The sequence below is a fragment of the Stegodyphus dumicola genome, chromosome 11 (assembly GCF_044657685.1).
Source record: "Stegodyphus dumicola isolate Sdum_Otavi_A_Nest chromosome 11, ASM4465768v1".
Classification (NCBI taxonomy): domain Eukaryota; kingdom Metazoa; phylum Arthropoda; class Arachnida; order Araneae; family Eresidae; genus Stegodyphus; species Stegodyphus dumicola.
The window spans coordinates 73,713,652-73,785,740 of record NC_140778.1 but is presented as its reverse complement, the minus strand read 5'-3'; the positions used below and the strand labels follow the sequence as shown (position 1 = coordinate 73,785,740).

Here is a 72,089-nt window from a genome sequence, read left to right as displayed (position 1 = left end):
GTTTTTAATTATTTGCTTTATTTCTTGTTTTGAGAACGGAATATCGTTGTCTGTTTGTGGAATGTCATCGCAGTTACGGATTCTGGTTTGAGTAGGCGAATCTTCAGCTGGATCATCTTTTACAGAGTCAAGAATCTCATTTAGGATTGAGAGAGTGGCATCCTGAATTTCAGCAGAACTTGAAAGCAAATTTGTGGGAAGTTGGATTTGCGACGGTTTAAATATTTTACTACTGGCGATCTTGTATAAGTTTCTTTATTGTTTGAACAATATTTGTGCCAACTTTTTAAGTTAGATTCGAGAATCATCTTTTTGTAGTTTGCATTTTCTTTTTTGAATTTGAGCCAGGCTTGGTGTCTTAATTCATCATCAGTAATTGATTTCATTTTCCGTTTCAATGCTCTCACCTTATGCTTCTGAGCGCGTAACTCTCTAGTCTACCAATTTATATGAAAGTAAGGTTTTGCAGATTGTACTGGAAAGGTATTTTCACATATTTCTTGAATTTTTTTATAAAATCTTCTGCAGCTTTACTTAGATCTTCTGTAGCACTTAGTTGAAAGGAAGAAGTCACTGGAAATGCAGATTGTTGAATTTGCTTAATAAAGTTCTTTTCTTTCATTTTAGTAATTTTAAAACGTTTCATTAAAACGTTCATCCTTTGATTTCAAAAGTACTATATTTATGATCTGATTGGGAGTTGTCTTCTTCAATTTTGCGATTTGAAATCGAATTAATTAGGTGATGGTAAGTAACTACGAGATCTGGCCACCCTCTTCCATACATTGTTTCAAAAGAAGGTAAATACGAAGCATGGTTATGAATGACAAGATTATGTGAATTGAAGAATTACTCAAGGGACCTTCCTCTTGGATTAGTGGAGTTGTAGCCCCAAAGCTGGTTGTGTGAATTGAAGTCTCCACATATTATGTGTGGACCTCGAAAGGAAAACAAGATGGATTCTAAATCTTGAAGCAAAGGAGAAATATCCTCGGAGGGAGATGCATAAATACTTGAAATAAGAAGTTGAGAGTAGGAACTATTAAGACTGATTGTAACTAGGTCTCGTTTAGCTGTAATTAGAATTTGGTGCCAGCTATGATTAAAACTGATGATAGCTGCTCTGGGATGTTGATTAGGGGACTGAGGAGAATATTGAAAGAGATTCGAAGACGTTGGAATGCTACTTACTTTCGCTTCGATACAATAGGGTTCTTGGATTAAAACAAAGTTCTTTATGGTTATGAGTTAAGAATTCTGCTAGACGATCAAAAGCCGCTTTTGCTCTTTGTAAGTTGATTTGAAGAAAACGAATTGAAGAAAATGGCATAGAGTTTTTTTAGCAAGGTCGGGGGTAGATTATTTTGTACATTACTGTTCACGTTATAATCTTCAGTTGAAGTGTTGTTCTTTAAATTGCGCTCTTGTATGTTAATTGTAACTAAAGAATTGTTAGTCACAGATGATGGCAACATGTGAGGTTGTGGCTTTGTCCAGGTACAATAATTTGTTGATCTGACTCCTGTAAGTCTGGCATGTTCTTTCATGAGCACCGTGATCAGTTAGCAACGAAGAACCAGTTTACTTCACACACAATTTACACAGAGTTTTACGTTTGAGGTACACTCTCTATGCGTTGTTTTGCGCAGATGGAACAGCAGGGAGGATTTTGACAGCTTCGACTATTATGTCCAAGACCCTGGCAATGAAGGCAACGGGGAAGTGAAATGTAGGGACGGAAGGAATACACGTTGAATCCAATGAAGACGCTTGACGAAGTAAAACAGTCACTAGAATCAGAAGAAATTTCTACAATCCAATTATTTGTATTTTCAGATCGGTGAACTGAAGAACACGAAATATCAAGATTATTATTTGATGTAATTTTCAGAGAAGCCAATTTGATATCTTCAGCAGCTGCTGAAGAGGGTACATTAAACACTATGAGTTTGATACTTTTGGGTTTTGAAGTACGAACAGTTACGGAGGCTTGTAGTTGTGAATTTTCAATGATTGAGCGGTGTAAGTGTTCTAAGTCTGCTTTCTTTTCGACACTGATTAAAAGCTCATTAGACTTAGTAGTACGAATATTATTGATTTGAATAACCAGTGTTTTTGGATTAAGTGTCGAACTTAGTTGGTGTCTGATATCTTCAGGTGTTCTCTCTGAATCTTTAGGTTTCAGGAGTAGAATATGATCTCTGATTTGACTTTTTGGAGTCTGTTTCAAAGAAATGTTTTTGGCGGCAGCAACAGCGTAAGAATTTGGGGTTTGTTCTAGAAACTTTGTTTCGAATAATTTTTTAACTTCATGTTGTTGTTGCTGCAAATGTTCCTTCACTTCAGAAATAACTATAGCATTTGAACGCTGAAGAGACAGTTGTTCTCTCAGTTCCGAAATTGTACCTTCGTGCTTCGCTAGAGTAAGTTCTTGGTCTCCACTATTTGACGAAGAGCTGTTAAATGGCCAGAAATATCTTTATGTTCTTGAGTATTAAGTTTTCTAATTTTGCCGATGTTTAGAAGATCTTTAATTTTATCAGCAATTCGTAGAATATCATTCAATCTGGAGGTGTCAGCATTTTTAGGATTGCTAGTTAATGAATGGGAGACGTTTAATAATGATGGTGAGAAAGACCTATCGTTAGAAGCCGTCGATAAGAGTTTACAATTTCATAGCACACATAAAACAAAAATGACAATAAATCAGAAGCTATTCATAATCAGAGCAGAAAATTTCTAGTACATGAAGTTAACAAAAATAAATAAATAAGTAAATAATAGTGAATAATTGCTTATTAGAATAAATGTTATTACTCACATAAAGTCTGACAAAAATAATTCTAAATTCAGGTGTTATACAGTTCCAATGTTTCTTAGGAAAAAGAATATATATGTAAAGAAAGAAGCACAAAATAAATAAAAATAAAGAATTATCTGCTGACAATACTATATTATGTCAAGGCTTAACCAAAGGTTAAACTGTGAGTTGTCAGACGTACATTGTATTAAGTCGTTAAGAGGAATTCTAAACCTTACTCAGACAGGTATTTCTGCAAGTGAGTGTTAAGTAATCAGTATTATACTTAGAAAACAGATACACCAGTATGTAGAAACTTTTCAGAATTATGCAAAACACACAAAACACAATGTGATAGGTTAGGAGAGTATAAATAAGTATGAAAAGACACACTAGTTACATTAACACATGTACATACAATTCTAAATACCAGATAATAATAATAACAATAATTGTAGTGAAAATAAAATAATATTAAAAAAGAATTTAAAAAAAAAGTATATTCTTTCCTAAAGTCCAAGACTGCAGGAGTTAATAAATATACCGTGAAAACTGGTAAACTGTGCAGAGTTCTGCTTGCAAGTGAATAAAAATAGTGATTCAAGAATTAATTAATTGAAAGATAAGCGCATGGTATCAAACTAATAATATGATGATCTGTGAAGATGCAGTATTTGAGCCCGATTCATTCAGTGCTTTTATCCTTTTAGAACTTTGGTTAAAGATTTAAAACACAACTGTTGAAATTGGGCAAAAATTCTCCGCCGATGAAACTGAGAAAGCCGTGTGCAATGAAAGGGCGCTGTTCTTCTTAGAGCTGTAACAATAGAGCACGGTCGTGGGCATACAGATACAGTTCAAGGTCGCCTCCCAACTGGTTTCGGGGGCAAGTATGTGGGAAAAAAAATCTCTCTGTAGAAGATGATGAGACGTTAAATGCTCTTGAGTAATAACACTTGCACGTTAAATGCTCTTGAGTATGATTTCAGCGTTGATAGTCTTGTAAATAAGTTATAATCCAGGAAAAACTTGCATTAATTGAGCTGAATATGACACAATTTTAATGAGCTGTACTTCCTTAATTGCTTGAAATAATAACATCAAATGGCATCCATAGATATCCTGGGAATGTGAATTAATCAAACAGTTCAATTAATTTTATAGACGGCAGCACTATTACACAGGAAGAGTTTTATAAATAACTTGTGATCCTTGTCACTTCGCTTAACCACTTTCACAAACAAAGGAATATCGGCCGCATTTCACGAGAATAATAAAAACTAAGTATTTGCTGAAATAATGGTCATAGGAACTAAATCTTTGCAGCACTGTGTTCGCGGTATGTTGCTGAAACTTGTGCTATACAATTGAAATCGACTTTTGTTTTTTAAACAACACTTACAACAAAACAAGCAGGAGCATGTGAAACTGCAGCCTACACAGCTGCTGGTACAGCTGATACTAACCCTGAAGGAACAGGAATTTGTTACTAACAAGATGTCTTTAATGCAGAAGCAATTCTGTGTACATGCAAGTTTCTAAATATCTTCTATATGTTAAGGCCTTATGTTGGTTGAAGAGAAAATGTTCCGTATATAGTTGACAGGAAATAAAATTTCCTATAAAAAAACATTGCTTGACTAAAAATGTTTGTAGAGCTTTATTTTTTTCAATTGAAATAAACTCCCGATAACGATTTGCGAAAACATGAACTAATTAGGATTTGCGATTTTCCATCTTTCATTTTGTCTTACCGTGAACGTTCCGTAAACAGAATAGAGCTTTATTTTTAGCATTATCGGGAATAGAGCGTTATCGGGTGTTAATAACGATTTGCGAAAATATGAACTAATTATGATTAACACCCGATAACTATTTTCGAAAATATGAACTAATTATGATTTGCGATTTTCCAACTTCTATTTTGTCTTGCTGTAACGTTTCCTAAATCTATGTAAACAGAAAAAATCCCTTTTCGTCCTTCAGGAAAATTCCCTGAGTTGGTTGCAGGTTTGTACCGCTTGTCAGGGTTACCATAATCTGGCGCACACGCACTCTTCCGAGATGTCAACAAATCGCCAAGGGCCGGTTATCTGAAAACTGCCCATATATGAAATTACCTAATAACGAAAAAGTATATACCCTTTCCAAATATGAACATTTCCACGTATAAAATAAATAAAATATCCAAAAACTTTTACCTCTAAATTATCTATTATATTATAAACGTCACCAACGAATTCATACTGCAAACATTACAAATACTTAGTGTCAAATATTTAAATTATTTCCATGCACGTTTACTTCAACTAAAACGTATACCAAATTCCTACAAACATAAAATTCACAAAATAACTATCATTTAATTAAAATAAAATTAAATTCAAAAACACTACATAAAATATAAATAAGCGCATACATTAAATTAATAAAAATTAGCTTACAATCCTAATTACTTTAAACTAAATCATTGCTAATAACAATTTTCCCAATAATACCAAATTACTTTACTTCCACCTTACATTTACATGCATAAAAATAATATCCTCAAATAATTAAAAATACTAACTTACCTAATCTTCTTCAGAATCTTGCTTACATGGTGGATACACTTTTATTATGTATTCAATACAATTATTGAACGATTTTTTCTGCGAATTTTTCCTCCACACTTCCTCCGCTAAATATAAAGCAAAATTCTCTTTATCACAATGCCTCGGAATGGCGCTTTTTATAGCACTCCACGTGCCCTCTATTGTATTGGTATGTGCACCTGTTTCCGAATCTTTAAAATAATATTTGTGGTTCACAGCAAGATGTTTAAAACCTTCATCTTCCAAACATTCATACGATTTTTCACTTTAGACAGCGCCATACAATCCCAAAATTATTCAACCCTACTTCACACAACACACAATGAAGCTTAATACAAAATAATATACAGCCACAGATATTTTTCCAAATTCCCCCCTTTTCCGATTAAAGAACCGTAATTCGTCCATTAATATCACATGACATATCCCATGATCTCTCATTTCCCTCACACAAAATAATACGTAATCGGAACTGAGTACTGCTCACGTTATTACCAAAGTCCCAGGTAGTAACCTTTATCGCCTCCAAAATGTCGCCAAACTACCAGTTACCATATTCTATAAATCAGCCGAACTTTGTTACTGAACAAGAAATTATGCCTGTTTATAGAACTAAAGAGAAAGTATTAACACATGAAACGAAGCAACTTAAACAACTTACATTGAAAGAAATGTTTAAAAAGTAAACAAATAAATATTAAGCTTTTGTAAATTTTGATACCCTTTAGATCAGGGATGTCAAACTCATAGGTACACTTGGGCCAAACAAACAAGGTTTAACTTAAGGCGGGCCGCAAAAAAAAAAAAAAAAAAAAAAAAAAAAAAAAAAAAAAAAAAAAATCAATATTCATAGAAACGTAGATTTATTTCGAATAATACAATAATAAACATATATATATATATATTTATATAGAAAAGAACAAGAAAAATTTAATGTTTATGTCCTGATACTTGACATCTCTTCTCTGCTGTTATCTTTCCTATTTCGGGAGAAATTTTGTTTGCAGTGATAACTTTCAACGCTGACCCAAGGTGAGCATCATTAATACGGTTTCTAATAGGAGACTTATTACCTTTCATGACTGAAAATAACTACTCGCACCGATAAGTGCTACCAAACATGGAAATAATTTCATATGCGAATTTCCGAGTAATTTCAAACCTGGCTGGTAAATATTTGTAAAATTCAGGCACGACCACTTCAATGAATTTTGCTTTCAAATTTGAGTTGCATTGAATCTCGATCACCTCCATTTGCATATGGCTGGGTACTGAATCAATACTTATTGAGAAAATCGAAGAAAACAAAAAAAACAAAAAAAATTTGTCTTCGAGGGAACTAAAATCATTAAACCTCGTTTCAAATTCAGTTGTTAAATTTGCAATTTTTTCTGCGTATTTTTGATACGAACAAGTATCATCTAAACTTGATTTGTTCATGCTGCACGTCGGGAAGTGCGTCAAATCTTCATTTTTAAGTTGTTTTTCCCAAACAACTAGTTGACATTTGAATGCTTTAATTATGTCAAACATGTTTGTAATGATATGATCTTTTCGTTGTAACAATAAATTTATATCGATTAAGTGTTTGGTTATATCAACCAAGAAAGATAAATCTTGTATCCATATTGGATCGTAAAACAAACTTACGTCTTGATTTTTCGTTTTTAAAAATTGACATATTTCTTCTTTCAAATCGCAGAATTGTTTGAGAATCTTGGAGCAAGATATCCAACGTACCTCGGTATAGTAGGACAAACCCGAATATTCACTATCTAACTCACTTCAGAAAGCAGTGAATTGACGCTGATTTAAACCTCGAGATCTTATAAAATTTATAACTTTTTTTATATATGACAAAACATTCTCCATATTTATTACTTTCGTGCATAGAACTTCTTGATGTATAATACAATGCATATGATGAATGTTTGAACCGTGAATTTCACTAAGTTTTTTCTTAGTAATGCTACGAAGCCCTTGTTTTTCCCGGTCATTGATGGAGTGCCATTTGTAGCTACAGAATTTAATTTTGCCAAAGGTAGATTGTATTTCTGCAGAAGTCCAAAAACACAAGTAAATATATCTTCTCCTGTGGTAGTACCAGGCATCGGTACGGCAACATGAAGCAAATCAAATCTAATTACAATTCTAAATAAAAAAAAAGTGGTTGATCTTTACAATATGGTAACTGGTAGTTTGGCGACATTTTGGAGGCGATAAAGGTTACTACCTGGCACTTTGGTAATAATGTGAGCAGTACTCAGTTCCGATTACGCATTATTTTGTGTGAGGGAAATGAGAGATATGAGAAATGAGAAATGGGATATGTCATGTGATATTAATGGACGAATTATCTTTAATCGGAAAAGGGGGGGAAATCGGGAAAAAATCTGGAAATTTTGTATTTGGCTTTATTCTGTGTTGTGTGAAACAGTGTTCGTGAATTTTTGGATCCCATGGCCGTAACTAAAGTGAATTCGAAATGGGTATTTATGTATGTATTAATTTAATGTATGTGCTCATTTATATTTTAAGTAGTGTTTTTGAATTTAATTATATTTTAATTAAATGATAGTTATTTTGCGAATTTTATGTTTGTAGGAATTTGGTATACGTTTTAGTTGAAGTAAACGTGCATGGAAATAATTTAAATATCTGACAATAAGTATTTGTAATGGTTGCGGTATGAATTCGTTGGTGACATGTATAATGTAATAGATGATTTAGAGGTAAAAGTTTTTGGATATTTTATTTATTTTATATGTGGAAATGTTCATTACTTTTTCGCGATCAGGTAATTTCATATATGTTCTTTTTACCGGGTTTAAAGATTGAGAAAATTGTCATGTATTTTCGTGAAATTTTTCGAATTTATGAGAAAAAAGCAGTGTACATGGATATAGTGAAGGGTGTGCGCAATGCCATTTTTGTGCAATTCTGGGATTTTTTTTAAGTAAAAATAAGTCAGCGTGTACATGGTTTAGGGATATTTTAATTAAATGATAGTTATTTTGTGAATTTTATGTTTGTAGGAATTTGGTATACGTTTAAGTTGAAGCAAACGTGCATGGAAATAATTTAAATATTTGATACTAAATATTTCTAATGCTTGCGGTATGAATTTGTTGGTGACGTGTATAATGTAATAGATGATTTAGTGGTAAAATTTTTTGGATATTTTATTTATTTTATATGTGGAAATGTTCATATTTGGAAAGGGTAAACACTTTTTCGCGATCAGGTAATTTCATATATGTTCTTTTTACCGGGTTTAAAGATTGAGAAAATTGTCATGTATTTTCGTGAAATTTTTCTAATTTATGAGAAAAAAGCAGTGTACATGGATATAGTGAAGAGTGTGCGCAATGCCATTTTTGTGCAATTCTGGGATGTTTTTTTAAGTAAAAATAAGTCGACGTGTACATGGTTTAGTGATATTTTAATTAAATGATAGTTATTTTGTGAATTTTATGTTTGTAGGAATTTGGTACACGTTTAAGTTGAAGTAAACGTGCATGGAAATAATTTAAATATTTGATACTAAGTATTTGTAATGCTTGCGGTATGAATTTGTTGGTGACGTGTATAATGTAATAGATGATTTAGTGGTAAAAGTTTTTGGATATTTTATTTATTTTATATGTGGAAATGTTCATATTTGGAAAAGGTAAACACTTTTTCGCGATCAGGTAATTTCATATATGTTCTTTTTACCAGGTTTAAAGATTGAGAAAATTGTCATGTATTTTCGTGAAATTTTTCTAATTTATGAGAAAAAAGCAGTGTACATGGATATAGTGAAGAGTGTGCGCAATGCCATTTTTGTGCAATTCTGGGATGTTTTTTTAAGTAAAAATAAGTCGGCGTGTACATGGTTTATGTGTATGTGTTATTTTGAAAAACGCGTAAGGAGTATGGTATTGTGCACTTTTTCCCAATTTTGCAGTGAATATTTGTCATGATTAAGCAGTTTTGTTAGATAAAATTTCTAGCATAAGTGTAATTCGGCTAGTAGATTGTTGGAAGAAATGTTCAGTAGATAAAAAGAAAAGAAACATGTCTTTACTTCGTGAAGACAAAATGGCGGCGGGAAAAAAATAGAGGGTTGCTGTAGGAGAGTTGGTCGCCAAATTTTTGCCAAAAAAACGCCAAGTTACCATAATGTAAAGATCAACCAAAAAAGTAAATAAATAAATAACTATGAAATCCATAACAATATGAATTAAGTAATAATTAATAATAAAGCAAAGTGCATGCACAAGCATGCACCAATATATCGTACAAAACTATGATTGGAAAACTGAGACCATGAGTTCGGCCACATTCGGCTATCGGGGGATGCGTACAAGTTCTGAGTGCACGTGTCCCCCAAAAGCCGAAGGTAGCTGAACACAAGCTACTCACACGCATTTGTAATTTAAGTAGTGTGTGTGTCAGCTCGCTGTGAGTAATCTAACAACACTGAATAAATTATCGTTAATTATTTAGCAGTAAACATTTAATTTTTTTTTCGTCGATATGTTACTTTATTATTATTTGCCGATATATTGGCCCGGCCGCAAAAATATTTGTTGCGGGCCGAGAGTTTGACATCCTTGTTTTAGATCATAATTGCTCTTTATTTCATAAATTACTGTTTTATATTTTTAATTTTATCATTCTGCATGCCATCTTACCAGATTTAAATTGATGATCTATAATCCGGAAAAAACCCTAATCCATAATCGCTAAGTCTTTAAAGACCAGATTAAAGACTTTGTGCTGTATAATGTAAATAAACCAGAAGAAAATAAATTATATTTTCACATTACCATCCAAGGACAATGGTGATACTTTTTAATATTATTATTGAATTTTTTCTGTTTTGCATTATAATCAAAGGTACTATTCGGTTTCGAGGGCCGTAAAAAATTGCCAAACTATTGTTGATGATAATGCTGCCAAAAATATTTGCAGCAACCCTAATAACTGTGGCAAGAAAGGAAGTATAATAGTAAATAACTATCTAACATTGATGTTTTAATTTAGATGAAAGGCTAATTTCATATAATACTTTTTAATTATTATAATTTATATGAAAAAGGCTAAACATGACTGAATGGAAGCATAAGAGTAATCGTGTTAAACTAAGAATTTACTTTATTCTCGTTAGCATCCTCTGACAATATATGAAATTAAAGTTAATTTAGATCATAATATATATTAAATAATAATATTAAATTGTATTAATAACAAATTAGCACTTACTTTGTACACGAGAATTTCCGTGCGCGATCAATTTAGACAGACAGACATAGTAAGTAAGTAGGCGCTCACAAGCGTCTAGCCCCTCAGATGCTAGTTTCCTCCTGATTCCTCCCTGATCGTTTGCGCAGATTCACGCGCAGCGTGTTTATTCCAAGGAGCTGGGCGTGGTCAAAGCCGATTTTTTTAAAACGCCTCGCGTTTAAAACGATACGAACTTGGTGCGCATTACTGAATGTAAATTAATTAATTTTTTTAGTTTTTCTGAAATAGTTATCTTTTTAATTGGTGTATATATTTATTTGTTCAGATGTTTTATTATAAATCTATACATAAAGGAAGAATTCCTGATTTATTCATTTATTCACCTACACATCATCGCCCGAAGCTATTAGAGACACAGATATCAAATCTTAAGAGCTTATTACTTTTGTATCGAAGATGTCATTTAAGAAGCAATTTTTTAAGATTCGGCGTGCAAAACATGTTTTTATGTTTTTTCATATAAGGAAGAAACAGATGTACATAAGATTCTTTAAAATGTATGGAATATGAATACATAAAAGCCAATTTCAAACGTTTTAAAAATTCGGCCCCGAAGGGGGGAAACGTGTTCTTCACATATTCCTTCATACCTCAGATATCCATAAGACAGACTTATGGATTATTGCTGTAAAATGTAAGGAATACAAATAAATGCTGACATCAACATGTGTGGGGAGGGCGACTGATTGGCATAAAATACAAGTTTACATAATGTACAAGTAAGCCTTATTAAAGGTGCACACCAGATATGTAAAGCTAGTTAGTATTAAAAAAAACTTAAGGTTTCTATTATTTAATGTTATTAATAATTAAAACCCCAAAATAAAAATGTAGCAGCATGTTGCAATTCACAAAACTGTGATTACCATGTTCAGTTACTTTTAAACAATTCTACACATAATAAAATGGCCAGTGCACAGCATGTGAATGTACATAGGGTTGAATAATTAGAAAATATAAAACTTGACAAATATTAAATAGCAAGTATTGAATAGTAGAAAATATTGCTTACTGTTCAAATTTGGGATTGACTCAGTTTCACCAAAATGTATTTATCTACATTAAAATGTTTGGTAATAATCTATTGACTGAACAGTATAAAAGTCAATGAATGATTGATTGTATGGACAATATTTGGTATTGTTGGACTTGGAGGGGGGAAGGAAGACAGTAATGCAAGGAGGATGAACAAAAATAGACTTGCTCATTAATCACAGAATATATCAGCCTATCACGAGGCCCTGAGATAAAGGTTCAAAACCCTGTTCTGACCTTCTACATCTGTTCCTGATCATTTTAAGGATTAGAGTTGGAATTATCTTATTATTAAAGAGAAGTTCTGAAGAATGAGAGAGAGATAGTATTATATAAATAAGAAAAAAATATCATCTGACACATATAAAACACTTACAGGTAGTTGAAAGATGTTTTAGATGATAAAAATGAACAAAAGGAATTGTGAATAGGTACTAATGACTATTGTTAAAACATATATTTTTCACTAGATGTGTTAAGTTTCTTCAGTGGAATTATGTGTAAAATTTTTGTGATCCAAAATAATTTTTAGAATTGTATTATTGTCTTCATTCTGTGAAGTTATTGTAGAAGTTTTTGTCAGTTTCCTTTTCGTTTTGTATTTGAGAATCTTTTGAGTATTATATTTTTATTAGGTGGAATATCTTTATTAGCAGTTGGGAAATGTATTTCGGAGTAGTCTTTAAGGTACCCCTTGTATTATGGCGAAGTTATTGCTTGATTTATCGCCAAGTTGTTGTTTCATTTATGGTAGCCTGAATAGTTGAATGTTATGGAAACCCTATTGTGACGTAATCGGGTGCATGCATGATTCTGGGAAATTTTTAATCATGGGAGGTTTTGTAAGCGTTTTTGTGGTGTGTGTTGGTTTGATTCTTTAGACGGTAGAATGGCCAAATATAGTAAGATTAATTTGAAGTTTCCGTTCGATTTGGAGTGAAAGGGGAAAAAAGCTTTAATTGACTGGTGTGTAAATGAAGGTTTACTTAGTAGCCATTATAAGTGTCCTGTATGTACAGGGTGATAGCAAATAAGCCCTGATTTCAAAATTAAATATCTCTACAACAAAAATCGATAGAATTATGCGATAAACTGTACATTTATTAGCAAAACTGTAAAAATGGTGTACAAAAGTTTAGAAAATTTAGTTACGAAAATCGTTAACAGATGGCGCTCTGCACTGAAAATTCTTTCTGAAAGGAGTCAAAAAAATAATTAAAAAAATAAAGCAGCCCTTGCAATCAAAATACAATTTTTTCAAAATGTTCACCATTCGAAACAATGAGGTGGCGTAAATGAACAATAAAATTTGACATCACGTCTTGCAATGTCTCGACGGAAATGGAATAACATGCAACACCAATGAACGATTCAAGCTCATCTAGAGTAGCAGGATTGTTTCAATAGACAGCGTCTTTCAATGCGCCCCACAGAAAGAAGTCACATGGACTCAGATCGGGAGAATATGGAGGTCACGCTATTCCTGTGTCAGTAAATTGAGGATAATCTAATGCAATTACTCTATTCTCAAAGTATTCATGAAGAAAGTGAAAAACTTTATTTGTTCGATTTGGTCGAGCCCCATCTTGCAGGAACCAGTCGATATCTGGTCGACCTCCAACACTAGTTGAGTGCTGACAAATTGTTCTAAAATTGTAACGTAACATTCAGTAGTTATCATTTCTCATATGAAAAAGGGTCCGATAATGCCTCTGGCGCATACCGCAGCCCATGTTATAACTTTAGGCGAATGCAGTGCTTTTCTTCACACAAATGAGGATTTTCAGTACCCCAAAAGCTCCAGTTTTGTTTATTAACAATTCCATTCAAATGAAAATGTGCTTCATCTGTGAACCAGATGTAGCTTCCATCAAATCTGTCGTTGTCGATCATTGTTAGAATCTAATTCGCAAAGTCAACACTTTGTTGCACAGCTTTCATGGGTATGGCCTGATGACTTTGGATTTTGTATGGAATCAGCCATAGGCTATTTTTAAATATTTTTTTGTGTGCCCGTTTAAACCTTTCTCTGATGCTTTTCCTAGGATTTTGCTGAACAAATCCAGAAGCTTTGGTTGCATTTTCAGGAGTGACTATAGTTTGCTTAGGCCCAACATTTCCCTTTCGATCATCAGCCATGCTGCCAGTCCATTCGAATTTCGTGAAGAGCATGAGAATGGTTTTCGCATCGGGTCCAACTGGAACATTGAATCGGTTTTGAAATCTGTGACGTGTTGGCATAGGACTGTGTTCTAATCGGCGAAATTCCAGAACCAAAATACACATTGTTCAATGAAATACATTATTTCACTTTCTACGCTAGCCTCTTTTCACTAGCCAACAGTTGTACTGATCACTTTCGACTTCGAAGCACATTTTAAAGGCTATTGTTAGGTCATTGCGATTACAGCGCCATCTGTTAGTGATTTTCATAACTAAATTTTATAAACTTTTGTACACCATTTTTACAGTTTTTCTAATAAACGTACAGTTTACCGTATAATTCTATCGATCTTTGTTGTAGAGATATTTAATTTTGAAATCAGGGCTTATTCGCTGATCACCCTGTGTAGGAAGGATATGCGTCTAGTCGAACGTAAACACCGCTTAGATGGATGTGAATGGGTTTGTAGGAAGAAAGGTTCAGATGGTCACTATGTGAAGCATTTGATCAGAAAGAGAACTTGGTTTGAAAAAAGTTGTTTGAGTATGATTGATATTTTGATTTTTACGTGGCTCTGGGTGTACGAAGCAAATTCGAAAATCATGGTAAGTGAATACAGTCAAAAGTCGTTAATTCGGACCTCAAAGCTAAAAACTTTCTGCGCATGCGCCGCGTTTATGCGTGCGCGTAAGACCTTTTACCACTGCGCATATGCGTTTGTGCAAGCGCAGAATACGTTTTCGCGTGCGCGTTTTATGTATAACGAACAGTATAATCTAAAATTATCTAATTATCTATTTCAGTTAATGATATGATTGCGTTGTTCCTTAATCTTCAAATTGGATCCTTTTTATTATTTTTTGCAGATTATAAGAGCAATTTTATAAAAGTAAACTTGAACTTTCGATTATGTCAAATAGAATTTCTGATTCTGGGGCTCCCAAAGGATCATACCAAACGAAAGTATGTTTCGATGTCCATCAAACAAAAAGTGGAATTGCTGCAAAAAATGGATAAAGACATGAAGAATGTGACAGAGAGGTTAATGAAAACGAAAAAATTTCGATTGACAAGTTAGTCGGTATTCTCAGCACAACAATTAAAGGGACTTGAACAGTGGAACTTTGTAACTGAACAAGAAATTGTGTCTGTTTATAGAATTAAAGTGAAAGTATTATCACAAAAAACGAAGCAACTTAAAAAAAACTTACATTGAAAGAAATGTTTAATAAAGTAAAATAAATATTAAGCTTTTTTTTGTAAATTTTGATACCCTTTAGATTATAATTGTTCTTTATTTCATAAATTAAGGTTTCATATTTTTAATTTTAGAATTTCTGCATGCCACCATACGAGATTTAAACTGATGATCTATAATCCGGAATCGCCGAACTCCCGACGAGTCCGGATTAATGACTTTTGACTGTATTTGCTTTTGGTGGTGCTTAAATGTATAACATGTTTTTCCTTTTTTATGTTATTTTATTGTTTGGTTTAAAATGTATTTTATTAAGATTATGTCTTTTTTGTTTGCCTATATTGTAGAATTTGGTACTCCTTTGACTTTTTAAGTGAAAATATATCGATGTGTACATGGACAAAGTGAAGGGAGAGCGCAATGCAAGTTTGTGCAATTCTGGGATTTTTTATTAAGTGAAAATAAGTCGATGTGTACATGAACAAAGGTAAAAGAGTGCGCAATGCCATTTTTGTGCAATTCGGGAAATTTTTTTTAAAGTGAAAATAGGTCGACGTGTATATGGATAAAGTCAAAGGAGTGGAGTGCGAAATGCCATTTTTATGCAATTCAGGGTTTTTTTTTAAGTGAAAATAAATCGATGTGTACATGGATACCGAGTTTGTGCAATTGTTTGTCTTGTTATTTTTGGCAAAAATTGCCGCTTCGCAAGCCAAAATTAACAAGTCAAAGCATTGCACAAAATCGGTATCCATGTACCAGCAAAAATCGCCCAGGGGCACCATAAAATATACTTTTACTTGTATTTCTTGTGAATTTAACATATCATATATTATCTAGTTGTAGTGGTGCTGATTTTAGAATTCTATCTAACACATCACATTGTTTGTCAGATTTTAATGAATCTACTAATTCTAAACATGTTTGATTTAGTTCATTCTTTGTGTTCCAGTGAGAGGGTCTGTGATTTTTTTTTTTTTTTTTTTTTTTTTGGCTACTTAATTCAAAATTCATTTTCATCATCTATAATAAGTGGATAATTCATTATGTATTGTAGTTGTAGTATAAGTAGCAGTATTTCTAGTGTGTTTGCACATACTCCACCTAACTTATAAGGTATTTCTCCCGCCTTCTTGGAGTGGTGATCTGCACACTGGGTGCATATTTCAGAGGTCCGCAGTTCGATTCTTGGCGAAGGCATTGCTAATTTTTCATTCGCTCTTGCTTCCAATGTAAAATTGTAATGTCTGTACAGTGGCGCTCGAACTAAAAGGGTGTTAGATGATTGTTCTCCACACCCAGGATTTGGCGATTAGGTCCCCTAAAAACCTCAGTCGCCCTTTTAAAAGGAGGAGTATATAAAGTATTTCTCCCACCTTCTCGGCATGGCTTCATGGTGTGATGTGTATCCAGAGGTCCGTGGTTTGATTCCCGTCAAAGGCATCGCATATTTTTCATCTTGCCTGCTTCCAAAAAAGTACCTAATGTCTCTACAAACTGATGAATCAGTACAGCTGCATATATATATCAATGAATGCATATCAGTGCACTGTATGTGACATGTACAAGTTTTGTTACTTTCATGTATAGTGTATATTTCTGTATTATGTGTTGATGAAACAGACCACCCATTTTCAACTACATATAAACAGTGTTTCATTTGTTTTATGTTTGATTCTTAAATTCCAAATCTTACTTGTTAATTTACCTTTATTTGCTGTAATTAAGGAATTAATCATTTTATCTCTTACAAATCTCATAATACCATGTATAGTGTTATCCAATCCCTTAACATTTTTTCCATGAAGGTAAATATATTTTAATGTTCGGTGCATTCGTTCGATGTGCATGTTTGTGTTAATACCACTGTGAAGTCTATAACAGTATGCCCAGCTAGCTCTATTTTGTAAATAATATGTTTCAAAGTAATTTGCAAATTCAATAATGTCTGAATCTTCTTTAAGTAATTTTATTGCTGCTTCTTTCAGTGTATGAAAAGTATGAATGTCTTGTTCTTCTAAGTGAGACCTACCGTATTTGACGGCATATAAGACACACTTTTTTTCCTAAATTTGGTCTCAAAAAAGTTACCTGCGTCTTATACGTGAAGGTAATTGCATTCAATAATTGTTTATTTGGCTTTTATGAAACGTGAGAACTAAAAGAAACCACGCTATTGAAACTTTTTTTCCTTGTGTGTGGCCGTGTAAATAAGGGTGCGTCTTATATGCCATCAAATACGGTAATAATTTTGTATGTTTTTGCCTGTTTTTCAACACCATTGATTTTTTTTTTAAATTGTTTCTCCAGGTTCTATCAATATGCCATGCACAAAAAATATGTTTCTGTAGTAAACCCATTTAAGACTTCCAAGCATTAAAAAAAGATTCAGCCATATCAGTCATAAATATTTGTGGTTTTATTTGCCCAACTTTCTCTTTAATGCATGAAAAAAAATTGATAGCACAGGTTGGTCACATCGATTAGAAATTAAAAATGCACACAGGAATCCTTGGTGCAAATCATTTATTGTAAGTAAAGTTATGAGTTCAAATCTGTATGCATTAACCCCATGTGTACCATCAATACATATACAGGTCAGAACTAAATTTTTTCACTATCTCTCTTTGTGCTTCTGTCATCATTATCAAAACAAAATCATTTTCTTTTGGAAATTAATATTGTGTACAATATTATACAGGTCAGAACTAAATTTTTTCACTATCTCTCTTTGTGCTTCTGTCATCATTATCAAAACAAAATCATTTTCTTTTGGAAATTAATATTGTGTGCAATATTCACTCATGCTATGTTGATCCCTGGGTTTTATAAAATGAAATGCATTGATGTTCAGAATTTTATTCATTTCAGGTACCCATGTATCTACACAAACCCAATCATTTTCATGTTTAACAGAATTAGAAGACAAATTGAAAGATTTTTTGATGTTATGTAAATCTTGTTTTGTAAGTAAAGGAAACCTCTCAAGCACGGCATCTCATAGAGAATTTCTAATTTCATCTAAAATATTATCAAGAGAAATTTTTGCTGCTATCTTTGATGCAATATTTTTTATTTCATCTGTTGTTAAAAATAAGTGACCTAAATCATTCCGATGCTCAGTACGTATTTTCTGATATGACAGTACACATTTGCCATCTGTATGTTCTGTTACTTTTAATGCAGCTGCACAATATGTATTTATTTTATTGCTACCAAGGATTTTTAAGTGACACAAACCTTTACTTTCTGATATAAAATTTTCTGAACAGTGGCATTACACCATGTATATTAAATATGCTTAACTCCAAAAGAAATTTTGACTTCATATTATTTTCAATTTCTGCCTTCCATGCCAAAAAATCATTAAATGAATTAAATTCTAGTTCAGTATGATTCATATCAACATCATGAACATTATTGAAATGAAATATTATTTCTCGCTTTTAAAAATTAGCATAACATACAGGACACACATAATTACCTGTTAGAAGTATGAATTTTATTTTGATGATATTTCCAATTTTTTAGGTCACTAAATTTCAGATGGCAGTCCTTACATTTGTAGCTTGGTGATTGACCATCATTGAAAGAATCATTAATGTAGTATTTGTAGTATTGTTAGAGTGTAATGTATCGGTATGGCGTTTCAAACTGCATTTATCATGGTACGTTTTTAAGCAATCAGAACATACAAAATTACTCTCAGCCACACTAAAATTATTTGCACAATCAACCATACTATTAGAACCTAGTTTTCAGAGACTCAATTAATGTAGTATTATTGTACAGAAATTTATATGCATGGCGTTTCAAATTGTATCTATAGTTGAAAGTTTTAAACAATCACGGCAAACAAAATCACTCTCAGCTATACTAAAATCATTTGCACAATGAACAATATCACTCACAACACAATCAGAATTATCACACAGGATTACACCTTTCTGATTTTGATTCGATTCAGAATCAAAAATACCTTCTGGGAAAACAGAAGTATTTGGCCATGAAATGGGCAGTTTTTCTTGATTTTATGCAAAAGATATAATAATCGAAGCAAAATAAAAAAAAAAAGAACTGTATCATCAATCACACTTTACCACAGCAGCGCAAAGAGTAGGAGTAAATAAGAGTAAATACCAAAGAATCTCTAGGGGAAAAGAAGGCAAGCTCTCGTAGACACAATGTAAACCAGTTGGCTCGCCCTCAGGCAAATTTCGAATCCAAGTCAGTATGCGGTGAAGCAAACACGCAGGGTGTAGTCGAGGCGGAAAATCGATCTTACTTTAAACGCTCGTGAAGCAGAAAGCGTAAATCTTATATTTGATAATTAGCTTTTACTATTTTTTTTTTTTTTTTTTGAAAATTTTGCTTTGCAGTATATGATTTTTTTATTTTACATCCACTTTTTTCGTTTCATAATTATTCATATTAATACTTAAATATTTCATAAATGGTTACTATTAGTTTAATACTTCGTTTAATTATGGCTTTAAAATATGATTTAATTTTAAATGCCTTGTAGTACGTATGTACGCAATTTAATAAATGTAACGTTTGTTATTGCACATGACAGAATTACTGAGATATGGCAAAGCACACAAAGGCTATATATTTAATAGTCTGAAATACATATCAACCGTTAGCAATTTTAAAATAAATAAATGATGCACTCTTCAATACAATTTTATTAAAGATTTTTGCTTATTCAGCTTGAAAGAAATAAAGACAACACATATAAATTAAGATATTAAAAAATTTATTTACACAAAATTTCATACTAAGATACACAATTATCAAATCACTATGACATAATATATAACAAGCAAATGTATGATTTTTCATACAATCGCTGATAAAATCTTTTTCCCTCTTTTGTTTCAAATAAGTTTTCTCTGAGCTAACTTTTAAAGATATATCAATTAACACAGTATAACAATAATTAGATGACATTATTTTTGTGTTTTTTAAGAATAATACATTTTAAAATTTTATTGTAATTTATGTGTTTTATTAGAAATTCTTTTTTCTACTATTTAAACAAAAAATTTGGTAAAATATTCATAAATTTTTGTTTTAGAGATATATAAAATTTTAGATTTATCATACAGAAAAAATAGCAAAGACAAAAAAAGGAGAGAAACCATTAAAGCTATGCTAAGAATGTATACTAACATACATTCTTAGCATAGCTTTAATGGCAGAAACTACAACAATAATATATCTTTTAGAAATCAAATTATTCTGAAATTTAAATACTTAGATCTCACACAGGTCATATTTTTGTAAATTAGTAATTTTCATAAAATAATAAACTCTGTAATACCCAATGTTTAGGAGCACATATTAGAGATTAAGAGATAATAGTTAAAAAATAACTTCTATATAATAACAAACAATCTATGTTAGTTCTTTAAGAAACATTCAATATCTGACTGAAAATTTTAGATTCAGTCAATATTGTTTTGGAAACAATCTGAATTTGTCACTTATGGCTACTAAAAATAGTTTTGAGAGAATGTGAAAATTTTGGGATTATTTTCCATATTAAATTCATTGTTTGCTTTCCCCCCAAAAAAGGAGGGGGTGGCAAATTTGAAAAGAAAATATATTTTACAAAAAGAAAAGCAAACTAAATCATTCTATACCAATGATAATAATGCATGATGTTAAAGCACCATTATTCAATGCTTACAGCAATGCTGCAAATTTTCATAAAAATGTCAATAAATATATCTTTTAACGTGCTGAATGCAGGAATCTTAAAACTGCACATTTGTAAGAGTATGAGAAAAATCATCAACTGAGGGGTCTGAGCAGTATAATGCATTTCCATTCATCAAATCACAAATAAAAGCATCTACATGGAAAACAATATCTTAATATATTACCCATAAAAAATGGCTTGGTATGCATTTTGTATTAAGATAATTTTCAAATGATTTGCATAACTAGTAAAAGAAGGAAATTTTTATTATAAAATCTCAAATAATGGAATCTTTTTGTATAGAATGAGATACTGTAGCAATAAATTTCCTATTATGCACTTCACAAAGTATTTCATATTGAAAGGAAAAGAAGTAAGATATGTGATAAGATTATTTGTTTACCAATCCTAAAATGTAACTTAAAAACTATCTGAAAACCTCTGCAAATTTTTATATTAGTTCAAAGACTTTCCTGTTCATCATGCTTTAGAATTTGTGAGAAATACTGCTTAAGATAATTCTAACTTTATAAGGTAATAAGCAAATGGTTATTTATAATTTATTCAGTGATTAATTTAGCAGTTTTAAAAGAACACATGAAGCGGTGTAACAATAATTAAAATACTACATTTCCAAAGAAGACATACAAATATTACTTTCAAATCACTGCATAGTAGGTGCTACTTAATGTGATCATGTTTTTTCATATCTATTTTCATAATATTAGCAGAATAATAACATTAATTTTAAAAAAGCACTTCAGAATGAAAATGGAATTTAACTAATTTAATTAAAAAATATCAAGAACACAAGTATTTTTACAGCATTTTAATTAGAAAATGCAAAAATGTGTTTGTGAACTGCTCATAATGTTCATGGATATTATTTTACTGCTTCTGTACACATAATCTTAAAATTAAAAATGCATCTTTTGTTTGAAGACTGCCAGTGTAAAATTAAGCAAAAATGCAACCATTATTTGCCATCAGTGTTTTCAGGATTTTTTTTGGGGGGGGAGTGGCTTCTGAAAAAGAAAGGACTTATGTGTGATTGTTCTTAAAATCAATAGAGTTCCTCATAGGATACGTCAAACTAAAGTTGTTGTTTTTTTAAACCTGATTTTAAATAAATGACTAAAGTTGAAATCAAGGTGTTTGGAAACCTAATCTCACACTTCGCAACATTTCCGTGTCACCTGACAATTTTTTAAAATCTATTTTAATCTAATTTGGCAATGTTAAATTTTAAAAATCCATTCTGTATGAATCTGGACATATTAACTAAATTGTTGATCACAATAAACAATATTAACTGAATTGTTGATCACGATAAACAAAGTATTTTCCAAGTTTTCATATACAAATGAGTGAGACTTCACCACATCGATGACAATATCCAATTAATAACATTAACCATGACCACAATAAGCAGCGTCTACTGTATTCTTTTAAATTACATAATGCACTTTTTTATCTCTCTATACTTTGTATATAGCTATAAATTACATGTCTAAATACGTTGGAAAAAAAACTTGAGAAGAAAATACAGAGCAGGATGCAATGTTAGCAAATACAGCATTCAGAATTTTTTTCACATGTAAATTTAAAAAAAAAAATAAACATTGTTATTGTCAAAATTTATTAGCATAACACAGCTCAATGCATAGTGGAACCTCAGGTTACAAATATGTTTCACGATGAACAAATTTCCTAACCAAAAAAAAAAGAACTGTCTCGAAAGACAAACATACAAGCTATCAATAAATGAATTTCCTACATGTTTTGAGGTCACTTCTAACAAAAATGAGCAGTTTTAATATTCTCTATTATTCAATTTTCATGGACAAAGCCTTGTAATACATAACTAATGAAACAATGAATTCAATCTAGAAGAAATTATTACCAGAGATTTTGAAGAAGTTGACAGTTAAGGATTTTTCTGTTTCTATATAATGCCTAAATCCTTTGACGCGCGGTGGTCGTGCCCTGAAACCACCAATTTTGGAATTTTTTTTTCCTCTTTCCGAAATTTTTGAATGAAAATTGATTTATTACTGATCTTTTACCAGAGAGTTTTCTCTGACCTCAACACACTTGCTCCCCAAGCTAGTATTGTGATTTTATAAATTATTTCCTGTGGTTTAAATTTAATGTAAATATACTTTGCTATAATAAAAATTGAAATCGCTTAAAGTTTTATTTAAATTAAAAATATTTTCTGAATATTTTGGGATGAAATATGAATAAAATAAGTATGAATGGGAAATGAATGATCCGTACCAAAGCCAAAAAGACCAAGCCCTCCCCATTAACATAAAAAACCACAAACGTCATCTGATGAAAAGAAACTAAATAACACTGGACATATACCAGTGAAATTTAGATCCAGGCAGTGTATACTTTGTAGCACAAGGAAGAAACCTCATAGAAGATACATGTGTGAAACATGGAATGTGAGTCTATTCATGTACCAAAAAGACAAAACATGCTTTGAACAGTGTCACAAATTTTTTTTTTCTTTGAAATTTAACAACAAAAACACATTATTTTTTTAATCCTTATTTTACTGAGTTTTTTTACTCATTTAGACAAATGTCCTTATTATGTAGGTACTTATATTTTCACTGCTACAGAAAAATTACATAAATGTTTATATTTTAAATTTTTCTGGCGATACCTTGTAAAATAATGTTAAAAAATTATATATAATGCTATTCTTACATACATTTTTTTTTTTTTAAATTCGTAATTTTCTATTAATTCAGGATATTTGTTAAGTTTGCGGGAGTTTAATGGAAAAGTAACCCTTTTTTCTATCAGCAAGATTTATTTCTATTTCATTTTAAAGATTAATAACAATATTTCTTCCCTTTTCATTTCTCATTATCTTGTAATTATATCACCAACTCTTTTTAATACATGTATATTTCTCTACTACTGAACTAGTTTCTTTCTAGTTTAGATTTAATGATTTGCACTGGTTTTTCAATTGTAAACTGGTGCAAATGTTACCAATACAAAAGTTTAAAATCTGCAATCATCTGAGGCGAAGGAATGAATCAATAATATATTTTACAGAAGTTCCTAAAGGAGAATTAGGTTTGGTTTACAAAGATTTCAGATGACCTCTAGGAACAAACTATATTCGTTAACTGAGGTTTCACTGTACTTACAGACAATTTAGATACTGAAGTTACATTTGAAGATACACACATAAATCCAAATTTCATATATATACATAAATAGAAATTTCATATATATACAGAGAGAGAGAGAATTAAATTACATGAACTTTTGTAAAATTCAACAAATTACATTACATTACAAAAACATTAAAATCCAACAAATAGTAATATAGCAAAAATACAAAATCAAAAACTTCTCACACATACTCTTTACATTAATATATTTTTCTTACAAATAATACATATAATATATACAAATAAGACTTTTTAGTGTAATTTAATAATTTTTTTCTTTCCTCTACGTCTGTTTTTCAAGCTGTTATTTATACTTTTCAGCTTATAATATATCATAAGCTAAGCATATGAACTGACAATATATTCCCACATTTTTACTGCATGATAATGGCATGTAAGCCATTCATGATCAATTAGTTTCAGTTGGGATATAATTTTGGATTTCACATCTTTTTGGCTACATATTTTATCAAACAAAGTTACAAATTTTTCACCCATCTCACAAACAGTAAATGTAAACTGTTGTGAGGGGTAACACAATCCATTTTTCACTACATCAAATTCTTTAAAATACAAAAAGTAAGTGTGTTCACCCAAAGATTTATCAACAAGAAGAATATTCTTACATAAAGTGCAAGGAAATTGCTTCAATGCCCTTCCAGCAATATATCCAGCAACATAAGCTGCTGAATTTTGTGAAAATACATCATATGATGTACTTGCAATACAAGCACTAGTATCAGAATTTTCATTTGCTACCAATAAGGGATCATCAAAGTCAATTTCCATATCATTTACATCACTGCCATTTCCAGGCTCAGTGTTATCGATAACTGTCAGCAACTCTGTAGGTATCAAAACTGTATCGTTATCAGGTTCACAGTTTGATAGCTTACTTGTGCTTATGATATTCTGTGCCATTAGTATTCTCATCCTCTGTTGAAAATCATATGCAGTTGGATGGTCATTATTTCCACCTCTGCGTCTAACAACAGAGAAAAAATTTTCCAAGGCATCTTGGGTGAAACGACACATTAATACAAATGGTACATCTTCCAACAGAACTGGAATTAACTGCTGAACTGCTGATAGTGTTAATTTCCAGCCAAATATACTTGGGAAAGATATTTTTTTTTTTTTTTTTTTTTTTTTCTGTTTGAAATTCAATGCCTTTGATGAAATCCATCTTTTCCTTCCAGGTTTTTAAGTGAATCGATGACTTGGTAACTCCTGCAAGAAAAGGATTAGAGTGCTTAAGTGTTCTACTGTTCAAACTGTCAAATAAAATATTTATGTTTGAACAGAAATCTGCTGTAAGACTAGCCGATGCGGGTAAGCCATTTAGTGCACTAAGGTAACACAGGCCTGAAGCCACAGAATGACTGAAGACCTAGCTGCTAATTTTACACTCATAGCACTAAGGCAATCCACATTTACATGGCGGTCTGTTAATTTCGGAACACATCTGTGAGGCATTTTACGATCAAATTCCCACAAAGATACAATGTGGTTCCAACTAGCAATTTTGCCACCCTGAAATTTAACATCATACTTTCTAAAATTATTTCGCAAGCACTTCAAAAGGTGAGGCACATCAAAAAGTGTGAATACCTTTTTGTCTTGACATATAATATATGGTCTTTCTTCTGTGACTTTCATAAATTTTTTGTAACAAACTACATTGTTTGCACCACCATCACAAACAACAGCCACAGGTATCAAACCACAATCAAATAATTTTGATAGGGCTTCCATGACCAAAGTACACAACATAAAACCTGGAGTAGTGTGAGAAGAAAAAAAATAGCCAATGACCTGTTTCCACTTTTTACACAGCCCACGGACCATAAAAACAAGACCATGAGTTGCATATTCGGGAAACATTTTTAGTTCAGTGTAGGAACCATAATTTTCAAATCCAACAATGTAATCACTTTTCTTATCATAAGATAAGCTTTGCTTTAAAGTGATTTCATCGAAGGATAAGATGCAATACCTGTCATGGATTTTCAGTTTGCTAGCAACTAATTTTATGGCATTGAGCACAGCAACTGAAAATCCAGGTTCCATTTTTACACCAGATACAGCTTTCAATAATGTAGGCTTGCTGGGCAAATGCAAAAAAGCCTTCAGTGTATTATATGATTTTGGACTACTAAGATAGATCTGAAGGCACAAATTTTTATCCATGAGTGACCATATTCGTCCGTATTTTGACACATTTGATGCTTTTATTTGTGATTTTATAAAAGTGAAAACTACAGAACTAACTAATGAGCTAATCAGCTGGAGTGCCTTTTCGACTCCAGCTTTGTTTGCTTTCCTTTTTGCTGAATGTTTTCGTTTTAAATATGCCAGCTTATGACTTAACTGCCTTATTTTTAAAGATTTTGGTGTTAAATTTTTGTTGCATTTTAATCTTTTTGGTGTCTCGGTGATATTATTTAGTTCTATGGAGTGCTGGTGTGAACCAAGTTCTAGAGAGCCAGAATCTGTTTGTGAAGTGCCAGAATCTGTTTCTGCCAAAGGACTTGAATTATCATCGATACTGATTGCACGCTGCTGCAATTTCAAGCACAACTTCATAGACAGCTGATGAACATTTACAACTCTGTCGTTTCTGGACAGCTCATCAGCTAGGAAGGAAAAAGAAAATTTATATATATATAACAAGACTAATGCATAATAAATCATAATATAATCATTATCAATTAATTATTTTATGAATATTTCATCTCTAAACAAATAAATATTTAACTAACCTTTAACACGGTTTGACATTTAGTTTTAAGAAAAGAAGTTTTGGTTAATCTTCGGATTATGGTAACTTGGCGATTTTTTGGCGACCAACCCTGCTAGTTGTTGTGTTTTTTTTTTTTTTTTTTTTTTTTTTGGACGCCATTTTGTTTTGACAAAGTAAAAGTTTTTTTTTTTTTTTTTAACTACTCAACATTTTTTTCCAACAATTTGCTAGCCGAATTACGCTTATGCTAGAACTTTTATGGAACAAAAGTGCTTAATCATCACGAAGATTAGGTGCGAAATTGGGAGAAAGTGCAGAATCGCCCACTGCTTGCAGCGTTAAGAATTGCACATACACGGTATCATCCATGTATACGTCGATCTATTTTGACTTAAAAAAACATCACAGAATTGCACAAAAATGGCATTGCGTACACTCTTGACTTTATCCATTTACACTGCTAAAGTCCTAGCTAGTAAACTTTATCGCCTTACCAAAATGTCGCCAAACTACCAGTTACCATATTCCAAAGATTAGCCGAAGTTTTAATTTTATTTTTAATTATCGTTAATTTCATTTATCCTGAGTTTGTAAATCTGATTCAAAGCCTAAAATTATACTTTGCGTAAATATATTCTCCTACATCATATTCTAAGAACATTCTGCTATATCCATAAAGGATTTACTAAGGAAAATTTAATGGATTTTAAAAAAGGGTTACTTTACATTCTCTCATACCAAAATTGACTATGTAAGAAACAGCAGAAGAGTCCTTTCATAATAAATAAGTTATATTATTTATGTAAACAAATGAAATTTCTGTGGGAGATTAAACTAAATTATCCTTCAGAAAAAGATTTATCACTCTTTTTAAAGACAGCAGACTACTCTCTTTCTAAGATAACATAGTAAGTTGTTGATCAGTACAATATATAAGAGGTTAAATTTTTAAAAATTTTTGAAATATATAAACTTGAAATTAATGCATACCTGTTTCACCAAATTTCGTTGGTTTAGCACTCGAATGCAAAAAATGCTTCTTAGTTGTGGAATATGCATTGTCTTCATTCAAAATGTGCGGAACAAAGACGACTTCGATATAAAAGAGAAGGTGGCTTCTTTAATATTTCCTTGTCATGTCCAATCAAGTAAATTCCACATGCTTCAAGCCATTGTGCTGATCTATAAAAGTTAAAACAACATGAAATTTACACCTACTTTACACAGGGAACACTAGTTTTAAGCATTCATTTAAAATGTAACTTATTACTGTGCAAAACAAATACGTATTTTAGTTTTTCCAGAAATTTGACATGTAGATAACATTTAAGTACTAATTTATGTACAAAAAAATTAATATTTATGCATTTTACTCAAACTAATGTTAAATTTTTAAGCATTCTGCTTATGAAAAAATTCATTTTAGCTGATGCATATATTCAACTAATGCTTCTACGATTTTGTAATATTTACATAAATATTTTATTACTATTGTATATATAATTAGGCTAAACAGATAAGGCAACATTGAATATCACACAAAGTATGTTAATGAATATAACGTTTTCATTTGAAAAGGAATAATTTTTTTAAATAACAGAAAGTTAAAAAAATTTCTTCATCTGTCATACTGTACTTATTTTCATGCATTTTAAATACTTAAAATAAAAATTAAATTTTTACCTCTCTGGATTTTTAGGAAACCGAAAGGATTTTCTTTCAGGAAAATACCAAGAATTGGCATTACACACCACACAACGCACATAAGCCTTTGGTGAAGGATCATTTAACCTAAATGAATTATTATTATAAAGATTTAAGTCACATCAGTACAGAATATATAAAAATTGAATATAAAAATAAAATATGGATATTTAATAATTAATTTACAGAATACATTTAAGTTGCAAGGTTGAAATAAAATAGAAAAGAGCCAATGAATATCATGACACCAGAATTATGCAGCTAATTTACTTTAATAATTTTATTTTTAAAACTGGAAAAATTATTAAAAAATTAATTTAAAAAATAATTAAAAATTGGGAAAATATTGCAGTTCTTAGTAGCAAAAAAATGATATCTGTGAATAGTTTATTATAAAGATTCTTTGATTATAAATAATGCTCAATGTATAGAATTAGAAAATATCATGAACTAAAAAATTGATACCTGGTTAAACGAAAATAGAAGAAGTTGCAATATACATTACATATAACTGCAGGAAAGATCGGATATGAAGAACTGAAATAATTTTCATTAGCAATCATAGTAAATCATCCATGATTGGTTGATTTTATCCTCGCAATTATATACAAATATACTAATTTTGCGTAAGAAGCTTTGATAGAGATTTTTCGAAATACTTCTGATTTCTTTAACAGTAGGAATTATAATTTTTCAATAAAATGTTCCAATGAAACTTTTAACTTTTTTAATGCCAACTTAATTAATAATCGTTCATTACATGATATTTGATTACCATCCCATGTTATGGAATGGATTTGAACATAACTCTGGTAATTAAAAAATAATTCTACTATGAAAAGGTATAAGAATTAAATATTTTTACGTACCTTTCACACGCAGGATCACTAGAGCGTGATTCATTATTTTTTTCCATTTCCAAATGTTCAAAATTGCTGAAATCCTCGTGCTTAGCGTTCAACATGGCGCGCTACGACGACTTCTACGATGTTGTTGACAAACTCTCTGGCTCTAGCGCGCATGCGTGAATGAATTTCAGAGAACCTGAAAGTTGTCAAAAAAGACACATTTTAGACTCAGTTTTTCTCCGTGGCGTTGCTGTGCAGTCGAAGCTTGACTTCTTCTCACTATAGCTACTTTGTAAATACGACGCGCCTTCAGGGAAATGACGACATGCGCATTAATCTGCGCAGATGTTCAGGGAGGAACCGGGAGGAAACTAGCGTCTAGCGTCTGAGGGGCTAGACGCTTGTGTAGGCGCTCAATCCCGGAACGAATGCTATTGTTTGCTGATTTGTAGGTGTGGTACGGGAAAGTAGGGATGAGCTAAGAGGAGAAAGGAAAAGGGATTTTGAGTATAGGGAATTTCAGTCGTTTCGGAATTGAGCGCCTACTATGAACCGGCTACTGCTTTGTGAGTAAGTGTAGTATTTATTATTCTTATTGATTGTCTGCCCTTTTTTTTTAATTATGATTACCCAATTTTGAAAATTCTGTGTTAAATTTAAATGAAATCTAAAAAGAAATAACACTTGTTATTTTCTATAAAAATATGGAAATACATATATAAAACATAATAATAATATATAAACTATATAAATATACTTCTCTATAAAAAATGGAATTAAAAGTTTCATGTGCTTCTACATCTCAGATATCTTGCCCTCATTGTGAAGTAACATTCAGTATTAAATGTAATATGTACCAACATATCAGAAAGTATCATCCAGAAAAAGAAGTTCACAAGGTTTGTAATAAAATTTGTGGTCTCTGCAGTCTTAAATTCCAAACAATGAAGGAATTATTACATCATATAGAAACAGATCATACTGATATAAATTTGGAGTATGAAAATCAAGTATTTACTTCTAAAACTGAATTTGAACACTGGAAGGAAATGATGGAACGAAATACACAATCTTCTTTCATTATTTCATCCAGTAAAAAGGCAGTAAAAGAAGGAACTGCATCGTATTATCAGTGCCATAGAAGTGGGCAAAGTAAAATTAAAGAGTCAAGAAAACGTAATATTAAAGTAGCTGGCTCTATTAAATGTGGTATTACGTGTCCAGCATACATAAAAGTTTTAGAAAAAGAAAATGAAATAAAAGTGGAATGTCAGTCTGTGCATGTCGGTCACAAAACAGAAGTGGGAAAATCGCCTCTCTCAAAGACAGAAAAAACTAATCTAGCTAATTTAATGAAACATGGAGTTCCACCAGCAAAAGTATTGTCAAAAATTCAAAAGTGCTACACACCTTCAAAACGGTTGTGTATAACAAATTCACAAGATTTACGAAATATTCGTAGAGACTTTGGGATTGACAAAGACATTATGCTGGATAAAAATGATTTCGTGTCTGTAGATATAACAGTTAGAAAACTGCAGGCAGAACCTGGCAATCCAGTTTTAATATATAAACAAACTAATGAAGAACTGCCTCAGTACCCAGGTCTATGCAAATCGGACATTTTATTGGGTATTATGAATAGTGCACAATTAAAAATGCTTGAACGACATAGTAATTGTATCATGATAGATTCTACCCATGGCACAAATCAGTATGGTTTAAATTTGACATCTGTTTTAATTAATGATAACAATTTTGAAGGATTCCCAGTGGCAATCTTGTATTCTTCAAAATTAACCACTGAAACGTTTGCTGCATTTTTCAGTTCCATTAAAGAAAGACTTCCAAATTTGAAGACAACAGTTTTCATATCTGATGATGCTCCGGCATATTACAACGCATGGTGCTCTGTGTTTGGAGAGGCAGATCATCATTTACTTTGCAGCTGGCATGTGCAACGTGCATGGTTCAAAAATTTGAATTCTAAAGTCCGAGATCCAGAAATAAGAGTAAAGATTAAGTCAGAGTTACTGAAAATTCTAAAAGAAATCGATATTGTAACTTTTGAAAGACTTTCCGATGCTTGCATCAGTGATTATGTGTTGCATGATGAAACTCGAGCTTTTGGAGAGTATTTAACCACATACATGCAACGTAAGAAAGAGTGGGCATATTGTTACCGAACTTATTTGGGTGTTAATACAAACATGAAAGTAGAGCGGTGGCATCGGCAACTTAAATACGAAGAAGCTGGTGGAACAGTTATTAAAAGATTAGATAAGTCATTGCATTTTGTTTTAACTGCAATAGCCAAGAAATTAATGGGTCAAATCATTTCGGTGGAACGGCCAAAATTAACTTCTAGAATGAAGGAAATTAGAAACAAACATGAAAGGAGCAAATTCATGGCTGATTACGAATTATACGAAATAAAGCCAAAACAGGCATGGATTGTATCTAGAAGTCAAGAAGGACTGATTCATACAAATAATGTGCATTTTGAAAAAGTGTGTAATTGTAACATTCGATGTCATGAGTGCGACATCTGCATTCATCAGTTTGTTTGTTCATGCATTGATTATAGTGTGAGATTTCAGATATGTAAGCACATTCATTATGTATGCTCAGTTTGTGATATAGATTGTGGTACAAATGTTTGCTCAGAGAAAGATGATTTGATAATTGACGTATCTGAAAATGATGAGCAAATTGAAGAACATTATGCCATCACACAAGAAATCAGAAGAAAGGAACATTCAGATTTTGAAAAAGAAAAGGAAGAGTGGCATGCAGAGTTTCAGTTTTTAACATCACAGGCTGACACAGAGGATAAAAAACAAAAGGTGAGAGAATTCCTAAAAACTTTAAGAGCATCTTTTGCTACTTGTGAAAAACTGCCAACTATACCTTCAAGTTCAGAATGTGTTAATGAGCCAGTGAATAAATTTATAAAGCATCAAAGGAGGTAATATGATGATTTTAAAAAATTCTGTGTGCATTTAATTTAAAAAGAAATTCATAATTTTTGTTAAAGTTATTTATAAAGGATGTTGTTAGCAGAATTTGCTTTTTGCTTAATGAAACTTCATGTAGTAATTGCCAGTCTCAATTTAACTTAATGCCTTTCAAATGAATAGAAATGCAAAAGTTTTGCTTCAGTATTTCCGATTGTTAAATATGGTAACAATTAACATTTATTTCATACGTACATAAATTTAACAAACTGATACTTCTTAGGAAACTGGATCATATGTCATGCAAGTTTTTATAAAGCCAGCAATAGAATTAACCTGGTTTAAGTAGAAATATCAAATTAAGTAATTTGATAGCAATTTTTTTATATTTTTTACTAACTACTATTCTTAAAAAAAATTGATTAATCCGACTGAGTGTAAATTGGATATTGAATTGTTATTACAATATGTTAAAAAGCAAAATAATAGATGAATACCTAATAAAGTACCTTATGTTTTTATTTTAACAGGAACTAACTCCTAGCCCGGGTCTACGGACTGAAAATAGGGCATGGGCAGGGTCGTAGAAGGCAGTTCCCTACATGTGGTCAACCATGAAATTGTAATGTATTTCTTCGGTAGAATTACAGTGTCCGCAAAAGAAATTTAAGAAACAGCTCAATGATTATAAATAGTACCATTAACTGCTATTATTAAAACCAAAAGCAATATTAATGTATCTTTAATTAATCTTTTGAAATTATATCTCTGTATATTAAATAAATGATCTGATTTTTGGGGATGGTCTGCCCTCCTAGAAAGTTTATGGTTGAAATAAATAATTTTTTACAAAAGACGTTACCCATTAATTCTTGATGTATATAATTATTTACTTACTCAATGTTGCCAACAAAGGGATGTTTCATCCTGCTGATATTAACTTTGTTTTTTAGCAGTAAAAGTGATTACACCTTCAATAAATGCAGCCTAACAAAAAAAAAAAAAAAAAAAAAAAACCTTTGGTAAAAGTTTACAATTGGGTGCCCCTTGTTTATTGGAGATTTTTTTTTTTTTTTTGATGTACAGTAAGCACAATTTCAAGATGGATGCTACACAAAACCAAAATAAGAAGTCAAAGAATTGCACAAACTCTGTGTCCATGTACACATCAATCTGTTAACACTTAACATCCCAGAATTGCACAAACTAGGCATTGCACACTGCCTTAAATTTGTTCATGTACACATCGATCTATTTTCATTTTAAAAAAGTCAAGAAGCTAAAACAAAGTTAAAACTATCATGGTAACCAGAAATGAGGTTTCATTGCCAAAATTTAAAAAAAAAAAAAAAAAAATTGTCACTAATCGAATGGGCACCCAGTTCTACACTAGAGCCAAAACTTTTCCTGCAATACATACACACATAAGGTGTAACTGGACACAGAACTGATAGTTACAAATTTAAAAGGTTCTAGAACATAGCAGCAGTTTTCATATTGCTATATTGTAGAAGATGAACTCAAAAACATGATAAAACAAACGTCGTAGTGATCGCAGACACTTAAAGGAAACAATGTTTGATATTTGGAAGAACCGTTTAAATTAACAGTCAGCAAATGCATTGTATTAATTCTCATGAAAACCATTTAATGCTACAGAAGTATGTGATAAAAGTAACAAGTATGCTTATCATTTTATTGTCATTGTGATGCATTAAATATATAGTTGCTGATTAACATTAAATATTATGTATATGCATAAAAAAAGTTACAGCTCTTCGCAAAAGTATAGCATTTCTAGGAAACATTCTCTAAGCTTAAATAACTACAATGAAAAGCAATTACAGTAGTGCCCGTGTATTTGTGGGTAATTAATTCCAGAACATACGAATAAACACTATGTAGAACAAAATATCCATGTAATATATATAAGGTGATTAAGGCTGATCTTTGGAATATGGTAACAGGTAGTTTGGTGACATTTTGGTAAAGCGATAAAGGTTACTAGCTAGGACTTTAGTGTACAGGGATAAAGTCAAGAGTGTATGGAATGCCATTTTTGTGCAATTCTGGGATGAAAATTTATGTATCTTTAAGTGAAAATAGGTCAACGTGTACATGGATACCGTGTATGTGCAATTCTTAAAAACGCAGCAAGCAGTTTGCGATTCTGCACTTTCTCCCAATTTCGCACCTAATCTACGTCATGATTAAGAATTTTTGTTCCATAAAAGTTCTAGTATAAGCGTAATTCGGCTAACAGATTGTTGGAAAAAATGTTGAGTAAAAAAAAAAAACATGGCTTTACTTCGTGAAAACAAAATGGTGTCCAAAACAAAACTAGCAGGTTGCTGTAGCAGGGTTGGTCGCCAAAAAATTGCCAAGTTACCATAATTCGAAGATTAACCGGTGATTAAATAAGATATCAATATTAATACTGAATGATAAAATACATCGTATACTATATCACTTTATAGAATTCATTTTTAATACAATAATGAAAAATTTACTCTCCTCAAGTTTTTTCCTCGATAATGGATAAAACATCACAGCTACTCTCAAGTTCAGAAGCATTGGTAGCTTCAAAACTCCAACAATTAGAAAGCACTAAAATGTAAAAAAAAAAGTTTCTGAGTGCAAGAGATGCAATTGAATGTAACTAAAGAAAAGCAAATAGTTAAAAGTGGAGCTGAGAGAATTTTAATACAAAAAATCTGTGTATGCAAGAAAGTTTGATGCTTGACCATTGATAGCATCGTCCTCTGCTGACACTTACAAGCATCATGAGGAAGAGATCGATTAAGAAGTGTTCAATTCTGAGCAGCAATATGTAACCTGAAAATACATACATTCCAATGTAACATTTCCATTTACCCATTTAGTTACATTCATTACTTACTTACTTACCCCCAGCGCAGCTGCTCTACTGCCTGTTAGATTACTACTATCAGCATTTACACTCAATTGGCAGAGCATTTTATTGTCGCTAGGCCTAGCCAGAAATCTCTACAGAATATTAAAATTTGTTGCAGAATTTATAAAGTTACTTGGGAAGATGGGTAAAACACATGCATGTGAATATAATTGGGGTTACAGTGGGAATTTCAGTGCTTAGCTTGTTTCTATGGTTGTGTTTCATATTTAGCCATACACTATTTATCACTAGGCGTAGAACTTAAAACTTCAAGATTACTTTTTCCACCATTGTTATATGTAGATACCAGGATACAATTGTACTATTGCTTTCTACGTGAAAGTTTTCCTAGCATTTGCAGTGTTCCAGAAGTACTAAATGTGAGATTGTGTTGTCCTATGTACAGGTATTAAAGATGGACATAATTGTTTAAAAACATTTAGACACAAAAATAAATATAATTGACAGGTGTAAATTGAAACAATTAAAAGAAACATACAGCTGCTATTAAATAAATTTTAAAATTTTAACAGACATGATTTAACAACTAAAAATTTTTATTTTTTACTCTTAACAGTTGATTTTAATGCCACCACTCACTAATCACTACGATGAACTCTGGCATATGGTTGAAGCCGCATGGAATGAAATACCATATCTAATCATCCAAGTTGTGTTTATCTCGATGCTGAGCTGGATTATAACCATTGTTTTTGCCAGAAAGGACAGCTCTGTGCACTGAATTATGTACGCTGTGTACCTCTAATCACCAGAAAATTTAATCATGTTTTCTTCCCACTATTCTGTATATATGTGTAATAAATAAGATTCTGCTATTTGCTTTCCTTCCTGGTGTAACACATTTAATGTATAGCAGTGTATATGATATGCTTATGGAGGAGTAATCTGCAAATCCCAAATGTTATGTAATTAATACAATCATATGTTCAAAAATAAAGTATCAATTTGCAGACATTGTCACGTCTAAATTTAACAAAAGCCAACAATATTCCTATTAAAATTCCTTCTAAACAATACATGAAAATATATTTTCACCATCTATAAAACCTACACTAACATGAAATTTTGAAAAACTCCAGTATTTGTTTATTATCCCAACCCCCACCAAAAAAGAAAGATGCATATTGAATGTCTGCAATGCTAAACACCACATAAATTTATGTTTTATGGACATCTCAATGACTAGATATTTATTAAGCATTGGTTGGAATCCATCAGTCATTTAGCTATCTCATCACTGACAATCCAGCGGGTAGATGACTACAAAATGTTAATATCTTCTTCAGGATTCAAATACAGGCCACATGATTATGGAAATCACTAGAAAGCCCAGCAGTCATACGAAATGACCGCTGTTCTAGATATTACAAATTGTAATTAAAATTATTTGTGCAAAGGCATCTGCTAATTTAAACTGAATTACCCAGGGCAGGCAGCGAGGACGCCCCTTTGCTTACTGCCCCACGAGGTTGTCCCCTTCTACTTGCTTAAAGTAGAGTGCAATGAAGGAAACCATTGGCGGTACATTTCTTAAGAGTCACTGCTAGCTCAATAAATAAAGGTGATTTAAATAATAAAATGTTAATTCACATGTCAAAGATCTCTTTGTACATAACATTTCTTGTGTAGATCTTTCCATCATTTTTAATTTTACGTCCGTTCTTTCACGAACTCTTGAACAGGCAGCATGAAGTTGACCATGTCCAAATGCAGGCTCAGGTAAAAAAATGCCAGCACACTTAAGCGTTTGGCCCTGAGACTTATTGATGGTCATAGCAAAGGTAAGTTGTACAGGAAATTGTCTACGTCTCAATTGAAATGGCAACTTCACCCCATTGGGTAGTACAGTTACGCAAGCAACTAATAAACTATCGGGGACAAACAGACACTTAAGCCGCATATATATATATGGGGTGGAGTAACACCATCTCCTCCGAAACAGCTGGCTCCCGGGCTTAGTGAAGCACACTGTTGGATTCCGCAGGTCCATGGCACGCCATTTTGACCATTCGTGTCTTCTTGGGACTTAGACTAGCCGAGATATTAATTAAAAACTAATTTTCCCATATGTTTTCCCTAAATTTTCCACTTTTTTCCTTGGGTTTTCCCTTGTAGAGGGATTTGGCTACACGCCAATTTCTTTTTTTCTCGAATATCTACGGAACGGCGCCGAGTTGAAATTCAAAACGCATGTCCTCGGATTCCAAAAAATTCTCTGAATTTATCGATACTGTTCTCATCTTCGTACGACTTTAATCGGCCGAGATTTTAATTAAAAACTGTGGAAACATTAATTTCCGCACTCATTTTTCTAAGTGGCAACAATAAACTATCGGCGACACACACTTTAGCCGCTTATATATATATAAAGGTATCGCAATCACCAGGCAACACAAATCAGGGCTGCCACCACATAAAACTGTGAGTAACTACAACATGCGTAAACATACGTACTATATCTGTTAAAAATAAAAAATAGTTTTTTATTTATTCTGTATAATCAATGAAGCATTTCCATAAATTATTAATTATTGAATATTAAACTGAAATCTGTCTATTAAATTATAATCAAAACATACACATAGCTATTCCTCCTTTGAAATTTCAACCAGAAAATTACAATAATATTCAGAAGTGTGTAATTTAGTTTTATGCCATTTATAAAATTTAGTATACATTTATATATTAGATGCAATATTTTACGTGGGCCCACCAGCGGCCGAGCGGTAAAGTCGCTGAACACTGGTAGTTCGGTCCGAGGTTCGAATCCCGCGAAAGGGCTGGCTGCATGGGCGTTTTCGTGGTTTTCCCCATGTGTAACGTGAATACGAGCCAGTTTTCCTTAGAAAGTCCTCCACAAAGGCATCCCTCCCATTAAGCAGATAGCCCTCGAGGCTTTGCCATAATCACACACGCGCGCAATATTTTACATTACAAAGAATTTTATTCCAAAAAGTCTTGTAAGAAGCATATTCATTTTCTTATTCCTTGCAAATTTAATTGCAAAAAATGTTTCATACTTTTAGTTAGCATTTTAACTGTATAGTGTTTTTGCCTTTTCTTTGTTCTCTCTCTCTCTCTTTTTTTTTTTTTTTTTTTTGTTTTTTTTTGGGTTAAATTACTTTTCAGACATTTCCAATATTCTTTAGTTTATCAGCGCTTAATTTTTTTTCGAACATATCACTTGCTTTAGATAAATTAACAGATTTTGCTTGCCTTTCAAACTGCATAATTTTGATTACTCAATTTAATATCAGTATGTCAGATGCAAAAAAAGAAAATAACTCCCTTCAAGATTGTACCAAAGCACAACATTGCCAAAGATTTATTTGATTAGCACGAGTTTTAAGTAGTCATTTGGAAGAAAAAAGCATCGGTATTTTTGTAAATTTATACATTTGTAATACAGAATATGAGGCAGATTTCCCCAGAAAGTTCTCCATGCAAGAGGACATCCTAAACAGATAGCCACAGTGCAAGTTGCCAAACTCTAAATTTGTAACATATCTAAATCAACAACTGAAAGCAGTGCACAGGATTGATGTTAAATAATTTTGGTTAATTAAGAATAACAAAGTACTGTTTACTTTTTAACTGGACTTTATTCCGTGAAACAAATTTATTCTGTGTAAACTGAATTTGTTCTTTCACAAGTGAATACAATACTCTTTTCATATAAAGAAAGGTCTTTTAAAGCTCCATCAAAATATATGATACTAAAACACATTATTTATTTTGTGTACCAGATAAAAGAAAAGTTAAATAATTATGTTTTGTTGTTATTATATTAGAGGTAAATGTTATAAATATCAAAAATTTACAGTTACAATTTTCTACAATACTTTAAGTAAACAAAAACTTTACAGTTACGTACTGTAACTTCATGTAATACTCTTACTTTACCGTAATAAGAGTTCTAATAAATATTAAACTTCGTTGGAATAAACAAAATTATGTAATTTCGCCAAAACGTTATGCCTTTAAGCAAATTTTAAATAAGCATACAATTTTACATTGCAAAGACGTATTTATGTACGAATTTTTTTTTTTTTTTTTCATAAATTGGTAAAAATTAATCCTTACTTAAACATAATGTTCAATAAAACAGTGCATAAACATAGCGGTAAAACTCCTTCCAAGGTTCGGAAATAAGTCAGCGAGCATATCCCTTTTTTCTCCAGTAGCCACTGAAAGCTATCCCACGATCTAATTATTTCCGTTGGAAAGCATTCCGGCACCTTTCCTTTCTATTCCTCTCACCTACGTATATTGAACTCGCCCAGCTAACAATAGCATGCGTTCCGAGATTAACGGTCTAGTGACAAACTAGACAGATGTCTTGTTTTGCACCCGCTAAGTCTTTCTGCACCGATGGCGAAAAATCAAGCATAGGTGCGAAGGAAAGGTATATAGAAAGAGGGGCAATTTCGTATTTGAGGAGAGTAAAAAGGAACTTCGTACATTTTGTACGAGTTCAAACGGCCAGAAAGAAAAGATGGGACAAAATAAAATTTAAATTAAATGGCCCAAAAATAATAGAGGGGAAAAAAAAGGGCCTATAGAAAGAAAAGGAAAAGAAGTAGAAAATAGCCTAAAATACGATTGTGGAATAGCCTAAAATACGGTAAAAGCCTAAAAATAAAATAGTAGAAAATAGCCTAAAATACGATGAGTGTAGTTAAGGAGTTCATCTGCAAAAATTCGTGTCTTTAAGAAGCAAACTTTAGCTAAGTTTAAAAAAAAAATAAATGAATGAATGAATGAATTCCTACATGGTAATGTGTATGCCGTTATCTTGAGACCTAACAAGAAAAGACATATATCATCACAGAGATGTACATAATATTTTAACTAAAGTAACATTAAATATTACCGTTCCCAAAAAATTCATGTATATTTCATAAAAACAGTAATTGACAAAATCATAAATCCATACACAGTGTGAGAGCATTTCAGCAAAAATAAATTACAGAGTTTATTTTTCTTAAATATTAGTTAAATATAAAATTAATTTATTAATTTAACCGTTGTAATTTATTATAGTACAACTTTAACAAATTCCGTCACACTGTATTTTTATTTGCTCATAATTCTAAGTTTGAGACCTGAAAAAAAAAGTCGGGGATCTTAGTTACAAAAATCACAATCTATACTCATCGATGGTCAAGAGATCCCCATTTTTTCCCTCTCAAGAAATTCCTAAGCACGAAGAGGGGGGGGCCTCCGAAGGGTGTGAATTGCTCATAAGAACGGACTACTGATAAGGAATGTGGCGTCTCTACGGAATAGTTACGAAGAAAAGAACCACATGACTTGCTACTATTACTAACTATTGTATAATGCTAGAATCTTATGAAAAATAATAAATAAAAGAAATTAATTGCACTCTAGTGATAGAGAAACATATATTGTATAGAGAACAGAATGTTACTTATCTGAATATTCCGTGTCAGGGCCTCTTTTGAATTTCTCGTGTTGATAGTAAACAGCTAACAAAACACCTGAAGTTTCGATGAAGCGAAGTATCCTTTTTCAATTTGATGAATGAGACATTGCATAGGAAAGGTGCATTAAACTTTTTTAGAGAGTTGAAAGTATTTACTGAAACAGTTATTTAAAAAATTTCGGAGCTATGTTTAGACACTGCCTCCAGCTTTCGTGATCGCAGCGCCAGCACCAACAGATACCCATCCGAAAACATTTACAAAAATTCCCCTTTAAGCAAAAGAATGCTTCTCTGTATTTTCAGAAGTTACGGTTATAATTTTTAATTCATGCATTCAATATTTTTAATCGTTTGCTAAGGATCGTTTGGTATCTTAATAATACATTTGTGAGAGATAATTCGTTGCATTAAATGCTAACACTACCACACAACACACAAAAGTAGATTTATAATTTAAAAAATCTCGCGCAGAACATTATAAACCTACCATTTCAACTCAGTTAAAATATAATTTACGCGCGATCAATTTTGGCGCCCAAAGTTACGGTTATTAGTTACGGTTGCAGTGAACGATGAACTCGGATCGTTAAGTTAATAATTTTGGTAAAATTTATTAAGAAGTTCTGTAAGTTCTTGTAAATAGAATTATTGAAATTAGAACTGCTATTTACTGCCAATAAACAAATATAAAATGTTTGTTATATAGCATAATTTTTCTTATATTCCTACTCTTATATTTAGTCACAATCTACATTTGATTATATTTAAGGTCTTGTTTTTACAGTTCATAATGTATAATTAATAATACTGCTTTCTAATTTGATTAAAATAAAATACAGTAAATTATTTCAAACAGAATGGTATAGGTTATTTCGCTGCAAACAATTATACTAAATATACTTATTTATGTACATTTGAGAATTTAGCGCCGAGCAGTTATTAATCATCCATGATGCCCTTCTGTCTGCCTATTTACAATTCTAAATTACATTTTTGGAAAGAAAAATTAAATTCAAGACTAAAAAACTTTTTTTTAATGAAAATGTAACTTTATTAAAAGCTTCATTTATTAGCTAGAATGGTTCCAGTTTACTTATCAGTATTATCACAGTGCTTCAAATATTATTACTGGCTTATCAAACATTAGTAACAGTATAAATAGAGTTTTGCCCGATTGAATAAACGTAAAAAGACCAGCTAAGAAAAATTGTAGTCGCATAATATGGTTTTAAAAACGATGTTTGAAATTTCAGCTAATTTTCTGTAATGCATCCCCGTCATTAACTCCACATGGATTGCCAAATATTTATAAAGGCACCTTCAATTTCGTAGCTTAATAATAGCCACTTTTGCAGTTATTCCAGCAAGCCCTACATCAGAAACAACAGCCATTTAATGCACATTGGTCTCAAGTGTCTTTCCAATGCTGGATTTAAGTATAAGCTACACATATAAGCTACTATTACATGTAGCTTAGGGTCCCCACTTTCTTCGCCCCCCCTAAAATTAAGATATAGTATAACAGACTTATAAAGGACTCCATATTTCAAACAGCCTAGGGCTTTATCAAGTCTAAATCTAGCCCTGTGTCTTCCTCAGAAAGGAATTCTGCTAAATAATTCATGTGAGTATAGGAGCTTCGACAGAGGTTCATCATGCCCCAACCCATTGCTTTAGAAAATTTCACTTAATACTCACATGCATGAATGACGTAATGGGTTGGAGCCACTTGGGTTGGAATCATAAACAGTGGCTCAGAGTCATGGGATTATCTTCAGAAATCATGTGAAATCTCGCCTTCAAAAATCTTACTCTCCCATCTTGAGTAGTAGTAGGTATAGGCTCAGTAAACAGTCATCCACTTACATATTAAATGGCGAAGCGGTGTTAAGCAACATGGGACTGAGTAGCAGTGAGTTCGTCTGGATCCACAGTCTGCGCTGAGATCTCGAAGACCTTTTTATAAGAAAGGAGGAAAATTGAACTTACATAAATGCATCCTTATGTAAGTTCAATTTTTGTTTTCATTACTGACTAATTAATTAAGCAAAGGATCAAATAAATCTTCGGCACTTTATGCAAATTCACTTTACTGGATTTTATCATCTATAAATACAGCTTCGAAATTCTAGATCACAAGGGCTCTGTTAAAAGAATCAAGCAAGCCAACTAGATATCTAGTTTGCCTTGAATCAAGATTGTTTGATAAGGAGTAAATCATAACAGGGCCGTTCCTAGGCCATTAGATGCCCGAATACTTTCGAGATTGTCGCCCCCCAAATTTAAAACAAAATGCTCAATGATTAATAAAATTTATATTTCATACTCACTAAGTATTTACATATGACAAGTACAGACATATGAGAAGTATTTACAATGAATTTGAAATATTTAGTTATCGCGAAAGTCCGGCGGCCCCTGATTTTCGAAGCCCGCTTACTTTTACGCTCTCCACCCTCACTAGGAACGGCCCTGCATCAAAAAGATACTTGCACACCTGTGCAAATCGTGGTTTTGATAATCCTTGTTACCTAAAGAAACCTTGTTAGAAATGCGCCTGCCTTGAAGACGAACGTCCCTGATGAGTATCATTGACTAACTTCAGAAAAGCACTCTTCAGTGCATCCTTATGTAAGTTCAATTTTTGTTTTCATTACTGACTAACAGTGGAGTAGCTAGGGTGTGGCAAGGGAGGACATCTATCCCCGGGCGCAAAATTCAGGGGGCGGGAAATTGATGTTACAAAATTTTAGAATGAAATGTTTTCCGTTCTTGACACAGAGAAAGGGCGCAAAATCTTCAGTTGTCCCCGGGCGCCGAAAACCCTAGCTACGCCTCTGCTGACTAATTAATTAAGCAAAGGATCAAATAAATCTTCGGCACCTTTATGCAAATTCATTTCACTGGACTTTGCATAAATGTACCCTTTGAGAAATGTGTGACGAGCGTTTGAGTAGAAAGAACTTGTTTTTCACAAAAGTGCCGAAAATTAATTCCATCCCCTGCATTATTAATTAATTCATCTGCAATGCAAATGAAAACCCCATTCGCATAAAAACCGCGTATTAAATTTTAACTTATCTCTTTACATTTTATTTAATTTTAATTATTTAATTACTAATTATTTCAAAAAATAATAATTATCTAATAATTTACAATTAAATTATAATTAATTATATAATAATTACTAATTAATTAACAATTTATAATTAATTTGATAATAATTAACTCTTTAATTTTAAAATTATTAATGAGCTTAATAGTCATTTTATTTATTTATTTACTCTTGTTCCTCTTTGCTAACAGTCTTCCATAGGACTCTGGTACTTCTAATCTTAGAAATTAAGCCCTGAATTAAAGTCACGGTTAATAAAACTTAGCTGAATATTAAATACATGTATCAAATTTATTGAGAATAAAATTGAAGCTAACAGAATAATAATAATAAATTAAAAAATTTATTTACATGCATACAATTTTATGTTAAATATACAGAAAATTTTCATACGAGAATACAAGAATAAAGAATTGTTTTATTAAAGAATCTTGAAATAACTATAGCTTTTTCTTTCACTTTGAAATTCAATAACTTTTAAAATTATAGTGATATTTATAAAAACATAACCAAAATAATTTGATTAAACATTCCTTTTACATATTAGGTCAACTAATATTACAGCTCATGAAATGTTTCTGGTATAGAAAAAAGGATCCTTCTAAAAAATTTTTCTTTACATATATATAACTATAAATGTATCAGTTCATTTTTTCTATAATTATGTTTTATGAAAACATTCTTAAACTATTGAAAAGAATGAAATTTCCTTCATTTTCAAATGATTATGAGATGGATTTTAATGTAGACATTTTTAACATTAAAACGGAAAAATCTAAAATAGCTAAAACATACACACCTTGGATAAAAATTTGCGAGGGAAAAATTATAAATATTAATGAAAATAAAATTTTCATAGCACATAATTTTAGCATTTTAGTAAAAAATTATAAAAATTGCATCATTATACTTTACAAACAGCCACTTTACTGAGATATTTATTTCAATATTAAATATATAAATTTCATGTTTCATTTCCTATTTATCTATTTCACTATCTTCTAATTTAACGAATTTTGTTTCAAATCTCAGATAATGCATTAATTCCAGATTAAGCAGCAATTACTTTCACAAAACATATATGAAATTAACAAGATGCTATTAATTTTGTATGAAGGCTTTCCATATAAAATTAACTTCTCAGATTTTCTACATTTATATAGTTCTATATAAAAAGAGCATCCATTTTGGAACCTAATATGACCAATATGAAGTAATAATACATAAGTTATAATTTTAGTAGTCACAGCATACTGAGATATTACATTTGGCCACAGCCTGCATACCCAGTAATGCAATTATTACCATAGTCTTCATATCCAATGATGCAATCATTTTGCTTATCATATGATAAGCTTGCTTTAAATTGATTTCACTAAAGGGTCCAATAGAATACCTCCCATAGCTTTTCAGTTTATTGGCATCTAACTTTATGGCACTAAGCACAGCAACTGGAAAATTGGTCACAAGATTTGTGGCTTAATTGTCTGATTTTCCGAGATTTAGGTATTAAGTTTTTATTTTGACTGACATTCCTCTTTGGAATGTCACTGGGTTTGCTTGATGCAGCCACTTGCCCTGAAGATGGTTAGCTTGGTTGTTCACAGCTTAATGACACTAAAATGAAGCTTGCCCCAGGGTGGTGAATTTTACTGCATAACTAAGCAAATAGCTCCTTCACATTTACAAGTCTGCTGCTTCTGCACACCTAATCAGCTGGAAGGGATAAAAATTAAACATAAATAATTACAAAATCAATTCACAATAAATTTTATATTTTTATTAATTTATTTATTGAATAAAATAAATGTTAAAGTAATTAAAAAGCAGCACTGAATTAAAATATTAGTAATACTCATAGTGTAACAACACTGATATTGCAAATGATAAATTAAACGAGTATTGGGCAGAGTCGTAGCTAGGGTTTTCAGCGCCCAGGGACAACTGAAGTTTTCGTGCCCCCTACTGCTTGCCAAGGATGGAAAACATTTAATTCTAAAATGTCGTAACATCAGTTTGGCGCCCCTTGGATTCTGCGCCCGGGGACAGATGCCCCCCTTGCCCCCCTCTAGCTACGCCCACGGTATTGGGACTTTAAAGCATTAGAAATGAGTGAGTGTTGCATACAAAGGTTAGCATTTTGGATGCATAAATTCATGTCACACATAGAGAAAATTATGAAAACTTCCATGCAGCTAGTCTATTTGGCAGGATAGAGAAGTAATAAACATGTTTAATAATGAAACATAACTGAATAAAAATATTCATAATTAATGAGGGGAAATTTATAGTTTTGTTACTTTTTATTTCAGTTAATATTTCTATTGTGAAAACTATCTGACTTAATACACTGTTCACTTACACACCTTGGACTTTGCCAGTATTAAATTAATACTCTTTGCCAGTATTAAACATTAATTCTGAATTATAATAAATTTTCTAGCTGCTCTGTTATTCATTCACAATGGTAATGGCTTGAGTTAATTTCTTCTGTGTTTATTTCATTTATAACCTCCCAAAGCTTTCAACTACATTTTATCCTATAGTTCCAATCTGAGGTAATGTGGTGCAAATATCCAGTGTTAAACTGTCATAATAATATTACTATAGACAACTGAAGTTAACAAGCACATATTGTAAAGCTTCAATCATATGCAGATGTGATTTATATGCAAGTATATCTTTATCATTTGGCCAATTTGAATTCAACAAAATAATCTAATTTTCATAACTTTCTCAATTTTCAGTGTCTGCAGATAATCAAAACCATTATTAAAGAGGGACTACTGCATATTATTGTTAAGAAATATATCACATTTACATTCTTCAGCTTTATTAGTTTTTAACTTTAACAAGTTAATATTTAAGTACTAAAAATTAAATATAACACAGTTATAGCTCTGAAGCTATGTGACAGATGCAATGAGTGAAAGCTCCGAAGTCAGATCCCAATTAGTCTGGGTCGTATTTATTTTGCATATAAAACAATACATGTGAATTCTAGTTAAATAGAACCAATGACTAAAAAGCACTTGTTTTAAAAAATACATAATAAAAAATGTAGTTTTCATATTACGTATCGATACAAAATAGCATATTAAAGTAAATTCGTAGCTGCCCGGATTGTATAGTGGTTAGGGAAGCCTGAGTACAATACCGAGGCACCCGGGTTCGAATAACGGACAAGGCATGGACGTAAATTGTTTGTCCCTTCATAAGAGGCAAAGTTGGGCTGCCTATTAGGTGCCTCCATAATAAAGAGACCACCATATCCGGCCTTGGGCGTGGCCAATGCAGGCATAGGCAAGCGCCCGCCATTGGAAAAAAAAAGTACATGTGCAAGAAATGAAGTTATTCTGATGCTAATGGTTTCATAAAATTAATCATTCTTTTCTGATAACTCAATTCATAATTATAATGTGGGGAGAAAGGAGAAATATAGAATATCAAATCCCATTTACTTTCCTGAACCAAAGTATGAAAGTAACAGCACAGTGTATAAAAATGTTGAACAACTGCATCGTCTGTTAACATAATTATAACTGAAGTACTGTTTTGAAGAAGAGTATGGAGTTTTAGGGCAATTAGCATATACTTTGATGCTTCTTATTTCATTAAAGCTAATTCTTATATATAGGCATAGTAATGTTTTGTTCATCAGCATTTTATGAATTATTGACAATTTCAAAACAAGTATAAATATGCAAAATAAAATAAGGAGCTGTATGACTTATGTAAGCTCATATAAATTGGAATACCTTATGTTGGAGCATTGCTGAACTCATACTTAAAACAGAATAAAATGATAAATGAAAATTAAAACACTACTATATATGCACTGTATGTTACTTTCTTATTAAAGCAGACAGAGTCTGGATATATTTAAAAGTTACAAGTTACAAATTTGGCGATTCAATCAGCTTATTTTGTTATGGTGTCTTGATTAAAAAATAATCAAATGTCACCTATGGATATTCTAATATATTTTAAGAACATTAGGCTTAAATAAAAAGTTAAACTTTACCTTTCTGGATTTTGGAAAGCCTAACAGATTTCAGTTCACAAAAGTCCCATTTATTGCTATTACAGGCCACACATCGAGCAAAAGCTTTCATTGAAGGGCAGTTCAACCTGAAAAAAGAAATTAAATCACCATTTAAAATTTCATGATCAGGGTAACAATATAAAGGTTTAGCACTCGGCTTATAAATAATCCTGCTCTTTCAGAAAAATTTAATTGCCATGACAATAGATTTAAGTTGGTAATTTATTTCAATAAAAAAATGTTATGCCCTTTGCAGGAAAAACAAGAGCACACATACAGTATTTACCATATAACATATTCCTCAAAGTATAGCACAATGGCTTCAAATCACATTAATTAGAAAGTTTGATTTCATTTCTACTTTAACCAGGTTGCCTTCATGGCCATATGACATACAATATATTCTTTAAAATAAAGACTAATGTAACAGATTCAAATAACAAATTTAAAAGTTTTGCCCCATAAGTGAAAACATAACTTTGTGAAATAAATCTTGCATCCAATTTAAAGCCATGAGAACTGATGTTTGAGAAATACTAAAGAAGGTTTATTTATATTTTTGATGCATTAGACATGAACCTGATTTAATCAAAAAAACTTTAATATGGGGGATAGGTTGGAATAGCTTTAACTTCTTTGATAAGCATGTTTAGAACAAAATGTTTTAATGACAAGTAAATTTCCATCATTTGCAAATCATTATATTATTAGAAAATACATTTTAACGAGATACTAACAACTATGACATTTTATGCATAAAAAGAGTAAAAATTAAGCCAGTTATCATTTGGCTTTGTGGTGTCATCGAAGCTTTGCTTCTTCTCCCAGCATAAATTCTTTGGTGGTACACTACTATACTGTCAACAATATTATTTTCATATTAGTTCCACAACAGTAAATTAACTTGGGTTGATCTTTACAATATGGTAACTGGTAGTTTGGCGACATTTTGGAGGCGATAAAGGTTACTACCTGGGACTTTAGTAATGATGTGAGCAGTACTCAGTTCCGATTACGCATTATTTTGCGTGAGGGAAATGAGAGATCATGGGATATGTCATGTGATATTAATGGACGAATTACGGTTCTTTAATCGGAAAAGGGGGGAAATCAGGAAAAAATGTCGAAATTTTGTATTTAGCTTTATACTGTGTTGTGTGAAACAGTGTTGTTTAATTTTTGGATCCCATGGCCCTAACTAAAGTGAATTCAAAATGGGTATTTAGGCATTGTGATAAAGAGAAGTTTGCTTTTTATTTAGCGGAGGAAGTATGGAAAAATCTTTCAATAATTTTATTGAATGAATTAGAAAAGTGTATCCGCCACGTAATCAAGATTCTGAAGAAGATTAGGTAAGTTAGTATTTTTAATTATTTGAGGATATTATTTTTATGCATTGTTCTAAATGTAAGGTGGAAAGGAATTTGGTATTATTGGGAAAATTGTTATTAGCAATGATTTAGTTTAAAGTAATTAGGATTATAAGGTAATTTTTATTAATTTAATGTATGTGCTCATTTATATTTTAAGTAGTGGTTTTGAATTTAATTATATTTTAATGAAATAATAGTTATTTTGTGAATTTTATGTTTGTAGGAATTTGGTATACGTTTAAGTTTAAATAAACGTGCATGGAAATAATTTAAATATTTGATACTAAGTATTTGTAATGCTTGCGGTATGAATTCGTTGGCGACGTGTATAATGTAATAGATGATTTAGAGGTAAAAGTTTTTGGATATTTTATTTATTTTATATGTGGAAATGTTCATATTTGTAAAGGGTAAATACTTTTTTGCGATCAGGTAATTTCATATATGTTCTTTTTACCAGGTTTAAAGATTGAGAAAATTGTCATGTATTTTCGTGAAATTTTTCTAATTTATGAGAAAAAAGCAGTGTACATGGATATAGTGAAGAGTGTGCGCAATGCCATTTTTGTGCAATTCTGGGATGTTTTTTTGAGTAAAAATAAGTCGGCGTGTACATGGTTTATGTGTATGTGTTATTTTGAAAAACACGTAAGGAGTATGGTATTGTGCACTTTTTCCCAATTTTGCAGTGAATATTTGTAATGATTAAGCAGTTTGGTACTTTTCCGTTTCGTCGGCGCAAATCTCGCCAAGCAGACTTTATTGGCGACAACATACAGTATACACATAAAAAATATTAAAAAAATTTTAGCTCTAAGAATTCTTTTTTGAAGGCATAAACATTTTAATATCGCTTAAAATTTTATAAAAATCCAATAAATAAAAACAACAAATTTGTAAAAAGACATTAATTTAAGAATTTACTATGCTTTCATGGTTCAACATCCTGATTCGCCGGTTCATATCACGTGACCCCAAGCGATCTCATCTAACGTAAACTACTCTACAAAAATTTAATGCTCTCAGTAATTATGTACATTAATTTCAAGTTAAATCTTAATTTTGGAATAGAAGTTTAAATGCAAGCAATATTTCAATGCGTACGAATAGCTTACTCAGATATTATGTAAAACTGCAGTGCTTTACTTCGCTAATGCATTCTCATTAGATTTGATGAATTTAACCCTTGACTTTACCTTTTCTATATTTTCGGCTTCGGGTAAGCGCTGTGATTGCATCCTAATTGACCTAATTACCGAAAATGGCCTTAGACATAAAACTGAACTATCTGATAAAAATTCTATGTAATTATATGCCAGTATTGAAAGAAACAATCAATCTAATAAGAAAAAGCTGCGACTTGTTTTGAAAATGAGGCGTAAAAGGTTACCAGCGAGAATATTCCGTTTGGCATTGATTGTACTATTATTGGCGACTTTATCGCTTGCGCCGGCAAAACGGAAAAGTACCAGCAGTTTTGTTAGATAAAATTTCTAGCATAAGTGTAATTCGGATAGTAGATTGTTGGAAGAAGCGTTCAGTAGATAAAAAGAAAAGAAACATGTCTTTACTTCATGAAGACAAAATGGCGGCAGGAAAAAAAAAAAAAATAGAGGGTTGCTGTAGGAGAGTTGGTCGCCAAATTTTCGCCAAAAAAACGCCAAGTTACCATAATGTAAAGATCAACTTTAACTTGTTCCAGTTCAGAGTTTGAATGCGTCTGAAATGTTTTGTGCACAGTTTGAATTTAAGAAAAATCTCTTTGCTTCAGACTTATATTTTCAGCTTAATATTCTAATGATTTACTTTTTTTGAAATCGTATACTACAGCTATATCCATTTGACTTTGAAGGGAAGATTAATAATTTTTATCTTCTTATATCCTACCCATATATCTTTCTTTCTGAGTAGCTATGTGTAGAGTTAAAAAATGTATAGACATATAAAAATAATAAGGATAGCTTAATTATTTTTATTGAGAAAAATTAAATGTGCATAGCTATATATGTAAGAATACATAATTAAATTAGTCCAAATGATATTTAATGCATCTCCTTATCTATTTTAATATTTTCATTTAATACGTATTTAAATGCACTAATCATTTTATCATTAGAATTCCAGTAAAAGTAAGAAGAAAGCTATAATAAATTAAATGCTGTTGTTGTTGGTTTCATTTTAACTTTGCCCAGTTTGTCTTCATGGCCATGGCAATATTTATAACATATATAATACCTAAAAAAGCTGAACTTTTTGTTATGTTAATAATAATAATTTGCTGCATTGAAAAATTACATACTATAAGTAACTTTTCTCTTACCGTAATGTTCGAAAAATAAAAACAGAAAATTTCCCTTTTCCTCCTTCCAAACTTTATTTTTTAACTCCCAAAACCCCATAAACGTTTTGCGAAAATATGAACTAATAATGATTTGCGATTTTCAAACTTTATTTTCTCTTACCGTAATGTTCAAAAAGTAAACAGAAAATTTCCCTTTTCCTCCTTCAGGAAAATTCCCTGTGTGGGTTGCAACAATTATCAGGGTTACCATATTCTGGCGCACGTACGCTTACTTCCGATGTAAACAAATCCGAAATTTTGCCAAGTGCCGGTTATGGGGATGTTTCCAGCATGAAGCATGAAGCATGAAGCTGTTCCAGCATGAAGAACAGCAAAGTTACTTCAATAAATTCCATGAAATAAAATTTTAAAGTAACACAGCAAATTTCTATGAGAGTCCTGCTTCACAAGCACATCTTATAGCTTCCAGAAAAAGGTTTTCCTTGAATTAGAAATTATAAAAATGGTGGCAAAGTGCCATATATCGCTAGTTTCTATTCTGTTCCGAATTTGCATTATTATGGGAACCATTTAAGACACTTTCTTTTTTATGCCCAAGATGCTTATAATGATGATTTTTGCCAAGAAGAATGATACAGTTACAAGTGAAGATTTTTTTTTTTTTTTTAAATTGTACACACATGTTCATGCTTATAAAGTGTGCAACTCTTGCAAATTAAAAATCAAGTTTCTTTCAACACTGCTTAAAGAACATACAGCCTGAGTAAAAACTTTAAGGCCAGTAAACATTTTTGAGAAAATGTAAAATGAAATAAAAGGGATTCAAATAATATTAATTATTAAAGTTCATTGATAAGAAATAAATGCTATAAACATAATTTGTAAATACATAATTATGAGAAACATGTGGTTATTTACAAAGTTAGTATTTCTGCCTGAGTAAAAACTTTAAGGCCACCAGTCATTTTTTAAAAATAAATATAATATAATCGTGTAATTACCATTGCAACTACTAGTTTGTGACAACGCTGCAATTTTCATATTTGTCATACGTTTCTTCGAAGCATTGGTGATCTTTGTGAAGATGGCGAAGGGTAAGAAGTTAACTGATCGTGAAAGAGGAGAGATCGAAGCTTTGTCTTCAATAGGAATGAGTAGTCGTGCTATTGCGATAAAGATAGGAAGATCAAAGACTGTAGTCAACAATTTTTTTTAAATTGAAAGACAATTATGGTAAAAAGAATACTGGGGGAATACCTAAAGCCTTGTCCTCCCATGATGAAAGTAGAGTTTGCCAACTTGTATCTACTGGAAAGTACTCAACCAGGAAACTGATTCCGACGACAGGTTTAAATGTTTGTCAAAAAACGATTTATAATACAATTAGAAGGTCTGGAAGGTTCACTTATACAGCAAAATTGACTAAGCCTCAGTCACTGCAGAGACGCAAAATAGAGCGTTTGAACTTTGGCCAGAAAGTCATGACCTGGGACAACCAATGGATAGAAATTATTTTTTCTGATGAAAAAAAATGGAATTTGGATGGACCAGATGGCTGGAATTTCTACTGGCATGATATAAGAAATGAAAAAGAAATATTCTCCAAGTGCCAATTAGGTGGAGGGTCTGTCATGACTTGGGGCTGTTTTGCTTACACTGATGTGGGCTCAATTGCATTTGTTTCAGATAGAATGAATTCGCAAGGATACCAAAATGTCCTAACAAATCCTCTTTTGCCAAATGCTGAATGTCTTGCTGGAGAAAATTAAAATATCAGCAAGACAATGCATCGATCCATTTGAGTAACAGCACAAAAAATTGGTTCCAAGTCAACAATGTTGAAACTGTGAAATGGCCAGCTAAATCACCTGACCTCAACCCAATCGAGAACCTTTGGGGTGACTTAGCAAGAAGAGTTTATACAAATGGGAGACATTTTACATCAACAACAGAGCTGAAATCTAACCGACCCTTTCTCAAAAACTCGTTTCATCCATGAAAACAAGAATATTTGAAGTAATTCGAAGAAATGGCTCCTACACAACCTTCTAAGAATTTGTAATTTTTTTCTTATATGTCATTTTCTATGTTGGCCTTAATGTTTTTACTCAGGCTCAAATATTCATCTGTGTGTTCTGTAATATTTTCTAATAATAAAATATTTGCAAATTAATTTTTCTACTTTTTTTACTTTTATTTAAGCTTAATAATTATCAATCAAATGGTATTTTACTTCCTCAGTTTAAATGTTTCCAGTTTCTCAAAAATTTTTACTGGCCTTAAAGTTTTTACTCAGGCTTTAGAACAGTTTCTGGCTCTAGTGTAGAATTTGGTGCCCTCCGATTAGCAACAAATTTTGTTCAATTTTGGCGATGAAACCCAATTTCTGTTTACCATGATTGTTTTAACTTTGCTTTAGCATCCTGATTTTTGTAAATGAAAATAGATCAATATGTACATCCTGATTTTTGTAAATGAAAATAGATCAATGTGTACATGGACAAAGCTAAGGCAGTGCACAATGCCTAGTTTGTGCAATTCTCCAATATTCTCTCAAGTGAAAATAGAGTGATATGTACATGGACACCACGTTTGTGCAATTCTTCGACTTCTTATTTTGTTTTTGTGTATGTAGCGACCATCTTAAAATTGTGCCTTCCTGGCACTGATCTTAGCATCAAAAAGGAATCGCAAAAAGAAAAAAAAAAAAAAAAAAAAGGGGGAGGGGGCCAACCAATTCTAACTTCTATCTAGTTTCTGAATATATATGTACTATAGTTTGAGTTTCTTACCTGCATAGAAATACCACAATACTGATTTATTTTTTCAAATGTCTTCTTAGGTACTTTACACACATGGAACTGCTCTACTTGGTATGTCCAGGATTTGAAAGAATTTTATCTTACAAGACCTCATTTCCCTTTATTACTATAACATGTAATAACTGTATACTGCTTTAGAATGTTATACACTCGAGACATTTGATAATGCAGCTGGATAGTCATATTGAGAATATTTCCTCATAATAGATTTAATTAGATGAAAAATATGTAAAAAAATGGAACTGTCTAATTTGACTGCAGGTCTTTAGTATTTTAACACAAAAAAGAAATCACCTAATATATTATTTCATTACAGGTACAAGAAAGGCATTTCTATCATTGATTCAATAGCTTTGATTGTTAAACTCTGAAATATTTTCAGCACAAAGAAGATACAAGTTACAGTACACATATAGGATGAAGCATTTAGTCCTGCTCCAGAATTGCATCTCAGAAGTATGTCAAATTGGTAACAATCGCATGTTCACTACAGTGCATTTAACTAGCTAACAGATGTAGCACTGAATATGAGCGATACGAAAATCTGTGAAAAGTTATATCAAGGGTCAAAAATTCAAATTTCCGAAAAGGTGGAAGAAACACAAAACACATCATGGCTTATTCTGAACAAAACAACAATTCCAGCTTCTTCAATCAAGGTCGGTATAAGCAGTTTTAGACTCTTTAAGATAGGATAGATAAGCAAACGTAGCTTCAAGTCAGCATTAGTTAAAAATGCAATTGAGGTAAAAACTTGCATAAATATAGTTTTTTGCTTTAAAAAAAAATAATTAGATTATGATTTATTAGTATCAAATGACAATTCGAAAAACCTCTCCACAGCATCAGCAACACCCAATTTACCTTCAAATCTAAAATTCTGCCACTGAATGGCTCTTATTACGAAGAATTCTCCCATCAATTAATACTGACAACTGTTGTGATTCAAACTGACCTGACCGCAAAAAATTAGATTTCTTTGCTGTGTACACAAATCTTTACTACACTGATAAATAAAATGTTGATACTAATTTAACATCTCCTCAAAAGAGCTTCTTTTCTGCTTAGATCAACAAATATTTTTTTGAATTATTCTGCTGTCCAAATGAATTCTTACATACATGACAGATTTCTCTCTTCTGTCGATATGCATATCTTAATAATTCTTTATTAAAAATGAACTTATCCATACTTTATGCACAAGTCTTGTCTCCTGTGTGAATAAGTGTATGACTGTTTAAACTACTCTTCTGATTAAATGACATCTTACATACTTCACAAACATGAGCATTCTCTCCTGTGTGAATATATGCATGAGTGCATGGGTATAAATTACCATTCAGACCAAATGACTTCTTACATACTTTACATGAGGCGTCTCTTGTGTGTGACTAAGCATATGCTTGTTTAAAATACCCTTTTGTTTAAATTTCTTACATACTTCATACACATGAGATTTCTCTCCTGTGTGAATAAGCATATGCTTGTTTAAACTACTTTTCAGACTAAATGATTTCTTACATACTTCACACACATGAGGTTTCTCTCCTGTGTGAATAAGCATATGACTGCTTATATGAGACTTCTGACTAAACGACTTTCTACATACTTCACACACATGAGGTTTCTCTCTGGTGTGACTAAGCAAATGCTTGTTTAAATAATTTTTTTGGTTAAATGACTTACATACTTCCCACACGAGGTTTCTCTCTGGTGTGACTAAGCATATGCTTCTTTAAATAATTTTTCTGTTTAAATGACTTCTTACATATTTCACACACATGAGGTTTCTCTCCTGTGTGAATAAGCATGTGTCTACTACATTTAGACTTCTCACTAAAAGATTTCTCACATACTTCACACACATGAGCTTTCTCTCCTGTATGAATAAGCATATGGGTGTTTAAAGCACACTTCTGACTAAATGACTTCTTACATACTTCACACACATGAGGTTTCTCTCCTGTGTGAGTACGCAAATGCGTGTTTAAATGGTCTTCCCGTTTAAACGACTTCTTACATACTTTACATGCATGAGGTTTCTCAACTGTGTGAATATGTGCATGAGCATTTAAATTAGCCTTCAGACTAAATGACTTCTTAAATACTTCACAAACATGAGCTATCTCTCCTGTATGAATAAGCATATGGGTGTTTAAACCAGACTTCTGACTAAATGACTTCGTACATACTTCACAAACATGAGGTTTCTCTCCTGTATGAATAAGCATATGGGTATTTAAATTAGCCTTCAGACTAAATGACTTCTTACATACTTCACAAACATGAGCTTTCTCTCCTGTATGAATAAGCATATGGGTGTTTAAAGCAGACTTCTGACTAAATGACTTCGTACATACTTCACAAACATGAGATTTCTCTCCTGTATGAATAAGCATATGGGTATTTAAAGCAGACTTCTGACTAAATGACTTCATACATACTTCACAAACATGAAGTTTCTCTCCTGTGTGAATAACTGCATGAGTGTTCAACTTATTCTTCAGACTAAATGACTTCTTACATACTTCACACACATGAGGTTTCTCTCCTGTGTGAATAAGCATATGGCTTCTTAAAGTAGACTTGTGACTAAAGGATTTCTTACATACTTCACACACGAGGTTTCTCTCCTGTGTGAATAAGCATATGGCTTCTTAAAGTAGACTTGTGACTAAAGGATTTCTTACATACTTCACACACATGAGGTTTCTCTCCTGTGTGAGTACGCATATGCGTGTTTAAATGGTCTTTCTGTTTAAACGACTTCTTACATACTTTACATGCATGAGGTTTCTCAACTGTGTGAATATGTGCATGAGCATTTAAATTAGCCTTCAGACTAAATGACTTCTTACATACTTCACAAACATGAGCTTTATCTCCTGTATGAATAAGCATATGAGTGTTTAAAGCAGACTTCTGACTAAATAACTTCGTACATACTTCACAAACATGAGGTTTCTCTCCTGTATGAATAAGCATATGGGTATTTAAAGCAGACTTGTGACTAAAGGATTTCTTACATACTTCACACACATGAGGTTTCTCTCCTGTGTGAATAAGCATATGGCTTCTTAAAGTAGACTTGTGACTAAAGGATTTCTTACATACTTCACACACATGAGGCTTCTCTCCTGTGTGAATAAGCATATGGCTGTTTAAATTACCCTTCTGGCAAAATGTCTTCTTACATATTTCACATATATGAGGTTTCTCTCCTGCGTGAGTAAGCACATACATGTTTAAACTGAACTTTTGACATAATGATTTCTTAAATACTTCACATATATGAGGTTCTTCTCCTGCGAGAATAAGCAGATGATTGTCTGAATTAGTCTTCTAACTAAATGTCTACATACCTCACCTATAAGAGCTTTCTCTCCAATTTGAATTAGCATATGCATCTTTTAAGTGCTTTTTCGACTAAGTGACATTGTACAAATTTCATACATACGAGGTTTTTGTTCAGTACAGATTTGCATGTGCTGTTTTAAATATTACCTCTTCAACATGATTTGTTACCTTGTTACAAACCCTGAATCTAGAACATGCTTCTCCTAAAACAGGCAATTTGCACTATATTGATAACTGTATTACATTCTTAATATAACTTGCTACGTATCTCGTGAATTTCATCCTTTGAAGGAATGTAAAACTGGCTGCTAAACAGAAATTTCGGTAAAAGTAGTTTTAAGTTGGTTTATTCTAGCATTTCTTGCCTGATGTAAATACGCATTTTTCTTCGTAAAAGGATGAACACAAATTATTTATGTGACGTATCAGGTGCTTGCTATTAGGACACCTTAAGAATGCCTTCATTCCCAATAATGTTTAATTGAAAATTAATTTCTTATAGTTCACAAAAATAAGACTTCCTGCCTGATCACATAAACATGTTTAAACAGGAATTTGTAAAACTGTGTCACATATGGTATGTTATGACTACCTGAAATTTTTGTACAGTAGCTACCCAATGATTTATAGCTTAAAGAAGTTACATGATACGTTAGAAATTTAGTAACAACTCTTAAGCTTACACGGAAAAAAAGTAATCGGCTTTCAAGCTTTGAATACTAAACAGTATGAATTACACTTCAGCATGAAGTAAACTTTAATTAAAGAGTTTTAAAACAGCCACTTTCATTAAAAAAAAACTATAACTGCGGTAATTATTCAAATAATAAAATCAGTTTCAACGAAAGCAAAACTTATCACGTCAAACAACAATTACCGCGGACTAACGTCTTAAAACTGGAATATCTATTATTATTGCCAAGCTCTAATTACTAAACTTTACTAGTAAAATTTAAGTGAGGCTTGCTCATGAACCAGGAAATTTAAAACGCAAAATAATAAACATTAAAATGTATTATTAACATCCTCCCAAATTTTGATTACAAATTATAATCAAAAGTGGCGATTTTGCGTTTTGTTTATAAACATTTGTTAGGGCTGAATCATCTTAAATTCGGGTCAGCGCTAAATCCTCAAACGCGCATGGAGGTCACGTGACATCCGAACTACGTGTCAGATGATGTCACATCAAAGATACGCCCCTTGCGCTCAGTAAATTTCTGCGCATAAATTGAAACACGCTTCTGCAATATGAATTTCAGAAGCAGAGAAAATTTTTCTGAAAATACTACAGATGCTAACTAAGTACATACCAAATATTAACATTTTAACATGTATAGCTTCCAATATACTCTTGTGTTTATTTTAAATCACTGAGAAACATATAAGATTTCAGTTTTAAATTCATTCTGTTAATATTTCCAATACATTTGATCTAATAATTAGTGTTTTGTGCTTTAATTTCATAATCGTATTAGAAAAAAAAATTAATATTTGTTTGTCTATATATTATTCAAATGAATATCTAATTAATTTAAAATTACGAAAATTTTGTAAAAAATGTGACAACTTGTATTATTTTATTGTATATCTGAAAGGAATCTGGTTTAAATATAAATTATTTACATAATCTTTGGATGGAAAAATTATCATGTAATATATTTAAACAAAAGATCTGCTGGAAGATTTTTTTTTTTTTTTAAAAGTTTTTGCATGTTCAGAATTTTTAATGTGTATATAAGTTTGTTCTGAATAGTTGTCAAAAATATATTGCACCCCCACTAAATTTAAATAACAAATTTTTATCCTGTGAAATACACTCAAATTTTAATATGAATGAGCCCTTTTGAAGCTGCCAAGGTATTTTCATAGAAAGCTAATATCAATTTAAGGCTTAAAAATGACTTCAAAGATGGATTCCATGCTTTTCTAGTGTAGTTACGAGCCATTTATTCCCAGAAAGTCCTTCACAAAGACATCCATCGTTTTAGGTTGATAGCCTTTATGTGCTATAATCAAATAAATTAAACCAAGTTTTCGTAAGGATGTGATGTTCTTTCTTCCTTATTATTATGGGTCCTGTTTTTTAAAGTTGTCAAGATTTTTGATGAATCGCCAATGCAAACTATTCTGAAACATCTGGCAGCCCCAACAATGATGATTTACAGTTTGCTTATAATGAGAAGAGCTTCGAGGAGACCATGTGATCTTATTTCTTCCCATGCAAATGTTAATAATTCATAATCACTCAGAATTCTCTCATCACAAGAAGAGCTCTCAGTATTCTATATGTTAGTAAATTTTATTTATATTTTAATCTTAAAATTCTTAATTTACTGAGAAGTGAGGAAGATGCTTGCTATATCTTTCAAGAAATGCACATGTTTTACATCACATTCGAATATGCAAAAATGGATATTCAATAAAATTTAACATCAGTGAAAGCATTTAGAGGTGCAGCTTGAAAATTCGCTAATGAAAGAAAAGTATATGTTTTAACAGTTGGTTTAGCGGTTTCAGAATACAGCGCGGAGTGGACAAGACAACTTCTTTCCTAAGGCATCCGGTAGGCGCCGATCAGAATTAAGTGCCATCCCGCCACATGAAAAATCTACCATGTAGCGACAAGGCAGTACCCGTACGGTCCCTGCCGAGCCTTACTCTGTCCCGAGAGCCTTCAGGCCTTCTGTGAAGTCTGTTGGTATACCCCCGTGGTTGAGACTGTCTACGTACAGATCCTAACCAGTACTTCCCAGGCATTCGCCTGAGTCAACTCTCGGGGGAGACTGTTTGTAACAGCATAAAATGAAAGAAACACTAGAAAAATATGACTATTCACTGAAACATTTTTACGAGAGAGATGTATTCTCTGCATATGATCCGCCAACCAAATATATGTGAATAGAGGTGACCCTGAAAAAATTTTGAACATAGCAGAAAATCTGTTCATACAGCAAAAAACCAAAACTGGCATGACAAGTTATGCCAAAAAAACTGAAAAATTCTTTCTCGCTCAGTTTCTAAATAGAGAGCCATCCACACTCGTGCCAAAAGTTGTCGACCATCTAGAAGAGGGAGTGACAATTTATTCAAACTTCTGGTGAGAATATAAAAGACAAGAACTGGTAAATACCAGCTTACAGATATTTTTCTGCGGACAATAAATTTAATTTTCTTGATCTAACAACAGCTGCTCATATATAAAATATAGAAAGACTGTGGAGCTTCACTAAGTGGTGGAATAAAAATTGAAGAGGCACGTTTTACTCTCATCATGAATCTTACTTTGATCAGTTAATATAGCAAAAATCTTTGAGACCTTGGAATGCTTCTTATGCCATATTAAAAGCAATTGAGGAAGCAGGGCAGTAACAAAGTGTACATGAGACATGAAGTTGGCAATAATTCTGATGCCAGCTTGATGTTTAAAAAATGGAAGCTGCAATACTAAAGAAGTATCGTAACATTTTTAAAACTAAGGTTCTGTTTATATTTCAGTTCATTTCGTTGCCATATCACTATGTTTTGATTTTGATGTCCTCCAATTATGAGTGTCTTTTAATTTCTTTTTAAAATATAGAAATGTGTCATTACTCTGTATTAGGTATGTTTTAGTTAATTTCATAAAACTCTACATTACACTTGGACTTGAAAATTTACTGATGTCTTCTCACAGGAAATTTCTAAATCCATAAATGTTTGAGCAGAAAGAGGCTGTGTTGAAGTATGTAAAGGATATTTAACTGATTGATAAGGGTGTTATTTTAATAGGCACTGCATTGTCTAGTAAACACATAATTTATCTACTTCCGTATAATATTTGGCATTGTTCCGTTATCAGGACCTGTTCCGTTATCAGAAATGTAGATATGTATGCATGTATATATGGATGTATGTGTTCATATATGTAAGTACGAATGTATGTGTATACACATACGCATATATGTGTACATGCATACATTTGTTAGTCCGGTCCCGATAATAGAACAGTACCTAATATTTTGCCAGTTGATTTTTTTTCGTACACCTCCACCCATAAGCCACGAGAATATATTGATGAAGCAACGCACCATGTCGCCAAGAAGCATTTACGTGGCAACCCATGATGTCAACAAAAAATATTTATTGTTCAACCCAGGCATATGTATAGCATTCTCCCAGATGGTTTTTCAGTAGCATGACTGCAGATTATGATCCCTCCAATGGGAATTTTAATCTTTTAGCCTAGTGGTGGCCAGCATAGTGCAGTTTTGATTGTTTTCGGCAAAATCTCATATTTAGCATTGAGCATGTAATGTGGCTTGCTTTGAAGACATCATGCACCTCTTTCTTCTTTTTGTTTTTAGAATTTTAATAGCAAGTTTATAATATTCTCAGATGTTTCCTTACCTGAAAACAGATGACTGTGTATATGGTGACAGCAAAAGCACAAAAACATAGACTTATATGTGTGTTATATAGAAAAAGGAGAATATAGAAAAACAAGTGGTAGTGAATCAGTCGTTGCAATAGATATAATGTTTCTTTCCAATGAGGCAAATGAGTTATTACACTTAAATGCCTAATGAACTTACAGGGTATGGATGTCTAGGAATACGAAACGATCAATAACACATATTACAGATAATGAGTAATTTTCTCTAAAGTTCAAGAAATTTTTAAAAAATACCTTAATTCGATTTTTGGTCGTTTTTTAGTGTTTCTCATTCGATTTTGATCTTTTTTTGATGTTTTTTCATGCGTTTTTTGGTGTTTTTCTCATTCGATTTTTGGTCGTTTCTGGTCGTTTTTTAGTGGTTTTTCATTCGTTTTTTTTTGGTGTTTTTTCATTTGAATTTTGGTGGTTTTTTTGGTGTTTTTCATCCGTTTTGATCGTTTTTTGGTGTTTTTTCATTCATTGACTAGGAAATTATTTGCAAAGATTTGTTGATTTCTTTTATTCCGCAATTCGTAAATATTCTAAACGTGACTTTTAATTATTCTACAACAACAATTTATCAAAACGTCGCAATTTAAAAATTCACTACCAAGTGTTTTCAAGTACAAATGTTTATTAACAGCTAACTGATATATATTGATATTTTAATAAAATTGCATATTTATATGTATATGAAATGAAAAAGGTAATAAGAAAGAAGAAGACAAATTTGGCCTAAAAATAAGTTTTCATTGTTCTACAATAATTGTTACACAAAAATAGAGCGTTGGAAACTGAATTGCAGCATGATGTAGAAAAGGAAGTCTTCAGGTCTAAAAATATACAAATGTTTCAAAATTGAATAAACTTTATTTAGAAATATTAGCTAAGCGACTGAGAGCTCTCAGAAAAATATTTAATACGTCTGAAGTGCGTAATTTCTGCAAGGGCAACATGCAAAGCATATTTCCCAATTATTACGATGGCGGGCTTGTTGACTTGTACGCTCCTATGAAATATTTTCCTGGCATACTTCAAGGGCTGTACATGCAACAACAAGAACTTGTCGTCAAGAACTTATTCTCAGAATTCTTTCCACTGCTGTCTACCACAAACAATGTAATAAAAGAATAAAACTGGGTGCAAGCTTTTTTGAAAATTTTACTTTGGCTGCTAAGAAACAAAATTTAAATTTGTACGTAACAGGATTAATGGTTTTGATAATTCCTTGAAAATTGAAACAATATTCTTTAACACCCTCCACAGGTCCTAGTCTTTGGCATTTGATTTTTACACTTTTATTACAGCTTATATAATGTAATTGAAATCTCAATACTTATAAGAGAAAAATCTTCTAACAAAATTCAGACAAAAATTAGCTGACAAGGAACAAAACTTAAAAGGGTACGTAACAATAATAATGGTTTTGATAAATCCATGAAAATTGAAGTAATATTCACTAACACACTCCAACAGTCCTAATCTTTGACATTTTTTTTTACTCTTTTATTACAGCTTGTATAATGATGAGTGAAACCTCTATTTATGAGACAAAATCTTCTAAAGAAATGTAGATCAATATTTTCGTAGTTACTGTGAATGCTGCTGTTTTTGATTTGAGTGTCTATTGCTGGGAATTACTTCCCAGCAATAGAAACCCAAAACTAGCTTATGCAAGTTGGATTCTCAAATACTTCGAAAAATTTAGTTCTTCAAGTTTTTTAAAAAAAATTGAAATTTCTTCATTACATGTATCTGACATAGAAACAAGTTTCACTTCGACGCTGCATATTTATACTGTCATAGTCTTTTAAAATTAGATTTAGTTTGAGATTATACATATTAGGAAAACAATTCACAGCCAAAGTTTTGCTTATCAGGTGTTTCGTATAGAAATGTGCTACATAAATTTTAAACTTAGAAACTAAGAATAGCTTATTTCGGGTTTCCGTTCATTTGTTTAAATCAAACTGCTTTGTCTGTTCTATATACCGAGCGGCGGCTGTGAACTTCCTTGTAGTTCTTTTTTTCCCGCTTGTTTTATGCTCGAATGGTTTTGATCAGTTTGCTGTTCACGACAAGAGAAGATCTTTCAAGGAAGTAGAAGGTTTTCAGGAATTTTAGAAATTTGGTTTAGAGAGTGTTTGACAATGATTCTACACTTCTGAGAACTTTCTCTAGAGATGCATTCTCAAGCATATGCGTAAATGCACATTCTTCAAGTGAAATAAAATTAACAGTTTGAAGAACTTACAATTTTTCAAAAAATAATTCATTTACGCTTTAAAAACCTGAATTATGTTTCATTTAGAAGAAATTTTTCAAAACCCCGACAGGAAAGGTTTCTCATTTAAAGTTTTAAATAACAGTAAAGGCTTTCTGCTAAATTTTCAAATGTTAAAACGTATTGTAAATCTAATTTATTTAGTACTAATGTGGATTTGATAGCAATTTTGTTACATTATGTAACTTTACGAAGATCCGGCCCATCTAATTTTGTGAGTCGACATGTATCAAACTACCTGTTTTCACAGTTGTACCTCTCGGCTGCTGGTGGGGCCCCCACTATAAGCAAAAAGGTTTAACATTTAATTTTCCACGAGTTATAATAGTACAAGAAGCTGCTTATCTATTCTAGCAAATAATCAAAGAAACAAAAACTTCTTTTACTCAGGCATTCAACAGCTATAGCATAGAAGAGCTTTACTTTTTGACGCATTAACGCAAAGGAGTCCAACATTTTAGCTACCCTGTCCCACACAGAAAGAAGATGAGATATTTTGAGACCCACAAATCGTCTATTATGAATGGCAACTCGTGATCTCCAAGTAAGCAAATCACATAATTGCATAGATTTCATTGAAAATTCTCGGATTTCTCTGGTTCGAATCTTAAAAGAAATTTTTTTAATTTCACCTGTAACAGAGAATTTTACGGGTTTGACTGCGTTATTTCAAATTTTCCCAGTGTGCACCACATTTATATGTCCATATGTAACAAGAGCAAATATAACACATATATATGGAGCATTTAAGTGAATAAATGATTTACTTGATTTATTTGGCGAGCCCTCACTGCTTAACGATAGCTGACGACAAAAAAAGTAAAATATGTTTAAGAAACTCAAAAACTTTATTAATTTATGGTTGATTGAATGTAATGACAGCAAATTAGAAATATTCTGATATTTGCTTTTATATTTTTTACATAAAATTTCACTTTAAATTCTAATTGTAATTCGAATGAATCATTAAATTAATATAGTACTCAACCAGTTACAGTTTCAACGTTAAGCCGCGATTAGTTTAAAATTTGATAGCTTTGGTCCAGCTGCTGTCACGTAAAGTGCAACTGCGAGCGATGCTGTGAGTTTTGAATGCTCAAGGTAAGTCTGGAGAATAAGCTAGGTGGTAGAAGGTTCAGCATTCCACCTTACAATTTGGAGAGAGTAATGTATTGATGTCTGTTTCGATTGAAGTGGTTGCAAATCTCCGGAAGTTCTCAAAGAGTATATCCAACGATCTGATTGTCCGAAGTCCTGTTCTTTGATTACAACGGCACTTGAAACTAATGCTGTGACACGACTGCAGTTTTGGGTTCATGATATTCTCTCCATCGATTCCAGTAGAATTCTGGAATTATTTCTGTTACTTATAGATCGTCAGAATTTTCTTTCAACTACCTTTGACCTCTTGGTCTCCCAGCTTATTTCCTCTTGTCTCCAATTTCTGCTCTCGAGAACAGTCACGTCTGTCATTATATACCGTTATTTGCCTGAGGGCTTTATTTCTTGGAGCCTGCAGCTTTTCACTTTTGTGCAATACAGCGCATATCTATCTATTCATCTATAGTTTTGAGACAAATATTTCGAAGCATGAGCAAGGCTGTCAAACAGTTTTTGCCAAAAGTATTTTGAATTTCTTCCATAAAGGTAACGATTTAAGTTACACCTGATTTATTTTTGTTCTAGTATTGCTATTGTTACTGGAATGTCTATCGTTGGTACCACTTCTGCTCATGCCAGTTCTTACAGCTTGTGAATTAAAATTTCGCGTTATTATTAGATTTATTTAAGTTATCATTCATTATACTGTTATTTGAGGATTTCCTGTGTGTAACAGCAGTACTCTCTCGGAGGGAATACAGCTGTTGGATTTACACGGTTATATTTCGAAGTTGGAGTTTTTTGTTGTATTGCCGTTACGTTTGTGTCTTTTAGTTGGTGTTGGTGTATTTAATTATGGCAAAGTACACAAGGGCTATCTGCCTTAGGGGAGGGATGCGTTCGTGGAGGACTTTCTAAGGGAAACTGGCTCGTATACACGTTACACATGGGGAAAACCACGAAAACGCCTATGCAGCCAGCCCGTTCGCGGGATTCGAACCTCGGACCGAACTACCAGTGTTCAGCGACTTTACCGCTCGACCGCTGGTGGGCCCTTGTGTCTTTTAGAGGATTTAAGAATAAGATCACGATAGGATGAAGGGTGGCGACCGAGGGTGTTCGCACAGTTGGTTGTTCCAGTTTACCTGTACAGGGAAGAGCATGTGTTTTGGAGTATAATGCGTCAATAAAAGCCATGTTTCAGTAAATTGTTCTCTAAGACTTAAGTTGGTGAATGAAATGAAACTCAGTATTTTGTTAGACTGAACTGAAGATTTGGGGAAAATATAAAAATCAACAAATTACTACTTTATTTTTCAACTGAAAAACCAGTCTTGTGAAAAACCATTAATGAACATTTCGAAATGTCCTTACAAGTTCTGCAAATTTGATATCATATCGTGAATAGTAGTCACATTCTGTAGATCAAATATCCGAAGTATTTTGCTGGAAACTTGTGTAACAAAGTGCGTACGTTGAGGGAACCAATGAACTACAGCACCAAAATCGGTCCATCCGTGGCAAAACTCTATCATCGCTGTTAACCTGGGTTCGAATCCAGGCAAATGGGTTTGCTAAATGGAAGTTTTTCTCCGTGTGTAATTCGGATATGAGATGATTTCCCTTAGAAGGTTCTCGTTAAAGACATGGTATCTTTAGGCAGATATCCCTTTCCTATTACGAAATAAATCTGTTCAAACCAAAAGAAACGAAAATAATCAATACAATCTACAGAAGTACAATATACCTAAAACCTCAGCTTTGCCATAAAGAAGCAAACTGTTTTTTTTTTCCCCAAAACCTTCTTTATTTTTGTCATTAATCGTTATCTTGGATCTTAGATCGTCGCTTCGTAAGTGCTTTAAAACCGGTGAGGGCCATTATCACTATATTGCTGTCATATTCCCTAGGATCATAAAGGTGAGCAAATAAAAACATGCTATAAACGGAATAATATCCTGAAGTAAAATATGGATCCATATTGGGCAGTGGCTAAAAATTGCGTATGTTATATGAGAAGAAACGTAAGTCGTGCTGAGTTCTCCATCCACGGTGACGAGAACTGTAGGAAAGGTATAACACTGCTCAGCTACAGTTGCAATAATTTTCAGAAACCTACTCAATTATGTGAGTTGCTTATTTCGGAGGTCAAGAGTTAATTAGACTGTCATTAAAACTTATTTGTGTAGCCCAAAATATCTCATCTTTTTCCACCGTGGCCTAGGCAACCTAAGGTTAGATTCCTCTGCATTAAAGCGTCAAACAGAAAAGAGCCTCTGTTCTGTAGCAGCGGAATGCCTGTGTTCAGGGTAGTATTCAAGTATAATGAGTTTCTGTTTCTTCGCTTACCTGCAGGTTAAATATGAAACTTAAATATATAAATATGAAATTGTATTATTGAAGCGGGTAAAAAATTAAATGTTGGATATTATTTGTTATAGTGGGGGACCCACCAGCAGCCGAGAGATAAAATTGCTGAACACTTCCAGATATATCCAGGTCGAGTTACAGAATGAAATAGGACGAAACTTCAGGAAGTTAAAAAAAATGTTAAAAAAAATTGCTGACAAAACTATATTAATACTTAACATGTTAGACGTACAATTCTTTTTAATATTTGAAATTTTAACAGAAAGTCTTTGCAGTTATTTAAATACTAATAAAAAACTTCTTATTGGGGCTTTAGAAAAGCGCTACTGGATGAAACATAATTCAGGTTTTTAAAGCCTAAATCAATATTTAAAAAAAAAAAAAACTTAAATTCTTTAAACTGCAAGTTCTGTTTAACTTGAAAAATGAGCATTTACGCATATTCTTCAGAATGCAACCCTAAGGCAAGGATTTCAGATTTTTTTTTTAAAATTCCATTAATTTATATCAACTGTTAGATCATCGTGACACACGCTCTACATTAAATTTCCGAGTCACGTTTTTGAAAGCGCTTTCAGTGAACAGCAAACCGAAGAAGCAGTTTAATGTATAAAATTACACAATAGAGATAAACTAACTAATACTTTTCCCCTACCCACAGCACTGGTTAAGACTGGCAGCGCAGTTTTATTTAATACAATTAGAACACGCTGAAAAATCGGGGGAATTTTGTAATTTTAAACTACATAAGGCATAAGAAAATGCGAAAAAACTAGTAAGTAACAAGTTGGTTAGAACTTAATAATAAGTATAATCTAAATCTGTAAATTAATTTTAACCCCTTAAATGTGACACATATTCAGTAAACTCACCAGAAATGGAAACCTTTTGACTGTTAAATTTTCTTCTTCATATCAATATAAAAGTCGGAAAATGGTTATTTAGTAAATATAAAAAAAATTAATGTAATAAGTACTATATTTACTACTTTGTGTGTGCGTGATTATGACAAAGCCTCGAGGGCTACCTGCCTAAGGGGAGGAATGCCTTCGTGGAGGGCTTTCCAATGGAAACTGGCTCGTATACACGTTACACATGAGGAAACCACGAAACCGCCCATGCAGCCAGCCCTTTCGCGGGATTCGAACCTCGGACCGAACTACCAGTGTTCAGCGACTTTACCGCTCGACCGCTGGTGAGCCCTATTTACTACTTTGACATCCACATAAATAAGTAATGGATTAATAGACATATGTTATTGAATTGCAGTAAATGAAATATAATTTTGAAGCTAAATATAATATAAACTATATTATTACAACAATATTATTTTCAACATTCAAATTTCACAAATCTTTTACAGTATGATATACACCAAAACACGGTACTCCACAAAAATGCATTTTGTACTCTCTGCATTAAATTCCAGTCTGACGATTTATCCTCTTCCCTCTTTCATCGGTTTTACTATACTACAAAACTGTGGGAAAAAAGATTTTTTTTTTCGTTGGCGGAATATGCTGAAAGTGTCGACCTGTTTCCCGCAGAAAACTTACATTAGGCCGATCTGGTAACTGAAAGTTTGGCTTAATTAATTCAACAGCTCTTTTCCTCAACTGGTGTTCTATATTTTATATTATATTTCGCACCTGAATTATACACAAAGAAGGAATTCCGTAACGCTTGGTCTATGAGATGGAAAAATATTTTTTGGTAATACCATTTACCCCGATTTCTTGCAACTGGCTGGGCTGTAACATGATGATCAACTTTTTAAATACCTCCCATAGTGTTCTTATAGTGATGAACTAATTTGGTTTTCATTCTTATCTTCTAACTAAAATATTTCTGCGGTATAAACTGAAGACATCATGAAAATGTCCTTTTCAACGTGCCCTTTAATAACAGTCACTTTCCCACTTTCAAACGAGAAAGGTCACCTTTCATAGTTTCTTTTTTTTAATCTGATGGCAACTCCTTCCTAATCGTAGATGTCACTAGAACATTCTTGCACCAGTACATCGTCCAACAGTGGAGACGTATAATAATTGTCAGTGATCAGACATTAACTTTTGTCTAACAGTGGTTTCATCAGTGACACAACCACTTAAACAGACGTAACAATATGTTCAAAATCACTATCAAGCTTTACTCCTTCTCTGTGTAAATAATACTAAGAAACATATGCAGTCTTACTCCTGCATAGCCATAAATCTCCACATCCCAAACCAGATCACTTCAGTTGCATATGTCGGATCCGTCCCAATCTAACCTTACAAAGCATCAGACGTTCATCTACAGTCACATTAAGATCTGAAATGTATAGTAAATAAAATTTTTCATTCAGGTGTTTAAAAATTGGCCACATTTTATAAAGCTTTGTATTAACTGATCAACATATTCATTGTTCACAAAACACAGATATTTTTGTCATAACATTACGAAGGAAGGAAGTTTCAACACACTCAGTTTTCGACCGACACATCTCTACAGCTGTCTTCTTTACAATATCTTGTAAAATATGCAAGGCAAGATTAATTTAATTTCGTCTTCATTCATTGAAACCCACCTTTTCTCCTCTGCGTTTTGATTAAAAGGTTTGGATTTGAATACATTGTTGTGCGTATCTATTAGTTTCTGTGCTGATAAAGTGCAACAAATTATTTTCAATAAGCTGCTCATAATATTCAGTGTCTTCTGTGAAATTTGAGGTGTCAACTGTTGCACCTACATGTGTTGATCGAAACGGAAGCCCTGGAGGATGAAGACGAAGTTTATCTAAGCATAACGTTCTTTACAGGAAGAAATATCACTTGCATCATTACTTTCCGTATATTCGTCTGTAAAAATTATCTGTATCCGATCCCGAAGAAGTTAAACTATATTCCTCATCGATGTCTGAATCCGGCAATTCAAAAACAGAAAACGTTTTGGTATCAAATTAACGGAAAAATAACAGAAACTAAAATGTGTGAAAGCGAAACTCTCATTCCGAACACGTGTCTTTGTTTCGCTGAGCAGCTAAACAAGCACACGTCTTCTCCCGACTGAAATCGGTGAAGACATAGGACCAAAACTTCCATCTATTATGAAAGTAGTAAATTAAGTCTTAAATGAATATCCTAAAATGAATCCGAACTTAGTTCAGGCTTTACGAGAAACTACTTTTTCTACTGCTCGATGTCAGTTCGGGCATCAGAAGTACTATACATGGGCGTAGCCAGCTCAAAATACGGGGGGGGGGGGAGTTGCCGGCTACGACTCCTATGGCTTCTACCTATTACAGTATCTTCAAGTATACGGGTAATTATTACGTCACAAATATATTATGTTAATGACAGTTATCTCAATATAAATAATAATTATTTATTAATAATAAAATTTATAATATAATTATTATTTATATTAAGATAACTGTCGTTAACATAATATATTTCTCACGTAATAATTAAAGTTATGTAACATAATTATGGATGTATTTCATTTAGTTAACGTATTTATCGTTATTACCTTACAAGCATATTAAATACATAACTCAGTATTTCTGTTTTTCACCTTAAACGCTTACACCTTCATTAAAACCATTTTAAAAATCATGGTAAAAGAAATGATAAATAACAAAAATAGAATAATGCTAGTAAAAGTACTTCTAGTATTTTACGTTCATTTCTTTTTCGCATGCATAGAAAGAAATGCTAAAAAATTTTTGAAATTCATGTTACTTTTCCCTAATACTCTTATAAAGATAAATAAATATATAAAAATCTATATTTCTATACTTTATGATTACATAGTAAAGATACTGAATTAAATACATAAACGTTGTAAGTGCATCATTTATTTTGGACATAAAATTAAATTGCAATATAAAAAGGTAAAAAAAAAAGAAAGCAAAAATGTTTCTGGCCTTTCATTTTGGTTGGGCAAATAAAATACACTGCTGGCCATTAAAATTGCAACACCAGGAAGGAATAATCAGACACGCGTCAAAATCTTACGAAAGAAAGAAGAGGTTGGGATATGCAACTGATTAGTATTTCAGCGCATTTAGACGAAGCAAGAGGGAGAAACGACATCTGAAGCACTGCATAAAAGAAAAGTTGTGTAGTGGATTTCTGATTTTAAAAGCGCTTTGTAAGGTCGGAGTTTGATCAGAATATCGTGTTATCTCTGGAATAATAAGAAGAAATGCTTATCAGCAAGTGTCGGAATTCGATAGAGGCAGGATCGTTGCCTATCGAAAGTGTGGATTATCGTTCCGTGGTATCGCCCATCGCACT

At 32.1% G+C, this 72,089-nt stretch overlaps 3 protein-coding genes across 3 annotated transcripts; 1 reads left to right on the top strand and 2 right to left on the bottom strand.

Moving 5' to 3' along the window:
- The first annotated feature begins 30,055 nt into the window (after positions 1–30,055).
- On the top strand, positions 30,056–33,098 carry LOC146994107 (uncharacterized). The gene is made up of 2 exons (XM_085826306.1): positions 30,056–32,253; positions 32,773–33,098. The coding sequence occupies exons 1-2, from the start codon at positions 30,056–30,058 to the stop codon at positions 32,777–32,779; spliced, it is 2,205 nt and encodes a 734-aa protein (XP_085682432.1). The 3' UTR covers positions 32,780–33,098.
- An 11,013-nt stretch (positions 33,099–44,111) lies between these two features.
- On the bottom strand, positions 44,112–56,847 carry LOC146994106 (uncharacterized). The gene is made up of 3 exons (XM_085826856.1): positions 54,251–56,847; positions 47,763–47,869; positions 44,112–45,454 (listed from the first exon to the last, which is right to left on the bottom strand). The coding sequence occupies exon 1, from the start codon at positions 56,845–56,847 to the stop codon at positions 55,963–55,965; it is 885 nt and encodes a 294-aa protein (XP_085682982.1). The 3' UTR covers positions 44,112–45,454; positions 47,763–47,869; positions 54,251–55,962.
- Positions 56,848–56,893: 46 nt separating this feature from the next.
- Positions 56,894–58,520, bottom strand: LOC146994105 (uncharacterized). Its single transcript, XM_085826857.1, has one exon. It carries the CDS (start codon positions 57,521–57,523, stop codon positions 56,894–56,896), a length of 630 nt encoding a protein of 209 aa, XP_085682983.1. The 5' UTR covers positions 57,524–58,520.
- Between the last annotated feature and the right edge of the window lie 13,569 nt (positions 58,521–72,089).

What these genes read in the sequence shown, in the direction of transcription:
- LOC146994107 (XM_085826306.1), top strand. Translation starts at nt 30,056, where the DNA reads ATGGAATTAAAAGTTTCATGTGCTTCTACATCTCAGATATCTTGCCCT.
- LOC146994106 (XM_085826856.1), bottom strand. Translation starts at nt 56,847, where the DNA reads ATGCTTATTCACACAGGAGAGAAACCTCATGTGTGTGAAGTATGTAAG.
- LOC146994105 (XM_085826857.1), bottom strand. Translation starts at nt 57,523, where the DNA reads ATGTATGTGCTTACTCACGCAGGAGAGAAACCTCATATATGTGAAATA.